General features: G+C 38.9%; 1 protein-coding gene across 1 annotated transcript; it reads right to left on the reverse strand.

Annotated features, from left to right (window-relative positions):
* Positions 1 to 4,009: 4,009 nt before the first annotated feature.
* krt18a.1 (keratin 18a, tandem duplicate 1) lies at positions 4,010 to 37,601 on the reverse strand (the record flags this gene model as incomplete). Its single annotated transcript, XM_079239747.1, has 17 exons — positions 37,085 to 37,601; positions 34,962 to 35,044; positions 34,392 to 34,548; positions 33,458 to 33,622; positions 33,224 to 33,349; positions 32,774 to 32,994; positions 32,571 to 32,680; positions 29,215 to 29,630; positions 28,398 to 28,480; positions 28,156 to 28,312; positions 27,776 to 27,940; positions 27,549 to 27,674; positions 26,413 to 26,636; positions 26,108 to 26,228; positions 5,847 to 5,984; positions 4,379 to 4,483; positions 4,010 to 4,057 (listed from the first exon to the last, which is right to left on the reverse strand). Exons 1-17 carry the CDS (start codon positions 37,517 to 37,519, stop codon positions 4,010 to 4,012), a joined length of 2,880 nt encoding a protein of 959 aa, XP_079095873.1. The 5' UTR covers positions 37,520 to 37,601.
* Between the last annotated feature and the right edge of the window lie 34,488 nt (positions 37,602 to 72,089).

The following is a 72,089-nucleotide window of genomic DNA, read 5'->3' on the forward strand; positions in this document are numbered from 1 at the left end:
TATTTGATCTATTCTTTCATATGCTTATTGTCATTTCCCTCTCTTTTTACTTTGTATTTTATTGTGTAAAGCAGAGGTGTCCAGCTCCGGTCCTCGAGGGCCAGAATCCTGCAGGTTTTCTATGTATCCCTGCTCAGACACACCTGATTCAAGTTAATCAGTAGTAGAGCTTAATCAGTTGTGAATGTCATTGGCTGTTTGATCCATTTAGTGGAAGCTAGATGTGTTGGAACAGGAATACATGGGAAACCTGCAGGACAGCGGCCCTCGAGGACCGACTTTGGACACCCCTGGTGTAAAGCATCTTTGAGCGCTATACTATTAAAATGCATTACTATTATTATTATTATTATTATTATTATTATTATTATTATTATTTAGACCCTAAAACATCTGGTTTCATTGCAGTGTGTTCTGCTAGGGTGGACGTACCTCCACAATTGTCTTAAGTTTAAGTAGTATTTGAAAAGATGTTTCAGAGAGACTCTTTAAGAGAAAGTTAATTAAGAATAAACAGCATCAGTTTCCAGTTTTTGATGTTACAACCGGATTCCAAAAAAGTTGGGACACTTTAGAAATTGTGAATAAAAACTGAATGCAATGATGTGGAGGTGCCAACTTCTAATATTTTATTCAGAATACAACAGAAATCACAGGTCAATAGTTTAAACTGAGAAATTGTATGATATTAAGGAAAAATATGCTCATTCAAAATGTCATGGAGTCAACAAATCCCAAGAAAGTTGGGACAAGGCCATTTTCACCACTGTGTGACACCCCCCCTTCTTCTTACAACACTCAACAGACGTCTGGGCATTGAGGAGACCAGCTTCTCAAGTGTAGACATAGGAATGTTCTCCCATTCTTGTCTAATACAGGCCTCTAAGTGTTCAATCGTCTTGGGTCTTCTTTGTCTGACCTTCCTCTTAATGATGCGCCAAATGTTTTCTATAGGTGAAAGATCTGGACTGTTGGCTGGCCAGGTCAGTACCCGAATCCTTCTCCCACGCAGCCATGATGTTGTGATTGATGCAGAATGTGGTCTGGCATTATCTTGTTGAAAAATGCAGGGTCTTCCATGAAAGAGACGACGTTTGGATGGGAGCATATGTTGCTCTAGAACCTGAATATATTTTTCTGCATTGATGGTGCCTTTCCAGATGTGCAAGCTGCCCATGCCACACGCATTCATGCAACCCCATACCATCAGAGATGCAGGCTTCTGAACAGAGCATTGATAGCAACTTGGGTTGTCACTGTCCTCTTTGGTCCTGATGACCTGGCGCCCCAGATTTCCAAAAAGAACCTCAAAACGTGATTCGTCTGACCACAGAACAGTCTTCCATTTTGCCACACTCCATTTTAAATGACTCCTGGCCCAGTGTAAACGTCTTCGCTTGTGGATCTTTGTTAGAAATGGCTTCTTCTTTGCAGAATAGAGTTTCAGCTGGCAACGGCGGATGGCACGGTGGATTGTGTTCACTGACAATGGTTTCTGGAAGTACTCCTGAGCCCATGCTGTGATTTCCTTCACAGTAGCACTCCTGTTTTTGATGCAGTGTCGTTTAAGGGCCCGGAGATCACGGGCATTCAGTATGGTTCTCCGGCCTTGACCTTTACGCACAGAGATTTTTCCAGATTCTCTGAATCTTCTGATGATATTATTCACAGTTGATGATGACAACTGCAAACGCAATTTTTCGCTGGGTAACACCTCTCTGATACTGTTCCACTATCTTTTTACGCAACATTGTGGGAGTTGGTGATCCTCTACTCATCTTGGCTTCTGAGGGACACTGCCAATCTGAGAAGCCCTTTTTATACCCAATCATATTGCCAATTGACCTGATTAGTGCTGATTGGTCTTCCAGGTGTTTGCTGTATGCTCAAATGACTTTTTCCAGCCTCTAATAGGTTCTTGTCCCAACTTTTTTGGGATTTGTTGACACCATGAAATTTTGAATGAGCATATTTTTCCTTAATATCATACAATTTCTCAGTTTAAACTATTGACCTGTGATTTCTGTTGTATTCTGAATAAAATATTAGAAGTTGGCACCTCCACATCATTGCATTCAGTTTTTATTCACAATTTCTAAAGTGTCCCAACTTTTTTGGAATCCGGTTTGTACATGAACTCTGCATTCAGGACACATTGCTTGCTGTTCCAGTCCCATTTAGGTTTTTTTTGTTTTGTTTTGTTGTCACAAATCCTTTTATAACCAGATTAAATTTTTATTAGAGGCAGACAAAGTTCACTTAATAAGGCCTCGTGTCCAGTCCTTACCGCAGATGAAAGTGGGATTGTGTTTCAGCAGAGACCCATAGCTTCACATGAGTTGGGCCTCTGTGTGGTTCCTGGCTGAATCACCTTTTAAATTCCTCAGAGCGTGAGCTCAGAAAGGACTTCATGCTGAAGTTGATCTGGAGGGCTTTTGGAAATTCACGTGACCGCATTATCCCTTTAGACGGGCCTGGCTGTTCTGGGAGAGCAGAGAAAGAACAGCACTGTGCATCCTTTGACTGTGGGTTCAGGACAAAATGAATCAGCGAGATTGTTCCAATTATTTTCTGACAATCATGGCATTAGAGTTGGGGTGGAAGGGTACAATATGACCTTTGTATGCCTTGATTTATAGGGATGAAACTGAAATGAACACTATTAATTTTGCTCTTGGAAGGATGTCCTGCCTATAATCCACTGACACAACTTCCTGTGAGATGGTGGAAGAGGGTAGACATTATGACCTTGAAAAGTAGAATTCCTCACAGGTTTTTACAGGTTATCTGCTGTAACTTCATTGTGAGAAATCAAAGAGGGGCATTTACACAGCATGCCAAACAAATAATGCTGATATATTGACAAACAAAGATGTCAGTAAGAGACTCTCATTACGCTTCACGTGAACTCTAAGCTCGTAAATGCATGATGATTAACTGCGCCATCAGACAGGACCACAATCAAAATGATTAAGATAATAACTTGGATTGGCACAGTGGGAGGAGATGATCTCATATTTGACCTGTTTGGTTACGGAGGAATTTGTTTTAAAATGACAGGAAGAGTAAATATGGCCCAATTGCAAAGGACAGCTGCCGTAGAGAAAAGGTCCTTGTCTTTACTCTGACGCAATGGTTTCCCATTCATACAATATTTGCTCTCTTGCTTTGATTTATATCCAAAATATGACGCAACAGTGGATTTTAAGCAATCAGGTAACCAGTTCTGGTTGTTTAAGTGTCAAACTTCTTTAATTCAAATGTAATTTGAATGTAATCGTTTGCTCAAAGTACATGATTAAATTATTTCTCTGCATGCAAAAAAAAAAAAAAAAAGAAGAAGTATGGAAAAACAAATCAGGAACATTTCAGGTTAGTTGACAGAGAGACATTTTATTTATCATCAACAGCTTGTTGAACTGTATTAGGTAGGATCAAAACTTCAATGCAAACCTTGCATCGTTCCTCTTGGTCTTCTTCATTAGTTTTGGCTTGTTGATGCTCCTTTTGTCTATTAAACAAGGAAAAATCCATTTGTTTTTTTTTTGTTTTTTTTGCAAGAGCGCCCTGGTTCCAGGCTGGTACAAAAAAAATATATCTATATTAGGTCAGGTTTACCTTTGCGAGAACTGTGGGTGGATTTTTTTTTTTTTTTTTTTTTTTTTTTTTTAATACTTCATGCATTTAAGAAGTAATTAATTCTTGAAATTCTGCATTATTGGGAGTGTGTCCTTTTGATTGACAGGTACCCAGTGGTGTAGACTAGGGTATATGCGGGTATATGGAGTGTATCCAGTTCTTTTTCAGTCAACATTGAGTATACCCACTTCTAAAAAACCCCCAGTAATGCTGTTTGTACAATTAGAAACATCTCTACACTTGTACCTACGTCACCCAGCTAGGTTACCTATGCTGTACTGGTGCAGTTAGCCATCAACTGTGTTAACTTTAGCCTGAACATAGACATACATAAACATATACGTATATATGTCTATAAGCCTGTCTCTCGCTAGTCTGTGTGCCAGTACTGGCTTAGACATTTCATAGCTCTTCCTCCCTGAAACCAAAGAGCAAAAATTATGAGACAATGAGCAAATATACTGATGAATTTTTTGGATAAACTAGAATATTCTTACGTGTCATTTTTTTCTGAAATGGTTTTTCTGGGTTTATTTTCTGTTGTTTGTTTGTTTTGTTTTTTTAAAGAAAGGGAAAAATATACCCACTTCTTGAGGGACCACTACAGCATTTCAGGTATCTGATATCCCGCTGCAAGCTGGTTAGCTCTGGTTAGCACCTGTTAGCTCTTAGCTACAGGCAGGTTGGAGTTTGATAGATGCCATCCACCCCTATCCTCACAGCCCCCTCTGAACTCTACCTCTTTGCCCATTTTTGTATTTTCAGGGAGTGACGACGTGCGTGACCCTGCCAAGATGTTGACGGTGGGAAACGTCCAATGAGCTTTAGTCAGCTTTTCAGAAACCTACGGATGACATCACAGAGGCTCTCTTAATCTTCAACATGCAGACAACCATGTTCCCAAAGGTAAGTGGTCGCTGTTTGTACTTATGTAAAGCTGAGCAGCACTTCAGTCATTTTGTCTTTTATTTAAATGTCATTAGACCATCAACCCATCAATCATAACAATGAAACATTCATGAAAACATCAGAAATAGTGGCAGTAGAGAGACACTGTTTTAATCTTGTATGGATGCGAAGCACCATTCAGGATTAGCATAAATGAGCTTTTATAATGCTATAAGGGTGGGACCCTTGTTGCTGGTCTGAAAAATACAATAACTCATCCACAATTTATTTTCCTAACGTGACGAAATCTCAAACACGTTTGAGCTAGAATTTGTAGAATATGAAAGCAAACACCACAAGGGAAGTGAATTACCAGGTAACTATAGCAGTGCTCCAAACATTTACCTTTACATACCGACACACTGACAGTAACCTGAGACGAGGCTGCTGATGACTTTTCATTGGTCACTGTAAACTAAGATTGCTTATGTAACTCCATATTTTTCAATGATGTATGATGGCTCTAAAACGCATAATTTTTTTCAGTCTCACTGGCATCTTATAGTTTTACTTACCGCTTGAGATGAGTTTCATACCTTTGTTTTCACAATGTCAGCATTGTTACTGGGACTTGTTAACAAAACACTTGTGAAATGTGGTAAACAGGTCCAAACATGCATCCACTGACCAAGAACGCAGGGTCTTTCAGAAAGGTCAATGGGGTTAAGTTTTCCACGCAAACCAGACACGTTTTATAGGACATGTCCAAATCATAAACAAAAGCGCCCTATTCTAAAAAAGTGATGGATTTCTTGCTCCAAATTGGGCTTTTGAATTAGTTACAAGCTCTCAGCACACAGAAACTTGACTGCACAAAGAAATCAGAAACTATGACGTTATCGTAGCCAGTGTTTCAAGTGAGAGATTTAGCCTTTTTAAACTGTTTAAATCTTGTTCCTGTTGCATGAAAACACCAAAACCGATATGCATCTCATGTGATTTACACCTCATTTGGTCCAGTCACTGCTTTTTTAATGAAAAGATTGAATTTTTCCATCCAGTGTCTCTGCAGTAATAAGCGAATATTGATCTGAAAATGGAAAAACAACTCACAATGTGGACTGACAACATGTTGTTCCAACAATACTGCTGTGTCATTACAATGATTCCCTGCTGAGATTCACCTCATTTGACTTTTCATTATGCACCATATGAAGCAGTTCAAGTGAAAAGTTGATGATGCAGCTGATGCTTTTTAATTAGCAGCTGCCATAATTATATCTTCCCTCATTTCAGCACTTGCTTAAACGTAATCCTACTTCTTTATTGCCCTTCTTTTCTTTGCCCTTCTTTTCTTTCCCCACTTCCTGAAGAAATTTGGCAAGCAAACAGATGTCGTGAGGTTTCCCAGTGGAGCTGCTCACGGAAATGTCAGTTTGCCTCATGTTCTGCTTGGCCTGAAGAAAGACATGATTCACAGAAAGAAGGATTTAGACGTCCCATTTATAGCCACACATTGTTTTTTTTTATTTATTTTTTTTTATCTGAGACGAAACCCAGTGTTTTTTCTCCTGAAAAAACTCTAAGGCAATAATGCACTAAATAATCTCCACCAACATTCAAGTTAAAGGAGGTATGCTTAAATATTTTGGCAGCTTATGAGACTAACTGGGTTTCTGGATTGCATCATGCACCGCGTTAACCCCCAGGTTAAGAAAACCTTGGAGGATTACAGTATGACACGGTGATGTAATCGGGAGGAAGGTGCTGACTTGTACAACCTGACATCATTATCATTACGAAAGTTTTTCTCAAAGCTTCCTGTTGTCTTTTCATTCTTCACAGGAGTATGTCATGGAACAAGGCATACAAATAGACTGCTCTGAAAATGTTTGACCACAACAAACACTTAGCTAACTTTGAGCTACACCCCTCTTTATTTGAAAAGTCTTGGGTGACATGTTCAGGCGCAGTCAGGCCTTGCAGCTTGCTGCTCAGGCTGGTGACAGCAGACACTCAACATCATCAGGCCCTTGGCCTCCAGATTGTTTTATAGTGCGATGGTTCATCAGTTTGAGTTTGGGAGAGGCTCTGGGAGATTGTGGGTCTCATGTTTGGATAAAAGCTCCTGATTCCCTCACATAATGTGGATTAGGAAAAGCTTAGAGTGAGAATGTGGGGATTTATAGACCTACCTGTGAAGGAGATGCAGTCACAGTCATGTCTTCTGCAAATTAAATAAATGAGAGATTTTGCTGTGAGTCATGATGTCATGAACCAGCTCCTGTTTCAGGATCTTTTCTGAGTTTTATTATTTCTTTTGAAAATTAAATTGAAAATGTTATTTTGGTAGATTCAGTTCACCAATGTGACACCACCCGAGTTAATGCCAAATTTGGATTTTTATTATGGTATGAGTAATAATGTTCATGTTAATCTATAAAAAATTAACATATTAATTCCACAGATACATTTATTTGCGTTAATGTGTTCATTCTGACAGCCCTATTAAAAAGTATCAGTATTGATGATACTGGTGCTGGTTTTACTTGGTATCAGATCAGTCTTGCAGTATTGCACACCCAGCCCTAATAAACTCATCTCCTCTATGCGCTACACATAAAAGGAAGTATATTTATTGTTGAGTTTTTCAATTGAAAACAAACCAAATTTATCCAGAGGTCTTGATGTTTGACTTGCACATTTTTTTCCCAGCAAGTTTTAGATCATAGCTCCCAGTCTTTCTGTGTAGAGTTTGCATGTGTAGCTAGGTTCTCCCCGGGTACTCTGGTTCCCACCATCCAAAGACATGCATTTTAGGTTAATTAGATCCTCTAAATTGTCCCTAGGAGTGAATGTGAATAGTTGTTTGTGTCTTCGTGTTTGCCCTGTGATAGACTGGCGACCTGTCCAGGGTGTATCCTGCCTCTCGCCTGATGAATGCTGGGAAAGACTCCACCTTCAGTTGGACTAAGTGGTCAAGAAAATGGATGAGGTAATGATGTATTTCCTGTTGATGTCTGTTTGTATCACACACTACATTTAATTGTGTTAATCTGTTTTAATTTGTTCTGTTTCTGTTTAAGGAAAAATAAATTGTTTCAGCTTCACCGAATAAATTATTTATTTGTATCTTGTTGTGAAATATAAATGTCTTTTATAAAGCACCTTGGGTTGTACATATAATGTGCCATACAAATGAAACCTGGAAAAAGCAAGAAACACAGCTGAACTCTACACTGCCTTTTAGTGTATGTACTACCTAACAACCATCCCTAAGTTAAAAAAAATGCATGGTAGTGTGTAGGCAGTGATTATTTACCATGTTAGACATGGATGGATGTCTGTATTTACCTTTATAAAGGGATAAATGAGCCGTAAAGAGTAGGCCGAATCGTTTCAAATATCTATGTTACATGGTCATTGGAATCTGAGTGCAAACAGTGAGTACAAAGGAAACTAAGATGCAGTACCTCAAGTATCCGTTCACACGCAGTTGTTATTGTTCCCATTGAAAAGGAACTGCCATCAGACTCCAGTATGAACCATTTATAGTCCAGAACAGACCTGCATGCGCAGAGATAGATATGAGATCACATGTGCTAGGCTGTCTTTACAGAGGTAAACTTGGATGCTGCATTTGTCAGAGCATGTGTATCAGTTCAGAGGTTCTTTTGCAAATAAAGCTGAAAAAAATATAACATATTTTCATCCATTGTTTACATTTGAGCTTTACATGTCCCACCTCTTTGTACAAGTTGCCTGGAGTGTGATCGGACCAATCACCTCACACAGTTCCATGCACAGCTGTAACTGAAGTGTTTTTATGCTAAAAAAAGATGCTGTGGTCTTGTAAAACCCTGTTTCTTCCCTCTAGAATTTATGATATTGTTTTAACAGGCAACATTGATTTTAGCCAATCATAGGTCACTAGTATCTCCTTGCTGGCCTCTGAGACAAAGCTCCAGGAAAATGGACCAATCACTGGACGAAGATGCTTTTCATCACTGGACGAAGATGCTTTTCATTTTCAGGAAGACAATTCCCCCAGGACAGAACTCGCTCCCTCAGAAATTATTACCAATTTTATGGAGTTATTTTATGGTACAGAGATAATTTACAGTGTACACTCCAACCGTGTGGTCTGAATTTTCTCCTTCTAACCTTCCATTTGTAAGTTTGAGCTCAGCCAACCTGTTCCTAAAGCTGGACTCATCATAATTTTTTACCACTAAATCTTGTCAGGATGTAAAAACTGCCATTTATTCTCCAAAATCTTAAAAAATAAATGATTAGTTTTGCAGTTCTCCCGAATGATTTTATTGTTGTGTAATTTTTGGCCTCTTGTAGTTTTACTCACTGTACCTGTACCATGATTTAAATTTAGCCATTACATCTTATAACATAACAATGCTCTAATGACTTACTTTTCTCAGCAGGATACTTATCTAAAACAACTCCTTAAAGGCAGTAATCAGGTCATTTTTCCCACCTTTTAGACAGCAAAGACAGTGACCAGATTACGAGCATAACAGACACAAAGCTAAAGCTAAAGTCAGATATTCCTTTCATTTCCTGTTCTGTGTTCGGTGGGCCTGCCGGGCCCTGGGGGCCGTGGGTTCCTCCCTGATGCTTCGGGCCGTGGTCATGCTCCCCTTACTAGCACTCAGTTGATCCTTGATGGCATGACCACAGGTTGCACATTCACATGTGCATGACCACAGGTTGCACATTCACATGTGCATGACCACAAGTTGCACATTCACATGTGCATGACCACAAGTTGCACATTCACATGTGCATGACCACAAGTTGCACATTCACATGTGCATGACCACAAGTTGCACAATCACATGTGCATGACCACAAGTTGCACGTTCACATGTGCATGACCACAAGTTGCACATTTACATGTGCACGTCCACAAAAGTGTTAATCTTTCCAGCTACTTCCTACTAAATGTTGCATATGTTTATCTGTTAAGTCTCTCTGCAGGTATGTTTGATAACGGTTGTGTGTGTGCGCGTTTACTTTTTTTTGCATATCGTTATTACTCCACTTTATATATCTTGTTGTACTGTAATACTGCTTTTATTGTTTTTTTTTGCAAATACTGTGTATTTAGCAGCTTAGACACACTTTTCTCTTTTTTCTTTTCTCTTTCTTTTTTTCTTTCTTCTCATTTTCTTTTCTCTTTTTCTTTTCCCTTGTCAGGTCTAGCACTGTCATATCAAGTCCGATGATGATTTCAATAAAAATAATAATAAAAATCTTCAGAATATCAAGGGCAGCCATATACATGACATGTCTCCCTTGACAGAGCAAACCTTTCTGGCAAAAATATGGGACACAGATTGTCGTACTGTATGCTGTGATGCTGGACAGGACAGGTAAAAAAAATAGCAAACAAAAAAGACTGCTGGACAATAGGAATAAGTGATAGAATATTAATATGTTCATTCATAAAAATTGTACAACACAATCCTGGTGTTGTCATTGTCCTAGATGGTCCTGACTCAGAAACCAAAAGATACAGGATTCAAGACTAATGTCTTTATTAGGGGGCACCAAAGTGCCAAAGTTCAATATTCCTGCTTTAATATAGCTGTGACAACATTATTTTATATTAATGCTACAGTCTTTGTGCTTATATTCACAGAGCAGCAAGCAGCAGAAACATACAGGAAAAAAGGATATCTAAGTATTATTTAGAGAAAAGTCAGCAGATGAGATAAAGTCTTTGCCAAATTTCAAGTAGATCCAACCAGCAATTTCTGGTAGCCTGATGCAGGTCAGATAGTCCATCATTGCGCATTGAGCCAAGAATTTAAGACATCAGGTTTTTCACATCTGTTGCACCATAACATTTTGAGCTGGACTTATGAGGTGCGCGTTCTGCTCTTATAAGGAAGGCTTTTAAAGTTTGCCTAACTTGAAAAGAGAGGAGGATGAAAAGCTGTGGGTATGCAGAGGTGAGCCAGCTTCCCAGAGGCGCACCAGACAGTCCCGCCGAGAACATGTAAAGTTCATTTTGGTGTGGTAACTTAATAAATAATGAAAACCACAAAGAACAAACTAAAAGCAAGATACCTCTAAAATGAGATCACAGCGGGAGTCGCCCTCATAGAGCCTAAGTCCCTTTCGGACACCCAGACAACAGGAAGTTCAGAGCTCGTCTTATCCTGCTTACATAAGGACACTGAATGAGAGCCAAAAAACAAGTTAGATGCTCCTGCGCTGTCTGCTATAATTTGAATTAATTTCCCTCTGCTCTCTCTCTCAGTCTCTCACCCTTTTGAAGTTGTGCAGATTAACTGAGAGCTTGTTTTCAGAGGGTGATTATTGCACGTATTGACAAGTAGAAAAGATCTGCACCTGCTTGTCAGACCTCAGCAAAACCTATAAATCTCAGTGTGTTACTGCTATATCTACTGTACCTGTCATGTCAACAAGATTAAAGCTGTAAATGTTTGATAAAGTATGCCTCTTTGTAGTGGTCTTTGTTCCAAGCAGATTTTTTTTTTAATATAACAAGGGGATTTGTTAATAATTAGAAGACCTGTTGAAGTTGCACCCTTCAAAGGTTGGACTGCTGTAAACTTTAGTGACACCAGTCTTACCTTCCGTCCTTTCAGTCCCATCTCCCTCATTTGTCAGAAAATCCCACGAGGACCTTTAGTAACAGTCCAGCTATGTGGGTGAGAGATAAAGGCTGGATTCCCAGCAGCACTGAGCAGTGCAAAGCCTTTTTTGGTCATATTAGTAATCGGGGGCCAAATAAGCCAGCTTTTATAGTGAGGAACAGCTCTGTAGACTCAGCACTGAGCGTCATTATTGCTGCTTGACCCGACGCTGGCAAAACATGCAGACAGCTGTTGCTATTTAGGAGATCAGCGCCGCTGGAAGAGTTTATCCTGCTGATTAGATTAAAATTTTTAAAACAGAGGATTTTATTCCCCTGAAGGCTTGACATCTCAAGAATTTTATTTGCTTTCACATGTCTTGTGTAATGTTGTCGGCAAAAACTGTGGACTAGATGTGATCAGTTATTTGTTCCTTCTGTAGCTAATTTTGGCTACTCCGATGAATAAATGGTTTTTCATCCAGCTTTTAAAATCCGTCCATCATCTCTGAGAAAAGTGCGGCCTGTAGCACTTGTTGAAATTCAGTAGCATATCCCGTTTAACACTTAGAGAAGAAAGAAACAGATTGTGACACTTCCTGCCATTTAGACACTGCTATAAGTGGCTCCCTTAGGAAGCACATTTCCACATGAGAGGATGTGCTATAGAATAGAGGAAAAGTTGAATATTTATCACAAGATGATTTATTACAAGATTTATCACAGATGTTGAATCCTGAAATGGCTCAGGTCTTATCTAAATCGAAATGACAAAATCAGAAGTTACTTTTAGGTTAGAAATAAACTTATGTGGGACAAGAGTCGCTGAAATCAAGAGTTATATTGTCCTGCATGGCTGGAGTGAATAAGACTGGGACAGCTGTGTCCCAATGCTGCTCAAGCTGTGGTTATGTGAAAGTGCTGATGTATTGACAGATATCATTTGGCCTGTTTGCACAATAAAATGGCCCATGTGCATAGGTGGATACCAGACCCAGAGGACTTTTCCACCAAAGCAGTTTCATTGCTGGTTTGGAGCTAAAGCCTTACTTTTGTTTGTTGACCAACACTGGTCCCAGTACCAAAATACCAGTCCTACAGTTAAAACTCCTGCTTACTGAGCAGGGAACTGCTTATGTGGGAGCTGGAGATTAAGTAATGGAGAGAAATTAGACCAAATGCAATGTAACTGTCAAGTTTAAAAAATCCAGAGTCAGTGTTGTGTTAATTTGTCAGGAGCAGAAGTGAGATGCTTAAAGAGTCAGGACACAACATTGAAATCTTACCATTTTTCAATAAAAATCAATTTAGATAATTAAGTAAACAAAGTCCTATTTATGACTAGCAAATGAAAGTGGAGTTTTTCCATCCTAAATCTTTCCCAAGTAACTTCTTGTACATTGGAGCTCAGGAGACTAGCATGCAATGAAATCCTTTAATGAATAGTCAACAAAGTTAGTAAAAGTGCTTGAATTATTCTGTTTAACAGAACTAAAATGCGGTCTGTCAGGTTTCACATGTAGGATGATGCACTGGCAATAACTGGGGAGCAGATCAGGGTGGATAAACTGCTGTGTGGCTCTTGAATCTCAGGTTTCAGAGTCAGCAGCTGAACTGCCCCAGCAAGCCACACCCAAATGAAAGCAACAAGATAAGAGAAGAAACAATAAATAAAAGAAAAATAGAAGTACAACACAACAATTAGGAGATAACTGCAGACTATAACACTATACTTAATTCAAGGGGAATTAGAAGCACTTAAAAAGTGTAAAGTTGGTGATTCGGACATGAAACTGGCTATTTTCACCTTGTTGCAGATCACGTGACTACCAGCTGTCATCACCACAACCGCCAGGCGTCATTGCAAATCCAATCCAAACTCAAGAGAAAATATTTTATTTTCATATACTTTTTTTTTCTTTGTTGTATATTTATTCAATAAATAAAGATATAAATAGCGTGAACTATCTCTAGTTTTTTTTTAAACATGCTTGTATCACCTAAAGTTTAAAATTCTTCTCCTCATATATAAAGCTCTCCATGACCAAGCTCCATTGTACATAAAAGATCTTATAGTTCCATATATTCAAAATAGAGCACTTCGCTCTCAGACTGCAGGTTTACTGGTAGTTCCCAGAGTCTCAAAGAGTACTATGGAAGGAAGAGTTTTTAGCTTTCCGGCTCCTCTCTTATGGAACCAGATCCCACTGTGGGTTCGGTAGGCAGACTCCCTCCACACCTTTAAGATCGAGCTGAAAACCTTCCTTTTCCATGATTCTTATAGTTAGGAAATAAGCATCTGAGTTGGAGTCTGCATGTATGGGACCCAACTGTCCAGGTTACCCATGGCTAGACTACCCTTATAGTTATGGGTAGCCTAGCCATCCATTACTGATGTAGTAATGGGGATGTCACCTGATGCACTGAGAATGGTAAATGGACTTGTACTTCTATAGCACTTTTCTAGTCATGCAGACCACTCAAAGCGCTTTACACTACTTGTCACATTCACCCATTCACACACACACTCATTCATCACACTCATACCCCGATAGGCACATGGGTTTGGGGTTCAGTGTCTTGCCCTAGGACACTTCGGCCTAGAATCGATGCCCCAACTTTCCAGTTGAAGGACAACTGCTCTTCCTCCTGAGCTACAGCCGCCCCAAGTACCTCGCTCTATTTCTCTAATGTATTAATGTATAAATATATGACAATATTGCCATCTCTAACTTATTTCTCCTTTTTTTCCACAGGTCTTCTTGCATAAGTGCAGTTGTAAATGTTGTTCTGTCTTTCCTGACGTCGCCACCCCAACCAGTCGAGGCAGATGGCTGCCCTCCCTGAGCGGGGTTCTGCCGGAGGTTTTCTTCCTGTTGAAAGGGAGTTTTTTCCTTCCCACTGTCGCCTTGTGCATGCTCAGGATGGGGGATTGGATCAAAATCATGATTCGATGAAATCAGTTGGTTTCTATTATGAGCTATGTATGAATTGGCTTGAAATGATGTGTATGTTGATTCGTGTATGTAAAGTGCCCTGTGACAACATTGTTGTGAAGTGGCGCCCTACAAATAAATCTGAATTGAATTGAACTTATGCCATTTTGAGCTCCTGCCTGCAATGCATTGTGGTCTATATTGACCCATCCAGTGACCATCGATGCTGACTACTTTTGAAGATGCATTTTGGGTTATTTTCAATGTGCTACTTTTTTTTCTATGGACATTCTGACACCCTTAGAAAATGGCATGACCATTAACTACATATGGCACTATGTAGGGAACAGGGTGAACATTTAAACAGCTTTTATGTGGTTTGAAGCTGTGTTTAAAAACTACACAAGTGACATGAACATGTCTATTGATCCACAGCAACACAAAACAATGTGTTCTGTTGTAATTTTTCTTTAATCTAAATTATCTGCTTAAACATTGATTTACACACAACAATTCAAAACACACAATAAGAGGGTCAAACATGTCTTGAAAAAGAAGTTTAAAGTACTGTCAAGACATAGTTCTGCTGATGCTCTCTGGCTGTGGAAAACCAAACCAGCTCTAAGCTAGAGCTTAAAGCATATATAACAAGTTTTGCAAAAAACTTTAGGTTTGGTTCTAGCTCTAAACTAGATCAAGCTTGGAACTGGTTTTTAGGAGCATCACTAAATAAAAATAACAACTTTGTTTGAAAAGGGCTCAAAACAGGGACAGTCCAGAGAAAGAAAGAAAGAAAGAAAATCATTAATGTCAGCATTTGCTGGCATTCTTCACAAAGTCAGTGAACAATTTTCTTTAGTCACCTTGTTACCATGACAACAGTCAACACAGCACAGATGGATGCCTAACAGAACCCTGACGTTGACCCACAAGCGTTAAAACCACCAGGCATGAAGATTAACGACTGTTTTTCTTCTCTGAGCTTGTTCCCACTTGGAAACCAACAAAACCACCAAATAATTTTGGTTAAGTAGTGATGTCTCTTGAGTCTACAGTGGCCTATTCTTATCTAAGAAAGAAGAGACAAAAGGGTGTTAGTTGTTTTTCATTAATGGAAAGCAGCCAAATTTCTGTTAAGACTAAGGGCTTCCACAGAGAACAACTAACAGTAAGCTGCCCTTAGTGTTCAATTGGAGGAGGAGGACACGTTTTCACGCTGTCTCTCTATCATCAGCAAAGACCCTTAATGCAGCACAGGAAAACAGTTTGCTCTAACATATAGAAAAGATACTGGCTTCTTTTACTGCTGTGCACATTCAGGTAGCTACAAGACAGCATATCAATTCAAGAGCAGAATAGGTCTACTATGGTAGTTTAAAAATAAGAAAACAAACAATCAAAAAACGTGTTTCTGGACACATTAAATGATAAAGTAAGTTACCAATGTGAAAATGTAAAAATTTAGAAAATGTGCCCTCTAGTGGTTATTAGAAGAAGTGCAGCAAACTAGTCATGATGGCATTGTAAAAAGAATGTATTATAGTCGAGGATTTCTTATCTAACTCAAATATTTGGGGATGAATGTGATCATTTTGTCATTGCTGGTTTACATTTTCATATTCACGATCTTCATGCTTGTGCAAGTGTAGAGTTGTGAGAATCAAGTCAATACCTTTAAATGATTTCTTATGAAACATGCAACAGCTCGCTACTTTACACCCTCTAGCATCATACAAAGCAGATACTTCTCGCAAAATTATAAAGAGTTGCATTAAAACTTAGTCCGAGCCTAATGACTGTGAACCACCAAGACAACCTCGAGGTGTCCTTTTTATGGGCCAGACGTAAACCTCATGGAACACCTGGAGAAGCCTGAAGGTGATAATTAAGAGGTGTTTACCGTCAAATTTGAGAGAAACATCCAGGAAGAATTAGTCTAAATACAGCTGTGCGAGAAAACTCAACACTATAGACTATGTGGACAACATATAAGAAGTCTTTATGTTACTTATAAGACTTTAAAAGAATGAATCTGTTTTAATCTGAGCCTCATTCACAAACTAATGAACAAATTTCTTCTTTAATCCTACTAATAAACTTTTACAAAGATCTTGGTGTTCGCTAAAATCTTAATACCTTGGATTTGTTCTTCCGTATGAGAAAATCTTATGAACACTAAAAGCTAACTTCCACCAGGTCTGTTTGCAGAGCTCCGCTGTGAGAACAGTCCCGATGCAGGTTCCATTTTCAGGGTACCTCCACCTTACGGCAGGAAGAAATGAAGAGTTTTCTAAATAAGCTGCATTGCAAAACTGCATAGAGGATTTTTTTCCTCAATTAAATGCCCTCACAAAACATCCTTTTAAATAATAGCTCTTTGAATGCTGTCAGCAGCGTCTGCTGATTTTATTATGGAAAATACTGATAATGGTGTACAATAGGTCCACTTCGTACGATTACTTGAACAGTAAGACTTAAGACCTTTAGCTGAATGTTGTACCAAAGCAGGGTTTTTGCAGGGGTTTCACTGCTTATTGCTGTTTAGTTTTCATGGTCGTTAATGCTATGTATAAGCATAGAGCTGTCAAAAATGGGACTTAATAATGCTATAATCATGATATGTGATAGTTTTATTGGAAAAAGAAGAATCATATCATGTCATCATGTGATAAGTTTTACTGTAAAAATGTGAAACTTATTTTGATATAACATGATACATTTAATCTTTTTACAAAGAAACTATCACATTATAAAGTGAAATTATTATATTGTGATTATTTGTATAAAATCTCTACGTTTATGTACGATGCCAAATTTTTATCTTTATCTTAAGTCTTTTTCTTATTCTTCTGCTTGTGTCTGATTGGCTGTAGGCAAACCTTACTCATTTAATCACCTCCCAACCTTTGTTCCAAAAAGCACCTAGTAACACAACTAGCTACTTTTTGAGACTGATGTGAAAGCAGGTATCTCTTATTTTTTCACCATGGAAGACAAGACATTTATCATGCAAGTGGAGAATCGCGGGATCTTACATGACCGAGATGTTAGGCGTTTTGGGAGTGGATGGTGAGTTTAACATACTTAATATGTAAATAAGTAATTTTAATGCATATAATCCATTCAGTCAGAGAGTCATTAGAAATGTGGGATTTTTTAATTTTCTGAATCAAGTTACAGACTGCAGTTTTGGGTGTTCTTTGTCCAGTGTGAGTTGACGCACCTCGGAGTTTCATCATGAAATCGGAACACAGCATACCCAGTGGCATTGGCTATCAGACATAACCTTACGAATCTTTTACTTTATAGAGAGATTAGCATTTAATAACCAATGAACAAAGATACAAACAAATTCATAGTCTACGGGCTTTGTACTTTTTAAATTCAACGCGAGTTAAAAAATTCAAGAAGATTCATCAAAAGATATTGGTAAATGAAGCGATTGTTTGCTGTGGGTCGTGATCTGTAGTCATTGACCAATGTGTAAACTTACTGGTTTACAAACAAGGAAATTACTACATTCAAATTAGAATGACATGAGAGGAATAGGGATAAAATGGGTTGTGTGTTTAGGTTTTACCTTTCTCATAACAAGTTTTTGCTATAAATATTCAACAGTTCCTTTACTCCCATTGAAGTTAACGTGAACAGTAAACAGTTCCCTTTTCCCATATGAACACTAAATATTTATCAATGATTCATTATAGGTCAAAGCCAGTCCTTCCCTTCTCTTAAATCCAGCTGCTTTTACTACCTACCATTAAGAGATAAGCCTCAGCAGCTCAGTTTGCATCTCTTTTTGGCCTTTGTTCTCACACTGTGCCTCTAATACTTGGACTTAGATATCACACGGTAAAACAAGCCAAAGCTCTGTCAAGATTCTATTGCACATGCCTAATAGTTTGTGGGTGGAAAACAGGAACAGGACTCATGCAGGTTTGCCCATGTGGGCCTTTGATGTGTGAGAATATGTGTTTGAACGTCATTCCTGCTGGTCATGTTGTTGTGACAGTGTCACTGGAACCTTTGAAACTCTTTAAATGCATACCCTCCTTTCCTGTGATGGAATTCCTCTGTCGAAAATATCTCCCAAACAATCTCTATAATTAGAGCTCCCCTCCTCAAAAACAGCAGCTAGCAGTAAATGGATTATCTTGGGTTAGGTTAAGAGACTTCACATGGAAACAAAGGGCTCTTTGTACAAATACTCATCAAATTCTAATTTTTATCATTACTATATTTCCCTTTTCAAAAAACAGTTTTACTTTAACACAGTAAGATTAAAAAACTAAGTAAAACATGTGTGTTTTAAGAAGAAATGTTTTTTAAATTTTTTTTTCTTCATTTTAGAGTGGACATGGGAAAATAAAAAAGAGTATCTTGTGACAAATGCTGTTGGAGTTTTATTAAAAATGCCAGAAATGTATCTGCTTTTTAGAATATATAATTATTTAAACAAAATCTTGAAATTAATGTCAAAATTCTTGACCTTTTTCATAATGTTAAAATGAGAGTGTGGACTCTGCATCTGCCTGTTGTGGTGAAGAAAGAGCCAAGCCAAAAGGCAAAGCCATTAATTTACCAGTCAATCTACATTACTACCCTCACTCATTGTCACGAGCTGTGGATAACAACCAAAACAGCAACACTGTGATTATAAGCATCCAAAAAGAGTTTCCTCCACAGGGAGACTGGGTGCTGCCTTACAGAAAGAGTGAGAGGCTTGGTCAACCAGGAGGAGCTCAGAGAAGAGCCACCACATGAGATGAGATGATGTGGCTTGGGCATCTGGCTAGGATGCCTCGTGGACATTCATTCATTTTCTGAACTGCTTATTCCAATTCAGGGTTGCAGGGAAGCTGGAGCCTATCCCAGCTGGCTTTGGGCAACAGGCAGGGTACACCCTGGACAGCTCGCCAGAGAGACGAACAACCACTCACACTCATTCCTAGGGGCAATTTAGAGTGACCAATTAACCTATCATGCATGTGTTTTGGATGGTGGGAGGAAGCCAGAGTACCCGGAGAGAACCCACGCATACACGGGGAGAACATGCAAACTCCACACAGAAAGGCTGACCAAACCAGCCAAGGATCGAACCAGTGACCTTCTTGCTGTGAGGGCACAGTGCTAACCACTGCGCCACCGTGCAGCCCTGCCTCGTGGACATCTCCTGGTGAAATGTTCCTCCTCGTTCCACCAAGAGGAGGCCCAGTGGAAGACCTCAGCCATGATGGGGGGGACTATATCTCTGGCCTGCCTGGGATCCATCCAAATCAGCTTAATGAAGGGGCAGGGCAAAGGGAAGTCTTGGCTTCCCTCCTTAGGCTGTTGCCTCTGCGACTTGACCCTGGATAAGCAGGATAAATGGTCAAACACCACAAATCCTAAAAAGGTCTGTGTGGAACTCCTTGAAGAAAAATTCTGTCCATAGCAGCCTCTACTTGGTAAAGCCACCACAAGTCTACAGTGATTACAGTAGTTTGAGAACAAAACATCCAACAGAACTTCCATCCTTTAATAGACAAAATGGTTAGCTTTGCCCCCAGATGAAGTTTGATGCTAAGAGCAAATGGTAGACCTCACTTTAAACCACTAAGACCCAACCCATGAAAAATGATCAGATTCTTTTATATGAAGCACTTATTTGTCCGTTTAACAAAATGTAAAATAAAAAGTACCAACATTTTTAGTGCTATTCCTCCGATATTACCATGTGATATGTCAAAATATTTATTGTGTAATCATTTGCTTCTTGGTGTGCATTTAGGGGCAGAAGACAAAAATCTGATTGTGTTTCACAGGATTTTGAGCAAAGATTTTAACAATAAAGTGATGCCAAATCTCTCAGAAACTGTATGTATCTCACACACACACACACACACACACACACACACACACATATATATATATATATATGTTTACAAAGTTTTTAAGTGGATTAAAATTGGCGGTATTCCAGTGAAACAAGTCACATAATTTAAATCTCCCTATATTTGTCTGCTGACATTTTTGCCTCTTTAACATAACAATTTCAACATAACAGTTAAACAAAAAAGAGCTTATTAATATTGGGCACTTAAAATTGATATTGGCATAAGTAGGTCCACAGTAATATGTAGAGTCTATAATATGTAGTCTTGGCAAACTGATCATTGGGGTAGGAATGTTCTGTAGCTATCAGTCAGCAGGCAATAACAGAAAGAAAGTTACTGTAAAAGTTTAACATGATTTAATATTGTTTTCTTACAGTTAACTTAATCTTTATTTTATTGTACACATACTACTGAGGTCATCATGCTGATCATTTAGAAACAAAATCTGTAGTTTTGCAGATCTTGTCGAAACTAACAAATGTTAGTTATGTATGTTAGAAATGTATTCTCTTCCTTAATGTTACTATCTTTTCACTCTGCACAGAGCAATATGATCTCACAGCTTTAATCATTTACCCTCTGCTCTGGAATGAGAAAGAGTTACTGATTAAAAGAATGTCAAGGTCATTGAAACTACTGCAGATAGCAAGATAAAAGTGTGTGAGAGAAGAAATAATAGACTCTGGGGACGTTGTAAACTAGATTAACTCAGCTGTAGGAGTCCATAAGAGCTGGATTCATCCATTCTGGAGAGCTCCACCACTGTATTTTTAGATGAACACAGGCAGCAATCATCTTTCTCCTTTGGGTGTACAGCTTGCAACTTTCTGGTCACCAAGTTCTTTGGTTAGTTTCCACAGAAACCAGACGAATGAGTCACTCAGCAAGTTCAGCCAATTCAGCCTTTCAGTTTGGGAGGTGAGCCCTGGATTTCCAGCTCGCTCCCCCACGCACCAGCACTGGAAAATGAAAGTGGGGAGAGCAAACGGTGGCTGGATGGTGGCTGGTTGCCCAGTTCTGTTCTTACTTAACCTGTCCTCTACTTCTTCTCCACCTCCTTCTCCTCATACTCCACTTTCCTCCCACATTCCTGTTTTTTCCCCCTTTTCATCTATCACTCATTTTCAGTTTCACCACCCCCCGACTCGCCCTCTCCCCTCCTTAATACTTTGCTGGCAGCCCCTCTGAGTAAAACCTTACATGCTTTTTTTCCCCCCAAGAGCTCTATGAAGACAATGGGAAATGTCCAAATCTGTCAGTTCTGTGATGCTGTGAGAGGACAAAAGAGACTTTGCACTGCTTTGATTTTGATTGCAGGCTTTGATTAGGAGCTCTTCCTGTGGGGAGTCTGTTCTTTAGCGTGTATCCAGCATGGAGTGTTTATCCTGCAAATTAAGCCAAATCTACAGCAGCTTTCATCAGTTAGTTTTATGTTTCGCTTGCTTCCATTTTTTTTCCGCACCCGCTGGCCACAAAACTCCTGAACTTTCTTCTGTGTACACAGACAAACACACCCTCTTTCCCTCGCTTCTCCGTTTTTTTCTCCCACTGGGAGGAGGCCCAATAAATCCAGCGCTGTGGATGACTGACTCACATTTAACACACCCTGCAGATGTGTGGGGTAGAGGGAGCCATTAATAACACGTTATTGGGTGAGAGTGAGGTGGTTCGTGTTTTATCTCAGTTTAACTGTTTTACAGTGGAAAGAAATGAACCAGCAGTGTTTTATTTTGCATGTCTCCGACCGTTACGAGTGACTCATGCACAGTTTGGAGAAAGTCCTTAATGAATTCTCAAACTGTTTACTTTAACTCATGATAGCCGCTAATACAGGCCTCGTCTTGTTAAAGTGAACTGGAAGGGTCTGTAGCTGTGATTTGAAGGGGAGTTCCTGAGTACTTTGCACTGGGTGATGCAATGTGGCTGCAACAAAGACAGATTGAGTTTATCTACAACATTTATAGACCTTGCACCACTTAATTCTACCACATTTATATAAAATCAGTGTGTATGACTTTTATGCAGTGTATTCTTATCTCAACTTCAGTGTAGACTATTCTGTCACAGACCTACCCTCATTGAATATTTACCTGGTAATGATTTTTAGGTTAAACATTTTTTAAGTTAGTGTTTTCTGAAATGCAGGAGTGCCAGTTGTAATTTCTGAAATGAAGTCATCTCTTGTCTGCAATTTTAAGCACAGAAGGGAATTCTGCGGCTAAACTTTCACATGGGAATTTAGTTGTGTGTCTTTATTTAGTGAGAAATCCTGCTTTTTTTAAATTTAATTTTAAATCAGTGGATCCAAACTTGTGGGTCTGGTCTCCTCCAAAGTATCCCAAATCACATTATAAGGGTCTCTTGGTGATTTGTAGGAAAAAGGAAAAACATGATTTCTTTTCGTTGAGACGCCTCGTGAAGTTCAGAGCATCATGTAAACGTTTAACGTCCTGCAACTGCAACTTTATTTATATAGCACTTTTAACACAACCACAGTCGACCAAAGTGCTGTACAGAATAAAATAGAGATAATGATCATAATACAAATACAGAGTGCAAAAACATATAAAATTTCTAAAACTGGTAGAATCATGATAAAAACAGTCAGATTAATAATGTCAACATCTCAGGTGGTTTAAAAGCCAGTGAAAACAGGTGGGTTTAAGACGTGATTTAAAAACAGGTACAGAAGAGGCCTGTTGTTGTTTATGTATTTTACCCCTGTATGGAAATGTCCTGATTGGACACTATCATGCCTCTTAGCTTCCTTGAGCCACACATTTGCAAAATTAACCATATGCATGTTTAACTGTGAGTCTCATTAGTCCAGCATCCAAAAATCCTTCAAACTTTTCTATGGGAAAAAAAAGTGTTACTCTGCCAATTAGATTTTTGTCAGAATATTTAAATAAGGTCACTATAAAGATTTAATTGTTGTTTTAAAGGATGATACACTTATTTTATGTTTTCTTCAAGGGTGTTAAGTGTTTGGTTTTTTTTTGCTATTGTCATTATTACCTCTTTTATTTTTAGTTTCCTTAAACAAAACTTACATTTTTTATTTTTGCACTTATAAAAAATAAGTTATCCTTTGAGAAACAATAAACACGGTGGGACGAGGGGTTGCTGCAAAAGTCTTGGAAGGTAGAGTTCCAGAGAGTGCCATCTCAGGTTTTCATGAAAGAGTTCATTTTATTCTTCCACTGAGATGTCTTTATTTGGATAAACTTTTAAAAACCACAGTGCTACAGCTATTTACAGTATGTTGAACATACTGTAAATATACTGTTAATGCACTTTTGTTCAACTTTAGTCTGAACTCCGGTTTTAGATCCAGTATCTTTAAATATAGAGCTCACTTGTCAGCTAATAGGTCAAATTCAGCATGATGGTCTTTTTATTTGTCGAAATACCAAAAGCAGTAGCAGACATACACTGAACAACTTCAACGTGTCACATTGTGATCTCATAAAGTGAAGAAGGAAACAAGCTGAAATGAACATAGCATTTCTGGCAGTTTAGTTTAGGATCATCACGTCGGACCCACAGATCTGAAGGAGCTCGCTGGGTTTAATTGAAACTGGTAGCTAACTCAAAGAAAGCCAGTTGTTTTTTCTCATCTTGCGTTTCTACCCTAAATAAGAACACTGAGATGGTGGATTGTAAATGTGCTGGAATTGTGTTGCTCTGTCTCCAAGCCACCCAGTAAATCACAGCTTGCTCCATCAAGTTTTAAAATGTGCCTATACTGGGATAAAAGCTACAACGGACCTTTGAAAAGAAATCATTTGAACTACGTCCTGCGTCCAGTTCCTGTGCTTCTGAAGGAGGAAAAAGGGGCATTTCCTTCTGTTGTTAAAAGAATGGTAAAAGTTCCTCTTGTCTGAAACCGCCTAATAACTCTCCTAAGTGTGTGTTTTGTAACGCTGCAGATATTTTGTGTGTACAAAAAGGGGTTTAAAAGAGAACAGAGGTAAGAGAAAAAAAACCCCAACATAGTTTGTTCTCTAAGTTTTTGGTCAAAGTTAGAAACCTTTTCGCTGCTCCTGTCAAGCATTAATGCAGCCTTTATGTAATCAAGACGCCAGAATTAATTGCAGTTTCTTTTTGCATTTGTTACTGTGCAGTTCACAATATTTGCTGGTGCGGTGGAAAAAACTACAAATGATTTAATGGTCAGTCTTTTTTTTCTTGTTGTTTTATGTGAGTAGCATGATGAAGCAAAAGGCATCTTATGAAAGAAAAGAACTGTTCTTCCAGCTCCCATTGGGGCCCACCAAGGGATCGCAGGCATGTAGCAGAAACATGCACATCTGCCCCCTATATTTTCTCCTCCTGTCCTTATCAATCCCACCCTCTTTTTTCTTCAGAAATGCTGACCCTCTCTCCAGTTTGGACGCTATATGTCTCTCAGTGAGGCCATAATATAAAGCATATGTCTGCATGGGGTTGCACTCAACCTCAACAAACAGTGAACAAAGACAGCTTTACGACCTTGCATATGGCAGTTAGTGTGGCTGGTACAAGAAGCTGCTCACAGCAGACACACTTCACACCACAGCTTTAGGGCACTGTAAACTGGAACAAATTAGAAAACGTTCACTTACTGTCAGCTGCAGTTGGAGAATCAGCTCTAATAAGAGCCTGGCAGGGAGATAAATGGTGCTTTCTGTGGAATGTTGCAATTGTCTATGTCTAAAATGGTTACATTGTGAATTTCATGGTTGTAAAGATCCCTGAACTCTCCAACCAATTACCAAATCTGCTGCCTCTCACATCTCTATTAACACATCGGTTGCCTACAAACCCAAAGTTATGCAGTGATTCAACTCAATCAAACTGAACCAAAAGGAGTCAGCTTGTTTAGAAAGGTTCACAGGAATTATGTGAGCATAAATTAACTGAAAGCAGAGACAGGACTTTATCAGCCTGCTTGAGCATAGCATGGGAATAGCAGCTTTCTGCCTGGATGGGACAAGGTTGAAGAACTGCAGGTCACAATGTGAATTTCTCAGAGGCTCAAAGAATTTCCTGCAGACTTGGATATGTGGGAGGATAATGGCAGGAGGCCAGACAACTATCAATGCCTGCATAACAACGAAGAGGCCCCTCCATGTGGATCTGTGTTGATGGTATGTTTTAAGGTTGTGCTTTTATGACTTTCTTGTGAGTGCATTGTTAATTTTCATTTAATATCAAACACAAAAGAATAATTCGCATTAAGAAATAGGGTCATTTTTTTTCTGTACAATTTCTGTTATATATTAGTTCAGCTTAAAGCAGGTAAGTCAAACTTATTGCTTCACCCTAGATATATACATGGGTGGAAATAGCACTAAAAAACTGTGATTAAGTAAAAACAGCTTTACTTGGCTTAAGTTTTACTCAAGTAAAAGTAAAATCTCCATCAAAAAATCTACTTGAATAAAAGTAAAAAAGTACTAAATTTAAAATGTACTTTGAGTAAAACCAGAGGATAAGTTATGAATCCAATCCAACAGTGTTTTTAATAAACTTTACAACAGTTTCTCAATGTAGCAAAGTAAAATACTTTGGTCAAAATGTACAGAGTAAAAGTAAAATTACGCATTTCAAAAACCACTTTGAAAAACAAATTACTCACAAAAACTACTTAGTTACAGTGAGTAAATGTAATGAGTTACTTTCCACCCCTGGATAAGTAGAAAAGGCAAAGAATAATTATCATCTAAATCTTGACAAAGCTAAAAGTTCATGTATTTTCCCAATATATGCATTACATGTATTAAGTGACATACATACAGACCACTCAAAGCGCTTTACACTACTTGTCACATTCACCCATTCGCACACACACTCACACCCCGATAGGCACATCGGGGGGCAGTTTGGGGTTCAGTGTCTTGCCCTAGGACACTTCGGCATTTCAGGGGAAGCCTGGAATCAATCCCCCAACTTACCAGTTGAAGGACAACTGCTCTTCCTCCTGAGCTACAGCCACCCCTTAATAACCAGTGGATTACTTTGAATACAAAGTTGTCATTGTAAGGGTTGAATTGATTCTTTATGAAAAGCTAAATGAAGAGGCACAAGCACATTTTCTAACATTTGTTTTTTTTAATTTATTTATGTTGCCCAGTTTATTTTACTTGGAGTTTTTAACTGACTGCAATCTTCTCAGTGGTTTTGACGTCCGTGCTCTCTGACACCACTTTGCCATCCACCAAAGTCTGAGTGACCATCACCACTTTTTTCTCCACAGTCTTCTGCTCAATAGCATCTTCCAGTCTGTTATTGGGAAAAAGAAAACAAAAACTGATGTAGACACAGTGTACTCAACAGGTTAAATGTGGCGATGAAAGCCGTTTTAACTAAATGAAATATGCTAAAGTAGGTGAATTGCTTCAGGAAAAACGATCAAGTTTTATGAGTTATTTTAACAGTTTCACCGTAGTTATTTTCTCATACTCACTTTAGTGCAGTTCCACCATCAAGCAGCCTCCTGTACTCAGCGATTTCAGCCTCCAGTTTCACCTTGATGTTCAGCAGATGCTCATATTCTCTTGTGTTTTGCTGAATGTCTGTGCGGATCAGACTCAGCTCCTCCTGCAACCTCACAATGACTGCATTGTACCTCTCCATTTCCATGTTGTAACGCATCTCTATGTCACGTAAGGTGGCCTCTAGAGCCTCTTTCTGTTAAGAGAAGAAAGAGAAGATTAACTGCTGCAGCAGGGAATTATAGTGATACTTTCCAAGAGTTTGACTAATGATCAGTAGCTGTTGTGCTGGGGCTTTTAATGTGAAGATACTCATGTTAGCTTAGCTTAGCCTAGTGTTGAGACCTGCAAGTTAGGCTAAATCTGTCGTTTGAAGGGAACAAAATCCATTTTCAATTTTCGAACATTATTTATAAAGAACTTTTGTGCTAATGGCAACACAAAGTGCTTTATATAATAAAAAGCAGTGTTTGCTTATAAAAATAAAGCCTTCACACACCAAAGTGTTCATTTAAATCAAATTTTTATCTAATTCAATTTGAAATCTGCCGGATGTCTGAAGCTCACTTATTACACCTTATTAAAAAAACAAAACAAAACCTGTCATAAACTTAAGTTTCAGATTCCCTAGGAGTCAATTAGTTAATCTAAGCTATGTCTAGCTTGGGTGTATAGAATTTTAGGATTCCTGAAAGAGGACATAAAATGATGATCCTTTGCAGTTGCACTATTATGGGCCTTTTGTTTTAAAAGCGAAGAAAATATGTCATGTTTCACTCCACCGCAGCTCCTATCTGAAATGTTTAGTTTTAGATTCTGTCTCTTGAAGACCCTCCTTCCTAAAAAAAGTCCGTTCTGGTTGGTCAAAAACTATAGATGTGTGCTTATTCTTTGATGTATGCTAGTCTATCCACTAGTCTAGCCCAATCTAGCACAATATCTTTTCAACCCTTTTAAAGAGAAAATATCGCATTATAACTCCTTTAAGAACAACAACAATTACTAGGGAATGTGATATGAATGCATAATATCTTGTTTAACCTAACATGGATAACCGGCTACCAGTCACCCCTACCTGTGGACACAATGTCAAATGTCCGATTCTTACCAGACTGCGTGCAGACTGAAGATCAATGTCCATTGACTGATACTTCCTCCTAATTTCAGTCAACATGCTTGAGGATTCCTTTAATGCTGTTGTGCTCTCAGTTACTTGGACCTGTACCTCTTTGATCTGAACACAGGTTAGAATACATTTAGTGTTTCCAAACAGAGCATTAAAAACCAGGAACGACCTGTCATGCAACTATGTTTTCCAGGTAAATTTAGTCATACCTGAGTTTCATGCCATGCTTTGAGTTCCTCCTGGTTCTTCAGTGCTATCCTCTCATACTTAGCCCTCATTTCCTCCATGATCTTGGCCAGATCTTGACCTTTAGGAGCATCAACATCCACGTTGACGTTAACCTGGGTAATGTGGGCGCGCAATTCTGCAACTTCCTGTAGAGGAGGAAATAGTTAGGGAGTGATTTCCTGATGAAGGTTAGTCGGGTTATCCTGTGCAGAGAGGTGAAGGAACAAACAGATTAGCAGACTGACTGCTTTAGTTTTACAGGAGTGGTGGTCAAATTGGTTTTTCCTCTTTGAAATCTTGCAATGCTCATCAACTGGATTGGATGAAATGATGTCACCAGAGGGCCGAAAGTCTTTCTCACCATTTCATGGTTCTTCTTCAAGCTGATCAACTCTTCCCTCAGAGACTCAATGTCTCCCTCCAGATGCAGACGAATGACATTTGTGTCATCCAGAAGCTTCCTCAGTTTGTTTACATCAGCCTCCACTGCCTGCCTCATGGACAGCTCGTACTCCATCCTATTAATAAGTAATAAGTCTGTAATTATATTGAACAGAAAAAGCTGTCATGTTTTGCAGTTGATGCTGTGTAGGAAATACTTACTTGACTCTAAAGTCATCTGAAGCAAGGCGTGCATTGTCAAGAGAAATTGCGAGATGGGCATTGTCCTTGATCATCTTTGAGATCTGAAAAAAAAGTAAATAAGTCTGCGATTTTTGGTTGTTCAGATGTATTTTCTGACAGTTGTACTGATTGAAATGGAACCGTTACTTTAATTTTGGTGAAAGGAAAGCTGCTCCTAAAGAAGTCATAAATCTTTATAACTCAAATTGCGCATGATGATATAACTGCAGGTAATAAATGTTGTGAAATCTTTTGGAAGATAGGAAAATCTGACTCTGGCATGACTTTTGCTCCATTATGAGACATTTAACTGGTTGTTGAGCTTTGCAGTTTTGCCACTACTGGAGTACGTACTTTGTTTGAAAAAGCAGGGCTTTTGTGTCTCCATTTCATTTGATTGACGGCGTGTGTGGATGTGGGTGTGTGTGAAAGAGACAATGATCTGGTGTGTGTTATTGAACTATGATGTTTTTTTACTTGAGTCTGTCGTGGTTTTATATCTATTTCCAGTTTGCTTTCATTGCATAAAACACCAAGCTACTTTTGGATGAAAAGTGCTGTATGATCAAAAATGTGATTTGATTTGACATGAAGATTTAATATTATTCTGTTTACTTTTCCCCATTTCCTACATTTTTTAAAAAAGTACTACAAAGGACTGGTGACATGATGAGGGTGTAGCCAGACTCTCAGTCACTAGTAGCTGGATAGGTTGATGTTCCCTGTAATCTGGGACTGGGATAAACAAATATGGACAATGAATGGATTGATGATTGACAATGATTTATCTGCTCACCTTGTCCCTCAGCTCTGCGATGATAATATAGTACTTCTGGTAGTCCCTTCCTTCCAAGGGGCCTCTTTTCTCGATGACCTCTCTGATCTTGATCTCCAGCGATTTGTTGGCCTTCTCCAGGTTCCTCACGGTCTCCAGGTAGCTGGCCAAGCGATCGTTCAGGTGTTGCATGGCCAGCTTCTCATTTCCGATAGCCAGTGCCCCAGAGGTGGATCCTGAGGATTGGTAGTCATATGAGCCACCGAGGCCACTGCCAAGCCGGGATCTATAGGAGACGGTGGAGATCCTGGTCCCATGGCCGCCTGCTCCTCCGCTGACACTATGAGCGTAGGACTTATCCACTTGTACAGGTCTGCCGGAGTAACCAGAGAAACCAAGAGTTTGGGAGCTCTGGCGTCTAATCAAGGGCTCCATTTCTGAGAGAAGTGTGCTGGTCAGTCAGAGGAGAAAGCGACACGTATCGGAGAGCTTGGCAGCAGAGAGTGGAGGTATAAGGTGTTCGGGATCTTATATATGAGAGTGGTTGTCAGTTGCCCTCCCTGCCACTCCTCTTCTATCTATATTACATTTTTACCTTTACCCCTTTTCTTAGACTTTGCCCTTCAATGGTAATCTATCAAAAGTGAAACGGTGTGCTGACATACACATTTAAAACGTTTCTAGTAAATAGATTGTATCTATAAAACTCAATGTGAGTAGCATCTTTAAGGAACATGCTTCTGTTATTTTCTTACCATAAACATTCCTTATTAAACCTTAAATTGTACATTTTAGTATATCCGCAACAAAGTTCTGAAGAAATGTGCAACTTCCTTCTTTTTAAAAAATGTTGGCAAAATTCTGCAACTATCTATGCAATTTGTACCTTTTCTTGTGAAACGGAGTGCCGTGGATGGTTACATCTAACAGAAATGAATGACTAACTGTTTTTGCTTTCCTGCCATTAACAGGCATGGAAAATATAGAATTACACTTAACAATAAGTTGAAAATGTATAAGTTTATTCTAGCAGGGTCATGTAGCTTCAGATGCAAGACTTGAACACATAACAAGGAGGTTAGATAAGTTATCGATAAAGTCTATAAGTAGCCAAAATACCACACATGCTTTGGACATTTCAGGGTTTTAGAGCTTTGGGAGTTGTGAAAACAACTTTATCTTATAAAAACAGTCGAATTACTCTGAGATTGAACCTAACCTTCCTGCCATTCTGTTTTGTTTGCACAATCCTGCATACTAGTGGTTTTTTGGGAATTTTATAAAAACATTTGACATAATCTATTCAATGTCTTGCCAAGATGGTTATTTTATAAAATGGTTTTTATGGCCGCTGGCTGTTGTGCACCTTGCTCCTACCAGGTTGGACTCGCAGTTTCGTCCACAACTGCCTAAGTCTTCATGGTATGGATTCAAGAAGGTGTTGGAAACATTCCTCTGACATTTTAACCAATATTTAAACCTTAGCGTCATGTAGTTGCGTAAGATTTGTCAGCTCAGCCTCAGAGGTGTGATCTCCACTGAGGTTTTGCAGCCATCAAAAGAAGACTGTGGTCATTAAAGCCATGTGCATCGTCAGCAATAACTTAGGTGTGGTATTTAAATGAGGCTCAATTGGTACTAAAGATTCCAAAGTACCAAGGAAATATCCTGCACACTAGTACACCACATACATAAACCATTCATACAAAACAGGTTTAGACATTTGGTGTTTTCATGTTTTCACATAAAATCTGATCTAACCATCTAAATATCACAGCTGAAATCGAGACCCCTCAGACCAGGCAAAATTTCCCATCTTCTATTGTCCACTTTTGGTGAGTTTATGTGAATTGTTGCCCCAATTTTCCGTTCTCAGCTTAGAGGTGTGACTTGGTGTGGTCTTCTGCTGCTGTAGCCAATCTGCTTCAAGGTTTGTCAAGTTGTCAGATCGGATATGATATTCTGCATACTGTGATTGTAACTGCTGGCTATTTAAGTTAACATTGCTTTTCTATGGTCTCCAACCTGTCTATCCATTGTCCTCAGACTTCTGACGTCAATAAGACATGTTGGTCCAAACAGCTGTAACTAATTGAATATTTTGTCTTCTTAGATTTTTCTCTCTATCCTAGAGATGGTTATGCACAGAAATCCTGGTACATCAGCAATTTCTAAAATACTCAGACCAGCCTATCCGTTACCAACAACCATGCTACATTCAAAGTCCCTTAAATCTCCTTTATTCCTCATTCTGATATTCAATTTGAACTTCAGCAAACTGTCTTAACCATGTCCTGATACATTGAGTTGCTGCCATATTATTGGCTCATTAGCTGTTTATGTTCAAGAAACTGAGCAAAGGTATCTATTTATGTGTCAAGTGTGGAAACACTAATGTGGATCATATAGAGGATTAGCTTTACTTGGACTGTAATGATTGGACTTATGAGTGTATCTTCAAAACCCCCTTGAAATGACTTTGAGAAGTGGCTCTTTTTAAATAAAGCTAAAGCTATGAAAACATAGTACAGCAAGCAAGCTAAAGAGGCAGCAGAATGAAGGATGGTACTGGTATTGTATATCTATCTATCTATCTATCTATATATATATATGTATATATATATATATATATATGTATGTATATATATATATATATATATATATATATGTATGTATATATATATATGTATGTATATATATATATATATATATATATATATATATATATATATATATATATATATATATATATATACATATATATATATATATATATATATATATATATATATATATATATATATATATATATATATATATATATATAGATAGATATAGATATATAGATATAGATATATAGATAGATAGATATAGATATATAGGTAGGTAAATATATCTTCATGAAGGGTTTGAAACAAGACACAATGTTCACCAGTATTTTCAAAGACTTTATTGAGATGATCACAGCACAGCAGACGTACACGCGACTGGACAGAAGGAAAACTAAAATGATTATCAAGACATATATGTATATATATGGCAAACAATGATGTTAATTTGACTCTTGACTCTGAAAAAGTCCACTCTTCTCCAATTCTGAACTTTTGTAAACAATTGCAGTACATAAATAAACCTTGATGAAATAAATAAGATGATTCTGTTTTCCTCTAGTCCAGTCTTTATGCCGCCTGTTAAACAGCTGTTATGCCCAGGATGTCAGACTAATATCAGAAACAGCCGAGGGGTCTAATGGTTAATCCTGTCTGACTAGTAAATTGGACTCACTGGAAGTAAAACTTGTCAGTTTGTGTTCTAGTGTTAGGATGCAGTGGACAGGGATTGTTGGGAGAGTCAGTTGGTTGCTTCTTGTATTTAAAGGTTCTTGGTCTCTGTGTTGGAGGAGACCACCTTGCCGTCCACAAGGGTCTGTGTGACGGTCATCACTTTGGTCCTCACTGTTTTCTGCTCCTCCAGAGCATCATGGAGCCTAAACCAAAACATCAAAACCCAGTTATTAGGTGGTTTCTGAAGTGACCAATGAAGGTATTTCCATGTTCTACAGACAAATGATCCCACTCACTTGAAGTCTTCGCCATCCAGCAGCCGTCTGTATGTTGCGATCTCGGCCTCCAGCTTCATCTTTGTGTTGAGCAGGGCCTCGTAATCTTGTGTCTGCAGCTGTATGCTGTTGCGCAGCTGTGTGAGCTCTGCCTCCAGACCCAGGATAATGGAGTTGAGAGACTCAATCTCCATGTTGTAACGTAGTTCTGTGTCCCTCACTGTGCCCTCCAGGGAGGCTTTCTGTTAGCATGAGACGAACATGCAGGAAGAAAAGGACGGGTTAAATTTTTACAATGAACTGAGCTCTGCAGTGATGGCTTCGCAGAGACAGGTCACTAGAGTGTAAAGCTTGTGTCAACAAAGCAAATGTGAGCAACTTGAAGTGAGAGTGCTGAGTTGGGCATTGCAGGGAGGGAGGATAAGCTTGTGTTGAGGTAAATGAAGTGTGTGCTGGCTGTTTTCTTCTCACCAGGCTCTTCTGTGACTCCAGTTCGATCTCTAGCGTTTGTAATTGTCTGCGCAGGTCTTGCACCTCTGTCTGGGCGCCCTTCAGGGCCTCTGTGTTCAGGTTCACCTGAGTCTGGACTTCTGTCATCTGAAAAGGTAAACCAGATTAAAAGATGAGTCAGTCTGAAACTTAATATTGGACTTTGTGCTTGACAACTTCCTCACTTGGTAAATGGAGATTTCATTAATCACTTACCTGAGACTCATGCCATGCTTTGAGTTCTTCTTGGTTCTTCTGTGCCATCTTTTCATACTTGGCCCTAATTTCTGCCATGATCTGAGACAGATCTTGACCCTTGGGAGCGTCCACATCCACATGGACTCCAGACTGGGCGATTTGGTTGCGAAGTTCCATAACTTCCTAAATAAGGAAAAAAAAAGAAAAGAAAAAAACATAAACATTGGAATTGGTGTCTAAACACACAAAGCTTCTTTCTGTTTTTTCATCTATTTTAACTGTGATAATAACTGTGCAAATGAATTAATATGTCACCTTCTAAATGAAAGGAGTTCATTTAAACTAATGTTGCTGCTGAAGACTTCTCAATCTGTGACCCAGCAGTGACTTGTAGCCTCCTCCAACCATAATCACATGCTATGGTTGGGTAAATATACAGGGGATGTGTCTAAATCTGTGCCTGGATCCCTAAACAGTTACTTTAATAATTCCCTTTAGTAAACAAATGTTTGTGTTTTGGCATATGTACTCAATTCACAATCATTTCAATTCTGCGGTGCTAGCTCTGTTGCCAAGTATGGACTGTCAAAAGTTTTACGATGAGGCTTCCCACAGAATTCACACACAGATATTTTACATTTCTTAACGGAGAAGGGACGTTTTCTCACGCCTGTTTTTAAGTACGCCCTGCTGCCTGCTCATCTATGACCGAGTACACAACATGTCTGTGTAACAAAATGACAGGGATTACTGAGATAAATATTTAGCAACTTATTTTAAGGGTGTGGATGTTTGCTTAGATATCCATTTAAAAAAATATTTTTATTTAAGCCTGCGCTGATAATATCAGCAGGAGGACAACATTAATTCTGTCTTTGACTTTATTGAAGGCTCTGTCAAGTTTTAAGGAGCTGTGAAATTAAGGTTTGCATTTGAAAGCCCTTAAACTTACGTTTTCATGGTTCTTCTTGAGGTGGATGAGCTCCTCCTTCAAGGCTTCGATCTCACTCTCCAGGTTCATGCGGCTCAAGTTGGTGTCATCAATGAGTTTTCTCAGCCCAACGATGTCCGCCTCCACAGACTGACGAATTGCCAGCTCAGACTCGTATCTAAAGAGCAACGAGAATGAGGATCTGCAGCTGCTTGATTTAACATTAACTATAATAACTCAGTCTAACTCTAAATGCATTTAACAGAACTTGTGTTAAATTTTGTATCAGTTAAATATAGCATATTTTCTGATGTATCTGCGCTCTTGAAGTGTACAGATTTGGTAATCATACAACTTTACAGTGCAGTTGCCAGCTGTGTTTGCCATGACACGTAATTCATGACACATCTTCAGTGCATCCACCAATTCTGATGCAAGGGTGACGATTTATGACTACAAGACCGATGACTGTTTCCATAGATCATGGGAGTGTTATTAATCCTGCTGTACATTCAGTAGTAAAGCTGGGTGTGCCTACAGCTGTCTGGCTGGATGTTTTATAGTCTCAGAGGTAAAGCAGGAAGATCTTACTTCACTTTGAAGTCATCAGCAGCCAGGCGAGCATTGTCGATGTTGAGAACCAGGCGGGCATTGTCAATGGTTGCATCAAACACCTGGAATGGGTTTATAAAAGGAGAGATGCTAAGAGTACAAAGCACAGGTGCATATTCTAATCTAAGCAAATAAGGTTATGTTTAACAATTTCACATTTCTGGTTATGCGATTATATTCAGATGATAGATAGCATAGTTATGCCTGGATGCTAATGTGAAGCTACTACTATGTATATAGCTTACTAAACAGAAGAGACTGGAAACAAGTTTCTTAAAGTAAAAAAAAAAAAAAAAGTTTAATAATCTAAAATTAATGCTAACTTGTGAAATAACATGAGCCACAACAAAACTTAAAGTAAGAATTGTAGCTAACATTGCTGAGGCTAGCAATCTCTCTGAATGTATGCTAAGCTAGGCTAACCAACCGTTAGCTAAATAAGTATAACGTAATATAAAACAAGACAAAACAAGTACTTTTTCTAAAACTACTGAGCTACTTTAAAATCTTGTCATATTTTTTTTCATAACCTGACAAAATCTATTTACTAGCTAGTTGTAAGTGATTAATAAAATATCTTTAAATACTTTCTGTATAACAGACTACAGTGTCATTCAGCCACTTGAAAAAACAGAAGGTTTCTGTGTTTATTTTAGCAGTCTGAAAATTTTAGATAAAAGCTGGGATTAAGGCAAGGGAGGCATCCAGGTGACAAAGTCCATCAGCCAATAAGTGGCTGCCAGGCAGCTGCTGTCCTGACGCTGCTGAGCAGCAGGATCTATCCAGTCAGCAGGTCATTTGCATGAGGATGGTGGTGATTTTATTTGTGTGTATGCATGTCCGTGTTTGAACTGGCAGTTGACATTGCTGGCTTGTGTGCTTTAATGTTGCCATGAGAATCCTGTGGGGCTGAGGTGGAGAGTACCATATAAGTAACTTTTTCCATTAAGCCAGACGACATGTGAGACTTTTTTTGACCCTTGGATATTTGGATAAACTATGTTTTTCTTTGGCTGGTAGTAGAAAAAACAAACCTCAATAAGCTTTGGTTCTTATGTAAGTGTTTGTGTGTGTTAGAGTGTTTAGAAAAAGATAGTTCTGACCTTTGCTGACCTTGATGTCGCTTACTTTATACTACAACATTATAAGATTAGTAGCTCTCACTTTATAGTGTAAATTCCCATAGTGAAACATGCTAAATGAACATTTTACTGAAAATGCAGCATTTAGATATTTCTTTTCTTTTATACCTCAGTATTTTAAACTATTCTTGACCTCATTTGTCTCAGAGTAAAATGACTTTTCACAAAACAAAAGATGCAGCATTTTTCTTTTATTATCTCCATTTCTCTGTTTCTGTGACCACTCAATAGGACAAAACCTGCAATAAATGATTAACTTATTGAGTCTGGTGTAATGCCACCTTCTTGCAGAAGAATTTTTTTTAAAAAAAGCTCTTTGTTGACACATCATAGTGATTTGATTGAGTATTTCTTTTTTCCCTGTAGAGTAATTTGGTCCTGCAGTCTAAATGAAATGAAGCAAAGAGCAAAACAGTTGTCCAGACCATGATCTATAAATCTACTAGATGATCTTAATGGTCTCTGAGCTCTCTTCATTTAGTTTATCTTTGCTTTCCTGTAATTGCAACTCCCCTGATGCTTCAACATTCCTTCTCCATACTGTTTCCGGTCCAGCCCTCACCCCTCGAGTACAAAGAGTAGCAGTGGGCACTGTGCTGAGGTCCCTTTAAAGAAACCCCCTCACTTAGGAATGTACAGCTAATCTAGCCTTGAGTTCTGGTAGAATCACATTAAGGCTAAGAACTAAAAAATGGCTTTTGATACAATTGTGGTATAATATGTCTACAAGCATTCATGCATTGCTCTTTTCCTCAGTCAGTTTCTTGTTTAGTTAAACCTCCTCAAAACATCCATCAACTCACAAAATCTCACTCTGGTTTTCATATTTCAGTTAAGCAGTCCACCAAACTCCCCCTTGCATCAAACTACCCCCTTACATGCTTTGTTAAGCACTTAATAAATCACATGAACATTCCCCTGTCTGCTCCCACCACCCCCACTAACCATCCTCCTCCTCACCTTCTTCTTCAGGTCATTCACAATAGCCTGGTATTTGCTGTAGTCTCTGAAGTCAGGTCCGCTCTTCTCCAGGGCCTCCTTGATCTTGATCTCCAGTTTGTGGTTGGCCTGCTCCAGGTTCCTCACTGTCTCCAGGTAGTTGGCCAGTCGGTCATTCAGGTTCTGCATGGCAAACTTCTCATTGCCCATGATGTCTGCGCTGTTCCCGCTCACCTGGACGCTGCTGGAGAAGCCCCCTGCTCCAGTGCCCACTCCCATCCCGGCTCCCAGTGAGCTCCGGAAGCCTGAGGACACACTGATGCGGGACCCACCGGCCCCACCATGAATACTGGAGGCCCTGTAGACAGGAGCAGAGGTACGGGTGATTGATACAGCAGCAGGCCTGCTACTAGCAGTGGATCGCACAGAGTATGTAGTTTGTCTGGAGGATTTCATGGTTGCTGTTGAATGTGAGACTCAATGAAGCAGACTGTGAGTAAGAGAGAGAAGCACAGGCTGGGCAGGCAGGAAAATGAGCTCACAGACACAAGGCAGGAGGAGAGGGTGAGCTTGTTGAGTATATAAACCCTGTGGGCCGAGGGTCCACCCCCAACCACTCCCCTGTCACCTCCCCCCATTTGCCTAAACTGCAGGACAAGCGATACTTGGAGAGCAGCTTTGTACTTTTCAACTTTCCTCACTGTAAATTCTGTAGACTCAGTGCTATTAAACATTTTGGAAATTTGGGAGAATTTAAAACATTTTTCACAAACTCGAATGCCACAAATAGTAAAACTTTTCAAATAGAATTGAAAACTCATCATTTTAGCTTCCTGTATTTTATAAATTATTTTAAAGTAATCGAAACCTTAAATGTGTCTGTTCTAATGTTTTGATTTTATAGAAAGATGAAACAAATAAACAAACAAACAAACAAAAAAAACTACAGAATTGTTTAAGATAAACAAGCTAAAATAAAACCATAGTGGCAACAGATCATTGTAAGATTTCCTTGATATGGACAACATGAAATACTCATAAAGACAAAAACTTAATTTATTGACTTGTTTTTTACAAACACTGTTTTCACTGGGTTTTGTAATGAATGCAATTTTATGGCATTTTATAACCTTTATAACCTCATTTTAGGATTCAGCAGCTGTTTCGCTCCCGTTTTACACATTAAAAAACTGCTAGGTTAAGATTAAGCACTGAAAAGCAGGGTTGCGTTAAAACAGACACTGTAATAATCAAAATATCCTTTTCCTGAGTTACTGGCTGCTGAGACACATCCTCTCTCGCCCCCATCAGCTAAACATGTATTGGACACACCTGCATGAACCTCTGCTGAATTAAGGTGTGCTGGTTAGATTGATGAGCAAATACATGCAAAATTTTCTGATTCATAAATATTTCAGGTTGTCACAGGCTGGGCTGCATTAAAAACTAAAGACTCATCAGTTACGTCAAAGTCTTCAAAGCTGAATAGTTCAATTTCAGTTCATTTGACTGATAAGGATTTCACACTGCGGGGTTGAGAAAGATCATCTCATGTCACATCTGGAGGAGAGAGACGTCCCGCCTGCATGTGGTTATTAAGGGTAAGAAGAAACTGAATCATCAGAACATTGTTGTTGAGTTGTCTTATTGTGTGTTATTACCGTCAAGTTTACAACAGCAGGGACATTGTTTTGAACACTGATCATGTTAGAATGAGACATATACATGCACTGATGTAACATCGTCTCACCTCACTGGTTTCTGTTACTTATTTATTTTTTTAAGATGAAATGAATTATTATCTATAATAATACATCAAACCCATAAAGCTGTTTGATAAACCTGGAAAAAAAAGAGCTCGCAACCACATACATAGTTCCAGATGTTTGGTGCAGTGCCATTTGTTATCTGTCCTGTGTAGCCGGATGTGTGTCTGATTGCCCCCTCCCGTAAAGGATATGGTCAAACAAAGGAACAATTCTACAGTCTGCTCAGTAGACACATGGGAACAATGACTTTCTACACCGGTAAACATATTTCAGAGGCTCCCCTGTTGCTTTTTCACACAAGCACATTCCACAGGCACACTTTTAACTACTTGGCTTGTCAGGAAGGCTGAACTCTCTTATTATACAGATTGAAACATTTTCTCCTGTTGTTTGAAGGACACAGCAACAAAAAAGGTGTGAAAATATCCAGATTTTGTATTTGGAAATCAGGAGGTGTAATTCCATGCTTGGTGCGTGCTGTATCTGCATCAGCTTGTTATCACATGGAATTCCTGCTTCAGGTTTTGTTTTGTTTTTGATTTTTTTGTTTTTTGGTCCGGTGGTTGCTCCACATTTGTTTGCTTTTCTGGAAGGAACATGCAGCAGGATATTAAGGTATAAAGTGCTCAAGGTAAAATAAAAATAACTCTTGCACAAAGGGCAAGCAGAAGAATTCTAAGGTACAGGAACGAAGTGGTTTTATGAGAGAAAGTTTCTATAAATGTATGATGATAATAATGAAACAAACACTGATTGCTTTTTGGTTTTTTTAAACTGTTGAATCAGCAGTTATGAAAAACTAGCACCAGTCACAAAGGCTCTTTTTTTAACATCTAATCTCATAGTGGTTTTCTTTATTATCTGCCAAGGGTTTGATTTATTTATGTCTGGCCCTCACAGCTGTCACGCCTGGTAGAGAGAAAAAAAAAAGATTAAGATAAGGAAATAAAAGGATCTGTCTAGCAAATCATTGAGATAAATGATGACGTTAAACGTTCATGTCTGTTCTCCCATGTAAACAAATGTGACTACAGTCATATAATCTTTCAAGTTCACAATGACTGAATACAGAAATACTCAGACTGTCTCTGAATCTGTATTTGTATTTGTGCTGGAAAGACCTTTAAAAATTAAATTAACATACCTTAGTTATGTCGCAAGATCTTAAGAAAAATCAAGCTAGCTGTGCTACTTCGCAGTAGGTTAAGCTAACGGTCCATATGCTAACTACTCATTATTATTGTCAGGACTACACAAAATTCTAAATTTATACTGTTTTGGGAAAATCACAAATTAAAATAAGAATAATATACAATATAGACAATTTTTGGGGGCTAATAAGAATTTCTGTAGCACAATGACTCAATGCTGAAATATATTTGAATGGTTTAAACTCTCCCATGTTGGCTGGCAGAAAACGTTTTGTTTCTTTTACCGACTTTATGGTCTTTTTTCTCCTATAAACTACATAATTCTAAATAAGTCAACAAGAAAATATTTAAGGCCTGACATTTTGCTCTTCCGTAGTCATGTAGCAACACATCCCAGCAGTTTCATCAAGGTCTCTGTCTTGGTGCCAAGAATTGTTCTCTGTTGCATTGATCATCATCACCCACCCATCAACACGATAATCCTTGTCTTCCCCTCTAAAGACTCATATCAGTTTTTTCCTTAGGCTCATATATTAAATAGCAGACATTGTGTAGTGTTTAAATCGACCAGGAGTCTGAGAACTCACAAGACAAGTCATGCCTGCTGTCTCATCAACGCTGTTAGCATGACATTCACACTCGTTTTCAGTTCATACATTGCTCTGTATTGTTACAAGGGTTGTGCTTTGGTGTTAATTCTGAGTTAATACAATCTTTTGAAACAAAGTCAAACTCATTAAACTGTGACAATGGGTTAGGATTATGCCTTTCTGGAAAGACCAGCCTTGGTTGGCTTGATCAGGTCAGTGGGACTGAAGAGCTGTTGTTCAACTGGACCATCCTTTTTTTAATCTCACCTCAGCGACCGAAACACCCACAGAAACTGCTAAGCAGAGGACAAACTCTCAGAAGTCTCATTTAAAGTCTCAGCCAGGGGGTTTCTGAGTGTCTGACCTACGGTCAGAGATTGACTGAACCCCTTGGCTGTTCATCACTCAGCATCACAAAGATGATTTCAGAGGGGACCGCTACTGAAACTCCTTCTTGGATGAGAACTGTTAAATTGTTTCACACATTACCTCACTTACTGTCTGGTATCATCTGACGGCATTGTATCGTCGAATGTGCCACTTCTGACTGGATGTGTGAATATGCAGTATCGCCCATATGCCACTATAACAGGCCATAACGGTGGGGGCACGCTGATGGAAAACACTTGTGTGCAGACAGTTTACAGGTGTGTGGAAGATTCCAGCCAGGTGCAGTGCCCTGAGTGCAGGCAGCAGACTGTTGAGTCACAGATCTGATGTGAAGGAAGTCTGTCTTTGGGAAATGTCTGTGAAATTGTTCCAGGATACATGAGAGAAAATGACAAAAGCAAGCGTGCAATCAGAGGGATGTTATTAAAGTTTACTCATGATTAAAGGAAAGATTGCTGCTGTATTCCCAGAAGCCCAATGTAATGAGTTACCCTGAGGATCCTTAATACAGCCACACACAGGGAGTTCTGGACAAATGACCAGTTTATTGGTGGAGGAGTATGAAAAGAAGATCAGTCCGGGGGAATGGTCTGCAGAAGAAACCAGGCAACAGCTGGGAGGTAAACAGGATGGCAAAATACTCGTCCAGGCAATGACAAGGCTCAGAGATCCAAAGACAGGCAGGGTCGGTAACCAGAAGATCCGAAAAGTTGCGGTGTCCGTCGAGGGCAAGGCAAGGAGGGTAATCCAGGGGCATAAAGCAGAAGGTCGGCAACTGAGGATCAATCCGTAGAACGCTGGAACAAAACTAGACATAGGTCTGATTATTATCTGGCAGAAAAGGAGGGATTGGAGGGAGCTTAAGTAGGCAGTGAGAGAAAAGGAAACCAGGTGAACTGAATGAGGTAGCAGAGGCAATTAGGAAGCCAGCAGGTGGATCGAGTAATCAATGATGAGCGCCGGGAGATCAGGGTGGCAAAAACATGACACCCAATGCGTTTGTGTGGTATGCAGGGGTAAGTAAGGCTCAAAGTGTCAAAGATAGGGTCATTTTAAACACTTTCATTTTCAGTAAGAGGGGTTATTTAAAAAGGGATCAAAGCATAAAAAAATGAGTGAAGTCTAGCAGCTGTTAAAACAGTTTAGCCACTGGACGCCACAGATTAAATCGGGGTGTTGTCTTTGCTGAAAGGCTCTTGTTTTACTGGAAAAGAGAAGACAGATCCACTGGCAACAAGAGAGGTCATGGGTCAGTGGTCTGCTTAGATTCAAGCAAGACAATGGGTATGTGGTCTTCAGGGTGGAGCACTGGAAAAATGCTAAATATGTGGAAACATGGTGCCATAATACCATCAATATATTTTTTTTATTCAAAGAAGGGAATATAATGAATCTCACATTGTAAAAAAAGATGATTTAAGAGATAAAACGTAGCCATTGTTTCCAGCATTTGGTTACTGTTTATTTTTCTAAATGTCCCTAAAATAAATTTATTGATATTTGTGGTCTGTATCCTCTATCACCTTGAAGGATTTGTGACAAACAGCAGACTTGTCAGGCATAACTTCAGTCTCTGTAACAGTTGAACTTGTGTTTTGCTTGTGGTTCAATGCTATTCTACTGTATTTGACAAGCATTGTGGCCTCTTTAGCTATAATGTGACTGTTGCAGGTTTAGAATTCAGTTGTTCTCATCTGAATCATTTAGATTTAACATATCCTATGACAGATTTGATGATTAACTTGATGATAGGTTTTTCACTCTGAGAGCAACTTTAGACCAAAAACTTTCAGTCCAAATGTTTAAATCCATTTGCTTCAATGAGTAGAGCGGGGGTGGGCAACTCCTGTCCTCAATGGCCACAGTCCTGCAAGTATTTAGAGTGTTTCCCTTGCTGCAACACACCTGACACACATCAGACCTGCTGTAATTAGAAGACTGGTGCAGAGTTTGACATTAAACTTTGCACTAGTCTGCTACTTACTCATTGATTTGAGTCAGGTGTGTTGTAGTAGGAAAACTCCTGACACTTGCAGGACTACGGCCCTCGAGGACCAAAGTTGGCCACCCCTGGTGTAGACTGATCAATCCAATGAACATTGTGGGTGAGCAAGTCAGGACCGAGGATGGGACTAATGCCAAGCTGTACTCCATAATGGTCTACACACACTTATTCATTCATTCAAACATGTTCTTTGCTGCTTAGTCCACTGTTGCCAAATTCTGGTCCTCGAAGGCCACAATCCTGACTAAAATTAATGGGTCATTGTAATAAGTTAACAGCTTTTTGGCCCATTTCATTTGAATCGGGTGTGTTAGAGCAGGAAAACAACTAAAACCTGATAGTGGCCCTTGAGGACGGAGTGTGATACCCCTATCTAAGTCCAGTTTATTGTAGCCATCAAGAAACAGGGTATAACCTGGACAGATTGCCAGTCCATTGCGGATTAACTCACATATCTATTTATTTATTCTCTAATCTGAGCTATGACTGCTGAACCACAGAGGAAGGTGCAAGCTGATACAGATAATAATGGAATGGCTGTCCACCTCTGTTGATAAAGAACGACGAGAAATTTTGTTTGACTTGGAAAAATGAAGTGGAGGAATGTCAGGCTGAAACTGGAAAAGAGTTGACAGTTTTACTCTTGTCATGGTGACCATTGTGGAGGGAAACTTCATTTTGGTCATTTTGGTCAGACTGGTCCTTCTGTCATCTCAGAGCTGCATCCTGTGGTTCTTGGGCTGAAGCTGTTTGACAGTGGACAAGCTTGTGGTTTAGGTGGGGTTTCTTTGTCAGGGATTATGGGAGGTGTACTATGTCGCACAGCATAAACTGCTTCTGGTCGGGGTTTGAAAAATGCTATTGGCAGGCATATTATGTTAAGCCAAATTAACCTATAAATTATACTGCTTTTACAAGTCTGGTGTTTATGGTAAAACTGCTGTTTTGTGAGTTGGGGTGGGACCACACTCATCTGTCTAGCTGAACTGGTCTGTTCCCAATGGTGGTGCCTTGATATCCAGCTTGTTTGGTTTTCTGCATATGAGTTGCTTTTCCTTCAAGCTCTAACATGTGTGATCTTCTTGCTTTTGTCTAGTTTTAAGGAAAACAATGGGTTGTGTCTCTTGAAAAGATTACAACCATCAGGTCGTGCATATCAAAAATGATGCATTTCTTCAGTCAGACCTGAATCAAACCAGTTTAGCTGATACTAGATTCAGGCTGATTCACTGTATTTCTCAAGCGAGACTGTTCTCCCAAAACCTCCACTTTGGGTTGTTTGTTCATAAGCAACAACATTCTTAAATTAAGTGAATCAGAATGATCGAATTGCCACATAAAGATACAAAATCAGCTTGTAAAAAGTTGTCGCAACAAAACCTGGATCATGTCAGCTTGTGAGTAACCACCAACTCTCAGATACAAGGGTTTTAGAGGACACTGCAGGACAGGCTCATAGCGGGTTTGCTAGCTCTGTTTGAGTGCTATAGGGTGGAGGTGAATTTATTGTGGATGAGCAATATATGAGCATTTAGGGTGTAACTGTTCGAAACAAGACAAGCCCAGTATCTCACACCTCAGTGATCTTAAAGATATTTTCTTGCACATACATGCAAATAGTGCATGCTCTAAGAGTGACTGTTTTTCACTCCCTTAGTTGCTATCCTTCACACGCTCAGACATTCTGAGCCTCCGTGTTTCTGCCTTTTCCCCATCGTAGCCCACATTCCCGCTCAGTAATTGCTCCCAGAATGCCTCCCTGTGACGCACAGTGCTCCAGAAAATTCCAAACTGGATCCTTACTGTGTTACCATAGAGATGAGAAACACTTTTATAGGATTCACTTTCGGAAAGTGCGATTCTCAGCTCCTTATTGTACCACCTCCACTGGATGCACGCATGACGGACCTCTGTAGAACCATCTTGGCAAATGCCTGCTTGTGTTGACACACCACATTTCACAAGCGTGCGCAAGAACACACTGCAGTAGCCTGAGTCCAATTCTTCCGAGCTCCCCTCTGGGTCTGAGCAGCTGGGCTGCATGTTTTCAGACACAATGGGCTCATTTGAGTGGACAGACACACTATGAACAAAGTTCTCTAAAGAGCTTACAGTCTCAGTCAGCAACAAAAATGATGAAAAGAAGGGGGAGAGGAAGAATGACCACTGTCTGGTCTCAAAGAATGCCAAAACTGGCATTGTTTGATGAACCAGAATAAGACGTGTGTGAGGCCAACATTGGTTTCTGTCCACAACCTTGTAATGCAAAGGTAATTTCATAGCTTATACACATAGTAGACGACTTAATTGAGACTTCTACTAAGAAATAAGACATCATACATCTCTTCCTGTGTCAGGAGGCTGAATGGCAAAAAAAAAAGTAGAGCTGAGTTTGTGCTGCTGGCAAAATGGTTGACATTTTAATCTTTTATTAGTCACTTCAGTCAAGATTTTTATGGGTATCTTGCTTTGGATTTAGAAAGTCTTCATGAAAAAGGTTCAAACTCAATGTGCAATAACGTTTCCATGCTAGCTGAAGTGATTTCTGCCTGTAATAAAAAAAACGTGCTGCATGTAAAGATTCATCCTTTGGAAGTTCACGAAAAAGGGAAAATGGTATCTCCTGAGAGCCTACAGAATTAGCTGTGAGATGTTGTACAAGTATGTAACATGGTGATGAATGTAACTTAAACAAATATTTAACAAAACAATAACTTAAGGAAAGAACTCCCAGAAGATATTTTCTCTATGACACAGTAAAACCAACATCTGCCTTCTCCAAGGAGTTTGATTAGTAAATTTTTCCATTTATTTTTAATGGTTCCCATAGCCTGCTCCATCTGTTAACGGCTTTTTGGAGGCTGTGTCTATTTCAGGTACGGCGCCTGACTCATTCCTTCCATGTATTTACTTCCTGGCTAACTATCCGCCGCCTCATAGACTGTGCACTTAATGAATCGTGCAAGGAGGGAAACTGCGTCAGGGAAATCCCACTAAAAAAAGGGTATCCCCATATGAAGGAAAAGCCTCCACATCTCCTCCCCTCTGTAATGCTCTCAAACAGCCACAATGGCCATATGCACATCTGCAAGCCATTAATTTCCCCTTAGCTTTCCACTTGCCTCTCTTTCCATCTATATTTTCCATGCCACGCCGCTGTGGGCGTAAAGGGTTCTATTTCATTCTAAATGGTGGGAAGAGCGTCAGTCTCCTCTTCTTAGTCCTCTTGCCACGGCCTTTATCACGTCTGTAATTTGCAGGCAAACGCTCTGAAAAATCCATGCAATTGCTTCCTCAGACTGGGACACATAGAGAAAGACAAAGAGAGAGTAAAACTGGAGTGAGAGATGATGAGAGCCAGTTGGAGGAGTTGATAAATATCACATATGTTCACTAGCTGCAGCATATCAGCATGAAAATGCAAAATGACTGTCCATAACCACGTCAATGCCTCTCAGACGTGGCTGGTATTTGGAATTTGTCTGTCTGGCAACCATATGTTGGCATGTCGGGAAGTCAGCCAGTAGATCATGAGCTGACCTTTTGCAAATTTACCCCTCCCTTTGCTCACTTGTGGGGAAACACTTTTTCTCTCAGCAAACTATGACTGTTGCTCCAAATGTGAAAATTCTCTGTACATTCATAATTTTTTAAAAGAAATTAAATTCATATGAATTGTTGCTTTTTTCCCCTTCAAAACAGACCCAAGACAACCCTATTTATTTACTAGACATAATGAATCTAGCTCGGACAGGGGCTGGCTCAGGTGTTCCTGTGATTCAAAGGTTTTTGGTTCCTACTCCCATACCTAGCTCTGAGGGGGACACAAGTGTCCTCTGTGGGTCAGTGCCAAGCCCAGATAAATGCAGAAGGTTGTGTCAGGAAGTGTTTCCAGTGCAAAACATGTGCCAAAGTACGACCGTGCAAATGGGGCTTCCGTACCAGCTCGGTATTGGAAGTTGATTATTTGTTGTGGCGACCCCTCCAGGGTGAAAAGCCGAAAGGGGAACAACAATGCATGTAGCTGGAGCACCAAAACAACAGATTGAAAACAAATACGCTGTAAGAACTGATACAAAGTTAAAGACAGAAATAAAATGTTTATTTTTTTCAGACTCTGACTGTATTAATAAGAACTACTAAGGCAAGTAAATGAAATGTTGGCAGTTGGCATGAGATCGCACTGCAAGTGTTTAGTTTTCAGCATGGGATATTTCATTGGTTATTTTGGTTATTCCCCTTCCCATGCACACACACACACACACACACACACACACACACACACACACACACACACAGATATATATATATAAATATATATATATATATATATGTATATGTGTGTGTGTGTGTGTGTGTGTATGTATACATATATGACAGAGAGAGAGAGAGAAAGAGAGAGAGAAAGACTAATAGATTAAATTTTTATATTTACATATATAAACCCTTTGCCTTATAAATGTATATATAAGGCAAAAGACTCCAGATCTGATCCTCAGGGGTCAGTATCCTGCAGGTTTTAGATGTTTCTCTGCTCCAATACATCTGAATCAAATTCAATGGAATTCCTACAGTTTGCCAATTTCTGTACAAGCCTCTTATCAATCAGTTATCAATCAGGTATGTTTTGTAGGACAGGTTAGTTCTTGAGACGGGGTTTGTGTTGGGACGAGGACTCTACATACAAAATAACAGGCTATTCATAAGTCTAAGAATTTATAAAATTTTATTTATTTATTTATTTATCTATTTATTCATTTAGAATTATGAGAGTACCATGTTGTTAGGCTTGTGGTTTCTGCCTTGTAGTAATGGAATTGAAGCAACATGGTGGGCTTTTTTGTGCCTGCCAGTACAGACGTATCAGAGAGTTTACTGACTGCTAGTCAACCAAAGTTGACATCTTAAGACATTTGTAGAGGGTGTTGTCACTTCAGGAAGGAAAAGAACAATTATTATGATTTTGAACATGTAAGTCAACAGATTTAGGTAAACAATGAGGATGTGCACCACCTCAGAGGAGCGAGAGGAAAAAAACAAAATAGCAGCAAAAGAAGTTGACCTGCAGGCCTCACACTCTCAAAATCCAAAACAATTGAGCATCCGCCTCACAACCCACCAGACTAAAAAAAAAACAAAAAACAAAAAAACAAAAAACTCCAGCACCATTAGAGGCACCGTGTCTCTCAGCTGGCCTGGGAACACCTCAGGATTTCCCTGGATAAGCTGGGAGAAGTGGCTGGGGAAAGAAAATTCCAGTAAACTCCTTTGCTTAAGCTGCTGCCCCGACAACCCAAACTCAGATCAGTGGCAGAAGCTGGGCGGATGAATTCATATATTTTTGCTTTCTGTTAATCTTTACATAATGTCTTTTGTAGTCATGACACTCTGTAGTTCACCTTTATGGAGAGCATGTTTCCACAGCAGTATGTGTCTTTGTTTAGCAAGCTGATGATGTGATGCTGGCTCCCTGCTACATATACATACCCTTCCTACACACAGGTGTCCTTGTGTGTCTTCTTATTGTCTTTATATGGAACTTCAGGGTGTGAGTTTTGTGTCGTGTATTTTGACCTTTGACCCTGGGTGTGTCAGTTAATGATGTCCAGAAGCTGTGCTGGAGAATGCAGAAGTTACCAGCACAGCAGGCCCCCTTCCCTCGTGCCCTTACGAAACCGTGCTACTTCCCCATCCCTGAAACTCTCTCCTTTTCTGTTTCTTGGTTTAGTTGTTACGTTGTTTTTCCTGAATGAAAGCAGTCGTCTTCGTAGTGTCCACTGTCTTCTGTTACGGTGGCTTTGTTGAACCTTTGTTGACAAATGCTTCCAAATTATCTTAGTTTTTTTTCTTTCCCAGTTTATCTCCTCCTCCTCTGTTCAGCTGTAACTATAAATGACTTTTATCTCATGCATACTTTCTCTGCTCCATATTTCTCCCATAACCCTTTATCTTTCATTCGTCCCATCTATCATATCCCTCCCATCTATGCTTGTGTTCAGTATTGGGCAGGATAAGGTCTCTAATTATTTTCTGGTTATGGTGTGTTTTTCTTCTTCGCCTCCCTCTCTCCTTACTTCACCTCCTGACCTTCCAGCTGAGGATGTCACCGGCAGGAATGTTCTGTTTGTACGTAAACAGAACGAGAAGGCTGATAAGTGTGTCTCTGCAAGGACGAGGCTCTTTGACCATAGAGACAATGCTGTCGGGGCAGCTGCGGAAGGAAAACAAGATTAATCATTGAACTGTAAGTTTGAGTTGCATAAGAGAGTAATTCCTGAACAAAGCCTCAGAGAGGTATAAAACTGTCACACTTCATGTAGATTAAAAGAACATTTTCCTGACTGAACTTAACAAAAGTCCGTCTCTTCTCAACTAAAGAAATCAATAATTAAACAAATGAACATGTTTTGTTTTTCTTAAAGAGACAAACACAACTAGAAAAGCCCCCTGAGATCCTCTATGTTTTCCTGTTGTGGTTATAGTATCCAGAACTTTGCCTGGATCCAGAACTATCTTTGATTTCTTGTAAAACCTGTGGGGAACGTCTAATGAATTTTTTGACCGAGCACCCTGACCACTTATTTTGGAGTCACATGCGTACTGAAAAGAGCAAAAACATCAAAATCATACAAATTTAACAAATCATATAGATCTTTTGTTGCAGCCTCTCTAACGGTTTAACCCTTTGAGACTCAACTTATTGAAAACTTATAAGAAAAGTCCAATTTTTTGATATGAAGTCTTTTTTTGTGCCTTTCCTAAATGTAAAATAAAAAGTTAATATTGTTTCAGGATATTTACCATTTATTACCATGTAAGATGTGAAAATTATTATAGTGTAACTTTTGACTGTCTGGTTTCTACTAAGGGACAGAAGCCAAGAATCACATTGTGTTCAACAGGATTTGTTTACCATAAAATGACCCAGAAACTGTGTGAATGACATAAGTCATGGTTAAAAATCACCTGACTGCATGCACTGAATATTTTCCTGCACAAGTTTCTGTTATTTGTGCAGTAAATGATTAACTTTTTCATCTTTGAAATTTAAAAATATTTTAGGTAAGTAAATGTTTTAAGTTTAAACAGAGACTACTTTCAAATATATACAACCTTTATCTTTGTGTATAATAAAGTCTGGTCTCAGAGGAATATGGGAGAAATTATTGTGCACGTAGTGTATTTAAATTCATAGATGACAATCAGCGTCTCCTTCTTTGACGAGTTAAAATGAAGTTGTAATGATTTAATTGCCTCCACCAAGGAGCTGATGTTTTGCAGGTGTTTAACTGTTTATTTGTCTGTATGTCTCCGCTCATGTGCTTTTTTTTAGTTTTATCATCAGATCCAGCCTACGTGTAACATCTGTCTGCGTCTGTCATTTATTTCCTAACTACAGTCCAGTTTTTACTGGTGCCTGAACCCAACAATAGTGTTTTTTTTTTTTTTTATTATTATTTATTAATTGTTTTTCTTTTTCTTTTGTGTATACCTAAACCTAAGTAAACATCAGTGTTAAAAAAAAAAAACAAGTATATAAAGAAATAAAATATAATTGGTTCGGCAAGTCAAATTTTGACCACCCTAAAAACTCAAACCTCCAAAAAAATCATAAAAAAAAGTTCAACCAAAAACTTCATGGACTTTTAGACAGCATTTATTTTGTGTTAAAGTCACAGGTCAGCATGACATGTTCTGCTGCAGGATGTGCTTTCTAGCTGAGGAAATGTTGAGGCGAGATCTCAACATACTTTCTGGAGCTCCTGCTTTAAATATTTATTTTTTGAATTGTTTTGCCCTCATTTAGGTAGTTTTATCAGAAATTCATGTTACCACCTCAGGAATGGGCTGCTCTTGGCTGTGTTGGGGCTTTAGCTTTGCACAGCCGCGGAAAAGCAAGAAGGATAAAAATCCACATTGCGGTTGACTGAAACTATCACTTCTTCACTAGTTCCTCTTCAGACTCCATTTAGTTCATCATAGTTTCACTCAAAATAGCTGATAGTTTTTAAATAATTTTCATTCATAGACATTTTGCTTCCCAATTTGTCTTTTAAAAATATTCAAAATCTAATTAATTATCTCTGAAATCACACAACACGTTGCACTTCACCAAAGTGCCATAACCTCTACGATCAGCTACTGAACAAATGCTTCATTTAACAACATAAGCAGAGAGCTTTGAGTTGACTGAGCAGGAGCTGGTTGTTGATATTTAGTCATGGATGCCAGCACACATATACCATGAAGCACTGCTTGGGGACGCAGCGGTCTCCATGGAGACAGGACTCAGTCGACATTGACGGAAGTGGATAAACGTGGAATTTAGTAAACGTTGCTCATGCTGCAAACATCCAGCCTGTTTTCATGGGTTTAACTTTCCCAGGCTCTTAATGCTCTGACACACAAACATCTCCCAGTATGCTCATTTACAACCGTATCATATTACATGCAAACATGTGCACACTGTCTTTTTTCTTTCCACCAAACTTAAAACAGAGCATTTTTTTTTTTTTTTTTACATTTTTCATTTTAGTACGATTTACATTTTTGTTTTCATCTTTTACTCTTCACATACTGAAGTATTAGCTGCAGCAGAAGGGGGCAGTGTAATGCAGGTGTTGCACAGGTAGCGTATGTGTCAGGTGATAAACATTATCTGCTCCACATTAATCTTTCCAGACCTTTGCACGCTCATGTGAGACGAGGTTATTTTTTACAATTCTATCCTGCATTGTGTAATTCTCATTTCCATTTCTTGTGCATATGTGGATATATCTGAGTTACTTTCGGTCAGTTGTCTTCATGTGCCCATGTGTGTCAGTCAAAGAGGTGGGAGTGTGTGAGTTTGACTACTAGCTCTGTGGGAATGCAATAGTATGGGCGTGTGTGTATGGGTGTATGTGTTGGTGTAGGTGTGTTTTCTCAGAATCATTGTTCTTATCAGCACCAGGGGAGCTAGCAACATTAAAGGTGGAGTTATTGGTTTCCAAAACAATGCTTTATAGAGAAAATAAACTCTGAATAAGCAACTGTTATCTCGACTCAGCATACTGACTCGGTAGGAAATAACAGGTCTGCAAGCTGCACCCCTCCCAGTTCCCCTGACTCTTTATTACCTTTCCCTCACTCTGCTTTGAAGCTTCTCTTTCACTTCTTTTTTTACCCTTCTTCTCTTTTTACACCGTTCTTTCAGTTCTTTTGTCTTCCCTTTGTTCAGAGACGCTAACATCTGTCTTTGTGAACAGAGATAATCAGTACCTTCTCTATCCAGGTACTCCCCTTGTGGCTACCGTGTTGTTTAACTCATACTAACCTGGTTTCCACTTTCTTTTAAATGACACATGTAGTGGATTTAACTCTGAAAAGTGAAGATGCACATACAGTCTTGGAAGAGCTCAATGTGGAGAAAGAGAAGATGTGCAACATTCTGGAGAGCAAATGCTGCATCAGTGGGGGGACTTTCGAGAGGTGGAGTTATTCTTCACCAATCCCTGTACCTTTTTTTAGGATTAGATTCATTGGACCACGGCATGAGCTGAGCTCACATTTTATAATTGAAAAAACATGAACTCCATTTACAGTATGTGTTTAATTAAAGATAAACACCAAAATTCAACCATGCTAAATCCCATCAGCTTCTAAAGCCAAATAGATTCAAAGACCATCATAATATTTCTGTAACAATGTCAGTGTTCCCAATTTTATTTTGGAAAAACCACAAATAAGAGCTAAATCTTATTCACACTTGCATTCCCACTTCTGTGCAATGAGGTAATGGTACAAGCAAAAGTAACCTTTTAAAGTTAACGTGCTGTTCAAGGATTCAAGTCACTTAAGATGAGTAGATGGTTATCTGTCTGTACCCTCAGGGAGGCATTTAACTGTCACAAATTTATTTTATGGAACAAGCCCAAACAGCTTTTTTGTTTTGGCTTTTTCTGGTAAATGCTTTTCTGTTAAACCAATGAATAAAACAATAAATATGGTCATTCACAGAGTACATTAACATCATCTTTAGATTCAAGTATACAGTTGTGTATCTGCGTTACATCCATCGACATCAATGAAAAAATATCCCCTACTATTTTGAATAACATCAATTTGATCTTACAGAAACACACGGAACGCAAAATCTTTAAATGATACCTTTTACAACATCATGTTCTGTGTCATGCATTGCAACAATATGAAACCACACCTACTGCACTGACTATGTTATCGCTTCTACAAACAGATACAGAGAGACAAGATGCTGGCGTTAGCATCTGCTAGCTTTTCGTTTTTAGCACATCAGCTTAAAACTGCTTTTAAAAAATATTGCAAGATGTTATATTTGAGCACAATAATTCTCCAAAAATGTAAAAGTTTTCTACAAACAGTCACTATAGAGTCTGTGCATACCAGCTTACTTTGTGTCATAGTCATGCCAGAATTAACAAAGAAAGAAATGGAACAAATGAATAATTCTAAATTATGAACATTAAATCTATATATTTGCTCACTATAAGATTGTCGGTAAGTGGTTAATAATGTTAACAAGCAAAAATCTAAAGGGCTAATTTACTCAAACATACTAGCTTGGTCTACGGCTATGTTCACAATGCAGCAAAAGTGACCCAAATCCAACATCTTTGTTCAGTTGTAAACTATATGTGATTTTTTTTTTATAACAGTTTGAACAGCAAAAATCATCCCAGGGTGCTCTTATTTGTGAAAGAAGTAAAATTATAGTGTAATGTTGTTGGTTCTGATTGCCCATTATCTTAAAAACTCATGCGCGCTAGCTAACATGCAGTATCCATTTACCTCTGCAAACAGCGTGCTGCATGTGATGTCACGTCTTCTGTGCTAGTGGGTCACTCTGGGTCCACCGATGGGCTTACAGTGGACATGGGAATGTCCAGCTGATTCAAGGATTGTGTCTAACTTAAGACACACATGACCTAAAAAGTCTGTTTTCCCTCTTATGTGTGTGGGTTGTAGCAAGCAAAGTTGATAAAGACTCGTCTTATTTCTTGAAACTAGCTCATAGAGTTGAATCATATTCACCTTCAGATATGTTTTATTTGTGTTTGGTTTGTACAAAGATACAAACCTAAAGGATAAAGCCCTTTCCCCAAAAGCATTTGCAAAGAAATTATTGTTTTTCTATAATAAGTCTGCAGTTTAAACTTTGCTTCTTAGGCTCATATCACTGAGAAATGAAAATGCCTGTAAAACCTTGTTAACATTTAAAAGACCAAATGCTGATAAAGTTGATCATGTTTTTTGTGGATGATTACACCCTGTTGCACCATTTATGCCCTTTAACCTGGGTGTGTTCAACATAGCAAACCTCTATATTTTTTACAGATCACGCTGAAATGCAAAGTTATGAAAGAAATGGTTGCTGTGAGGGTGTGAACACATAGACCAGATGTAGGGGCCAAGAGTGAACCATAAAATGTTGAAGCCTCAGAAGACATGTGATTACACAAAGTCTCACAAACGAATAGGGTACACACACACACACACACACACACGTGCATCCATTTGTCACAAAATATGCCTTGTTATTGTTATTAAAGGGGTGATCAGTTTGGTCTCATAAATGCAATTCATGATTCATCAGATTTCCTTTCAATAACTTGTATAAAAGTCCAGCAGTCAATCAGCAGCATTTTCTCGATTTAAAGGCAAGACGGCGAATTGTGAAAGTTACATCATTCTGTTGTGTAACAAAATCCAGCCTCTTCGGCTGTCAAGTGAATCGTTTCGCCCCTCGTGGCCCCTCAAGCTTTAACTGCATGCAGTGATGTTATCTCAATAACCTCAAGCAAAATTCTCCTCCCATTCTGTAACATCACCAAAAAGATGGAGCTAGTACCAACAGATGTATGAGTCCTGTGGAGGGAGAAACTGTGTATGCTTTTCTTGTTTTATATAAAATTCCTCTGAGCACTTTCATTGGCAGATACATCCTAATATATATTATTATTCTATTATGATCATTTAAACCAACCAACCTCTTATAAAGAATATATTTTTAAAAAAAAATCTTACATGTATGTTCACAACAAGGTTTAATTTTTCCAATTTCTTTACATTGAAATCTATACATTTCTTTATTGATTTGATATTCCATCTTCAAAAGCAAATCATTGTAAGATGCTGACACACATTTCTAAGTTGCCAATCCAGCGTTGACCCAATTTGAGCAGGTGGTTTAAACCAGTTAATATCACTTATCCCATCAGTTGCCACAGCGAAATCACCTTTGTGGGTGTGTTTCTTTCAAACCTGTGTGACTAGATGTTACGGGTTATACACACAAACACACACAAAGACCCAAAACAGAGGTCGAACCTGCTTTCATCTATCAGTTTATTTAAGCACCATTGTGATGAGTGTGTGTATGCAGCCATATGTGAATACATCCTTGAGTGTGTGTTTTTATACTGACGTACAGCTGCTGTAGAAGTAAAAATAATGAGTCTGGCTTCAAAGACTGTTCACTTGTTACAACAAATAGATTAGGTAATATCCATAGTCGGAAGAAGTTGGTTTCCGCTTTGACATTATTTTTGCTCGACCATAAGCACACACACAAAAACACACGGCATTCCCTTATACGCTGTCTCCTAATGACCCAGGTCATTCATAATTTACTCCACATGTCTGAGTAACTAAGTGGGTGTGGAAGTTCCTAGAGGGTAGATCACAGATCATACTGAAGAGAGAATGGGAGTGGATCAGATAAGTTTGCTCAATTCTCAACCCTTAACTGGATGGAGCCAGAATAAACCAAAAGACTTCACTACACATACTTCTGACAGTGTTTTCCTTTTTTTTTTTTTTTTCCCCAAAGTCACCTTGGGTTTTGTTTCCAAAGCAATAACCAAGGTTCACAATGCAGGTTTGCTCATGTTAAAACTCCTTCTTTTCCGGCAGCTTTAGAGAGGAGGATTACAGGTTATGGACAGAAAACTGGTGAGGAATTGGACACCCAACATTCTTCTATGTAACACATAAATCTCGCTCTTCACACTGAGGCCCTTGTTTGGCCTTGAGTCTCTTTTCTTTTTTTTTTACTTCATTCCACTCCCCCAACTTATCCCATAATCTCATGCTTGTATTTGGCACCTCACTGTTTGCACGAGAGACAGTTTGTGAGGTTGTTCAGACTCCCTTTCCTCCTCTTTCTTCCTTTTTCGCTATACTCCGTCTTATCTTGCAGTCTACTTTCCATTGTTCTCTGCAGCACCCTCTTTGGCCCGTGAAACATCTTATTTTGAGAAATGCACTTTTCTCTTTCTGGACGACGGTTATCCAAGACATGCTGCTCTAGTATGGGATGTCTATAAAGCACCAGAGGAAAGAGTGTAAAGCTGGAGAGAGAAGCACAGCAATAGGTTTAATGGTCTTCCTCAATGTGAAATTAAAGCCAGTCACTTGGCTAAAAAATTACATTTTATGTTTCTGCAGACCACCGATACTGTGATGAGCAAGCAAACTGATATTTGACTCAGTCAGCAAATGCTCCTGCAACATGCATTAATGTTTGCCTCATGAACAAGCAAAAAGCTTCAGTTTCTGCACCACACTGACTTTGTTAGGGTTAAAAAAAAAGCCTTTGGATTCAGTAAGCATGCACATGTTTGAGTGTGGAAAATGTTTAATTAAACCTATAATATTGCACTGTTTGTTTAAAAGCTCAGTTTTCAATGCATGGAGTATTTGCAGATACTTTCTGATGTACAGAGGCCTCCTGCATTAAGCTAGTAATCAGCTAGTTCTCCTTTAGTGCAGGCAATGGCTCTGCCTGTTGGCTGAAAGTTAGGTAATATGATAAAAATAACGCAGAGCATATGTAAAGTGCTCTTATAAAAATATAACGGAAGCCCGACATGTATTCCTCAAAATAAACTCTAAATACATAAAAGTCAATGAAAGCCACTGTTTTTAATTATGTTTAAGTAACAGGCCTCTTCTAACCCCTTGTACTCACTGATCATTGACCCATCCTTTTTGCCACCCCTCCTTATCGTTCTCTTTCAACATCCTGCAGTCTCTCCCTTCCATAGTTTATGATGTGCGCTCCTGTTTCTTGTCTTGCCTTGCTCCATTTTCCCATTTTAGCACATTCCAATCCTCTTCCATCATACCTGCTTTTCACACAGGCAAGTTTTCCTCTCTGTGGCAAACCAAGCTTTGGACAAAGGCTCTTTGGTGTTGTGCTGAACTCCTTTCCTGCTGTTTCCAGCTACCACACACAGTTAAAAAAAAAAAAAAACAACGTGCCAGTAAACATGGTTTATAAGTGCACTGAGGACAGTATCTTTCCGTGTTTATCCCGATACTTAAGTTTAGCTCATGTGCTCTTATGCGTTATTCTAATTTTTGTTCTTTTAAGTACCGAGGTCCACTGCCAGATGCTGCAAATTCTGGTGCAGAAAACAGGCAAAAAAACCCTAATCCATTCCACTCCACATATAATTGCTCTTTATGAGTCATCCGTGGTCTGGACAGGAAGCACAAAGCCAGAACTGAGTCTCAGATTTGGCGATCTTTAGTTGGTTCTTTTTTTTCTTGCCACTTCTTCCTTTTCCTTACAGAAGTGTAGCCATGTGGGAGTGAGTCACGTCAGCATTATTTTCCTTTCGTGAGTGCCAGTTGTTTAACTACACCATTGTGTTTCTCATTTATTGTTCTCCCTCATTGTGAAAATGCACAATTTTTGCTTGCTTTGGAAGGTGTTAAAAGCCTAATTGCGAAACCAGATTTCAAGTCGTGTATTTTGGGATGAATGCTGTGGTCAAGATGCCAACATTCACATTTTTTTATACATGGGAAAGTGGAGGTGTTTTGCAAATACAGGTTGAACAATGATGTTTGAACCACGAAGCCTGGGGTGAACAGGGATTGACGAAGATCTTGAAGGCCACTTTCTGCCGCTTTAATGCCAGCTAATGTGAATGCTAATGCTAATGCTAATGCTAATGTTAATGTCAATGCTAATGCTAATGCTAATGCTAATGCTAATGCTAATGCCAATGCTAATGTTAATGTTAATGTGACACACCTCAAAGGGTACAATCACTGTCATGTTACCCTTTACCGTTCAGTTTATATAAAGCCTCTGATCTTTTCTCCATTGCAAATGATTCCTTTTCATTTCTCATTATGATGCCCAGATGTACCCACTTTCACTAGTAGTTTGCCACACAACCATAATAAATTCCTCACACTGCCGCAAACAAATATAACCATCGTCGAAGTTATGTAACGCTTATGTTTGGATTCAACAAATCTGCTAACTTTGAAACAGACATCCAAGATGAAGAATTACTTTTCTCTACTTCCCCCTCACTGCATTTCCAAAGCAGAGCTTTGTGCTTTTATGGTGAACTGACAGGGAGAGTCTTTCTTGACCTTATTGGCATTTTTCTCTCTTTGCTGTTATCTTCTGTCTCAGTGTGGAGGATCTGCCAGAAAGTATGTGTCTGCAGCCCAACTCTCGGCCTAAATAGTTTTCAGAAGTCTGGACACAGAAACTTCACGTCTTCAAGGACAACATTCAACTTTTTAGTTCTTTGTCAAAAGAATGCAAGAAACAATCATAAATCATGAAAACTGTAATTGAAGAGATTTGAGCTAGACGAAATGGAAGTAAAAGTTGTAAATGACTGTAAAAACTGAAAAAAATTACTTTTAGACAACAGAGAAATGCATAATTTAAAAAGAGAAAATCTGAAAAGTACTCAGCCCAAACATACTCAAGGATTTGGAAGTTGGAAGTATTGGGAAAAGTCCAATAGGCTATTCTTTGGTCTGTACTTTCCCGTGAGTTTGACCCTAATAGGAGGCAAAAATGTTTCCTATTTTTCTATTTTTAGTTTAGTTGTGTTAGATTAAAGCATCAGACACACTTGCCATCATAAGATAAAGAATACCATTTGGCCAGAACCCTGCAGGATGGGCAGAACAGTCCTGCTTCATATGAGAAACTTGGTCATTGTAAAGACAAAGCACTTTTTCTCAAAAGTAATGCGTAATGAGATCAGTTGCTTTGCATTAATGTTTTCATTTTGATAGTGATAACACAATTAGAAACTCATTTGATAAATGCAGGTTATATATTTTTAACAGTGATCTGGCAACCCCCTGAAATTATCTTGGGACTGTATTCCTGATAGACCTGCTATTTCAGCACTCAGCATTGTCCATTACACAAAACAGTGACCTCACATGTCCCCTGGCAATCAATACAAGGAATAGAAGAAATAATGTCTCTCTGCTTGTTTTGCTCCTACTCTTCAGTTAATCTGGATTTGGAGTCTTATTTCAGGCATTACTTTGGCTTTAAAACTCATTTAGATGTTCCTACGTGTAAACATGTTTCCCGCTGACTCCATAAGTGCCAGAATCCAGCAGCACAGCATTGACAAATATTTCCAAAAATCATTTTCACAGGAAAAAAGTGGCAAAGAAAGAATGAAGACACGGCAAAAGACACATTTATGATAAGAGCTGCTGCAACAGCTTTACTTTTGTGTGGACTCCATGTAATTACAAAGAATATCTCACAACAATTACTGTTTTGTTATGAACCTCTCTTGATGTATTTTACTAAACAGTTATATTGCAAGTTAAACAATCATTTTAATGTAAACCTAAAAAATTACTCACATTCTCCCTAAACAAACAAACCAAGTCATGTTGCCATGGTAAATATGGTAAATATCAGTCTGTTTGTTTACTGTAAGCAACCAAAAAACAGGAACACAAGAAAAGTCCTAAATGGGAGCAATGGGAAGTGTGGGGTCATCATCAATGGTTTAATTAATTAGAAAAAAGATAGAAAAGAGGAAGAGGTCCAAACTCCCTACTGGTGTCTATGATCATTTAAACAATTTTCAGTATCATCACCAAACTCCCATTTAAAACAAATATCCAGTGCCACTATATAAATGATATAAGATTCGGTTATAATTGTTATGTAACCATGTTTTCCCATGTGACCCACACTAAGTCGTTTTCTGCCTTTAAACCCAAATTACAGCAAGTTACACCAACACAAAGAGGGTGTCACTCAGCAGTCAAACATTAAAGTAGGCCCAGCTTAAACTGTACAATCAGCCTTGGAACGTCATAGTTTCATGCTTGTGTTAGTTAAAACACAGACACACCCGGTTACTTTTTTTAAGGCCCAAGCAGATGAGCCAAGCTGAGACATGACTTATGTACTTATACCCTATCTCTGTCATAATAAAGAAAGACTTTGTTCGAGTAGAGACAAGAGGGGATAAAAAGAAAGTTAAAAACCCTTTAATATGTTTTTGTTTGTACAAACATGTAATGATCTTGGCCTTCCAGAATTAATAAGACATTTGAACTGGATTAAATATGTCTGTTTACCCTCTCTTACAGGTAACTGTAACACACACTCCCACTATATCCAGACTCACTCTGTGGAACTTAACTCTTAACACACTATTTAAACTCTGCACAGTAATAATGCACTGTTGGCTGTCTGCAGGGAAATATCACACAAACACAGTGGGACTATTAGTGACATTATCATGTCTAACGTGATTTTTTTCTGACACTAATCTCTTTCTTTGTCGCATGCATGTTGTTCCTTCTTAAACAAGTCTATTTGAATGGCTTACTGTAGTACTGAAGACCCAAAAGGTATACAAAACAAAAATCTATTTGATGCATAACTGCATTAGGTGTTTGCTGTGATTCAATCTTCCAATTACCTCTGCAGCTGCATTTTGAAGTATTGTTCTGCTTTTGGAGAACAGGGACTTGCAAGCTGATCACATGGACTAGCTGTAGTGACTCACAGTCACGCTGGAATAAAAAAAATGGTTTGACACATTAACCAAAATGCAAAAAAAAAAAGAAAAAAAAAGAAGAAAAACCACACACTAAACAAAATTCTGGATGTGACAGACAGGATATCCCTGGCGCAGTGTGAGGCAGACATTAATCAGGGAGGTGGAGTTACATGAAAGAGAAGGTATGCGCTCCTCGTGTTTGAGATTTGATCTCCATGGCAATGAACTGTTCCAGCTCATTTAATGTTATCTCCAAAAGAATGGGATCAAAATATCTGTCTCCAGTTTCCAGTACAAACACAGAAACGTATCACAAACTAATATTTTACCAGAAGACGTTTTTAAACAGTGTACCAGATCAGATAAAAGAGATTTATTTACCTCATGATATTCTGCATTTAAGTAAACATTTAGGATTAGTATGGGTAAAATATTCATTCACTTTATTTTGTACTTTTTGGAAGTTCTGAGTTTGAACCCTTTTTTGCTTTCTGAAAGGCCTTAATTCTCCACTGCAAAATTCAACAAGGCGTTGGAAGCATTCCTTAAGCTTGTTACATCCTCCACGATAAGCAAGAACTGAGTTTATGCTCTCAAGGCTGCAAGAACAAGAATTTTTTTTTTTTTTTCGTCAGGTCCATTCATACTCCACGAGAAGCACGTCTTCACGGGGAGGGATCACTGTGTGTGTGTGTGTGTGTGTGGTGGGGGGGGGGGGGGGGATGTCTGCTTTTATGTGCTATGAACCCGGTTGTTACCTCCAACAAGGACATTTTGGTTTTCTCGGCGTCTTTATGCTCAAGATAACTGAAAAGCTTATAGAGGATTTTTATAAAAATTTCAAGAGTTGTTGGAAATGTAAAAATGAAGAATTGGTTGAATTTTGGCGGTGATCTGAATCACCGTTTGGATCCAGGAATATTTTAAAAGGATTCTTTAAAGGGGTCCTATTATAGTATTTGGAGTTTTCTGAGCTTTCTACAGTGTTACAGTGTTGAATCCTCATCAGACATGTGAACGTCACTGTTTTTTATCACCTAAACGCATGTTTGAGTTTGAGTTTGAGATCTGGCACTCTCTCCATTCGGTTTCCATGGCGACGAAAAACGCATCGTTTTAGAGAGTTTTTTCTACTTGGAAATCCTTGTGACGTCCCGGGGGATAAGGTTCGGTGATTGGTTACCTTCTACTGGTTAACAAGGGCATGTACAAATACATCAGGCGGGTGGAAAATGTCGGATGAAGTTATTTCCAACGATGGCTGGTGTGTTTACCAAAGAGAGACATCCTGCTGCATTCGTTGCTGTGGGTTGCTGTTTTCCACTTCGTTTTCAGGGTCTGATTCAGGTTCCAACATGTAGGGCTGTATGCTATGTGTTGACATTGTATTTCGTTTTTTTTTATTGAGTTCATATTAGTCTAATCCTTCTGTTTATGAGATGTTACAATGACGGCGAAAGCAGTTGCGGTGCGCGCTCCCGATGTAGTGCAGTGGCGGGAGGCGGGGCTTAATGCGGAAGAGTCTCAATCCACTCGTTTTGCCCACAGCCCATCTGACAGCCTACGTAGAGGGTCGGTCTGAAGTAAATAAAGCGATTTGTGACAATAACTCGATCAATCCCAGCCCTTCTGGTCTCAGAAATAAAAATAAATTAGCCTGAAATGCACATAATAGTTCCACTTTAACATTGTGCTTGACGGAGGTTTCTGCTCTCTGAGTGCTTTTCTAGTTTCACATTTAACAAGCAACTTTGTCCGCGGCAGGGCGGGTTGTGCACGCGGCTCGGTTTTAATGCCACATGTAAAAATGTTCGTACTTTCTCATCACCTCGATCAGCTGTTTTATCAAAACAATCAGTTTTACCTGCAACAGCAAAAACACGGAGGCAGCAACTCCGCTTTATGCTTTTCTGTGTTAACCACGCCCACCTCAAATGTCCAATGACCAATCACATGATACTTCTCAGAGCCCCGCAAGAAAAACGTTCTGCCGGCGTGATGTGTCAAGAACGGTCTTCAAACACGTCCACGAGAACAAAATTACATCATTTTCTTCTCGGAGCCTCGAGAACAAGAAAAAAGTTCTTGCTTCTCGTGGAGTATGTTACAAGCTTTTGAGATTTTGCTCCATGTTGACATGATAGTATAACAATGGCCAAGTTTCCATGAGAGTTGAATTTAAGTCTTTAAAACAGATGAAAAATTCTGCACAGTCTTCTGCTGCACGTCTTTAGTATTCTATCTTCCTTATCCTCCTCAGCTGCTGAAAAATGTGAAGTAGTATGCTCGTGTCAAGCTGGCACTTCAAAATTCTAAAGTGAAAATGGTTCTTGTTATGTGGTTTTCCCTGTTGTAGCTAAAAGAATAGAATCAGGAAGTGGAGTTTGTTTATTTCTGGTAGACATGAGTACGTCACCTCAACTCTCTGTCCAATTGGAACCCTTCCCAACCCACGAATTTGATGCTGAATTAAATTGAACATGAAACATGTGATTTATGCCACAGACATTGATAAAACATACATGAAAAAACATCCAGTTATAAATCTGTTATTAAAAATGGCTTGGCCCAGAAATATTACCCATTTATTTTCGTAATTTTGCCTAGCTACCGAGTCAGTAAGCTGCCATATTGGTGTAACGTCACCGCCTATATAACAGGGTTGGTTGGTTCTTTGGCTGCAAGCTGAATCTGTTACCATTCACTTTACAATACATATAACAAGCTGTAACACTATCAAGAAGAGTAGTACAATCGAGAAAAAAGCTGAGAGATCTATTGAACATCATTATCCACCTGCCTTTTCTTTCCAGCTAACACACTGTGTGACTTGATGTCACTGGTTACAGTCCTGCAAGATGGCGGTGCTCTTATGTTTTCTTGAATATGTTAATATTTATCACACTTGGAATATAATTATTGACAAGATTATGACAGAGTCTATAACTAATGTTAGTTTGCTTGATTGTTTCCTTTCCACTTTAAGTGAAGGCAAATATTTCCATTCATTCATTCATTGATTCGTTGATTCATTCATTATCCTGACCGCTTAGTCCAAAGATGGGTCGCGGGCAAGCTGGAGCCTATCCCAGCAGTCTTTTGGCGAAAGGCAGGGTACATCATGGATAGCTCGCCAGTGCATTGCAGGGCCAAATATTTACATGTAAACTTTGATTCAGAATTACTGTTTTTCATGTCAACCCAAATGAGAGTGCTTTAATTCTGAATTATTTAATTCTGAATAATTAACTCCCATTAATGTTTGTCGGCTGCACATACATGTGAGGAATCTCCTCCCCCCCACCACATCCCAAAAGTGCTCTACTGAATTGAGATGTGGTGACTGTGAAGGCCATTGGAATACAGTGAACTCATTGTCATCTTTGGTAACGTGATTGGCGCTGATGTGAGCTTTGTGACATGGTGCCATCAGTAGTTGCTATACTGTGATCTTAAAGGGATGGACATGGTCAGTAGCAATACCATGGTGTTTAAACCATGCACCATTGGTTCTAAGGGGTCCAAAGCTTGCCAAGAAAATATTTCTCACACTGTTATACAACATCATTGGTCTAAACAGCTGATATCAGCTTTGATGGATCCAACTTTCATGCTGTTTCTATTAAAATCTGATCCCATCATCTGGATGCTGAAAGCTGAAAAGGAGATTCATCAGAGCAGGCATTGCTTTTACATCTTTTATTGTCCAGTTAAGGTTAGTCTGTGTGAATTGCTGCTTCAATTTCCTGTTGTTATCTGACAGGAGTGGCACCTGGTGTGGTCCTCTACTGCTGTAGCTCATCTGCTTCTAATTCGAACATGTTGTACACTCAGTGATGATATTTTGTACACCCCAGTTGTAATGAAAAAATCTCCTGACCCACCTGGAGAGATGACCCCTTGTGTTACTCTACAAACAATGTATTTACCAGCTTTGCATTATAGCATAAGTACAAAAATTAAGACTTTAACTTGACTATGAAAATATGAACCAACAATAAACATTAGTACAGAATTGAGTTATCAGTAGTCATATAGTTGTTGTGGGATAGTTTTATTTCCTACACAAGGCCACTCCTGTGCATTTCTGACCTTGCTATATGTGTTAATCCTGACTTGATAAGAAGTCTTTCCTTTCTCTGCACAAAAAGTGCTGACATTTTTTGTCTGTAGACAGCCCAGACAAACATTGCCACAATAAAGACAGGACAAGGGTGTTGTTTTATGAATAGATCTGTCACAGATATCAACTTGCAGCCTTGCTGGCATATTAATCTTAAAGGCATGCCGGCTGAAAAGCTTTACCAGTTGTGGGTAATGAAGTTTCTGTCTTTTATTGATTTAGTCTTACACAACTGGCATAAAAGTGTTCACATACGAATACACACACTTGCAGAGAGAAAAAAGAACACACAGTTTGAACACTATACACACTCAGCTCATACACAAATTCACAACGTACTGTATTTGCATAGCCCAGAGCAACACATAACTCCCCTATCTAGTTATAGGTTTCACCAAACCTCTGAGACATTTTGTCATGCAGCTGTGACATGAAGATGAGCTAAAGTTGGAGTTTTATAAGTGTCACTTATCGCTACCAGGTTGTAATATGCTTCTATGAGTTCTCCCACTGCAGCTCAAAGCAGCCTTTTTTCCAGGCTCCACTCCAATGTTTTCCTGATACTTTTCCTTTCCATGCTCTTTCTCAGCACCACTGAGCCCTTTGGTTGAAATGTTCTGGCATTTGAAACACACTGTAGGTATTGTTCTGGGGCTCCGTGAGGTGGTCATATTTCAGTTTATGATGCTAAGGAGAGTTATACTTTTACTACCAGACTATGACAGATAAGGGTTTACAACAAGATAAAGAAAGAATATCTATGTATTTGTTCACGGGTGGCAGAAAAATCAAAGAGAGGAGGTGTGAAGGCAGAATATGGCTCATCATAGAAATCTCTTGGAGCGGTGACATCCTTTCCTCACAAGACAGAGCTAGCTGGTGCTACCAATTTTGTTTAACTTCAGCAACAGCTGCTGCTAAAAACTTGGTAACTTTGATTCTAAAATGAAAACAGTAAAAGTATTGTTGTACATGGAAAGGCTAAACATACTGATAGCCCTACATGCAAAGCATGCTACAAAGTGTTAGCAACAAAACAGAGAAGCAAATCAAACAGTTCAAAATATCTTAAACACTGACATCCTGGTCTTTAGGGGGAATTTTGACAAGACAAGAAAGTTCCAACCCAGTGCTTCATCAACTTTTACAAACTGGCCCTGTCTGACATTAATATTAGCCACTGAATTATTAGCTTGTACCAGTTAGCACTGTTAAGTGGCTAGCAGCTACAGCTAAGTCGGTGACAGAAACAGTGGCAGTATACGTTCTATTTTCATTTGATCCCTAATGAAATATGGTGCCAAAACAGAAAATAAACAAGGCTGTAGATGTATACATTTGGAGAGAAATTAAATGTATTGACTGCAAACAGTGTTGGTGAAAATAGTCTCAACAGCTGAATCTAAGTCATGAAGTCTGTCAGGGAGTCATTTAATTCCTGAGCTACTCAAATAATTAAATGAACATGGAAACCAAATTTCTCATGCACCACAGACCTTTGGACCAGCAGAGCCATAGCCTCATTACTGGGATTAATCTTGGGTTCTGATCTTCATTCAGAGCATAAAGGAGGAGTTGGAAGGAATCTTGAGAGGAGGCTGAACAAAATGGCAGAAAATGCTTCTGTAAAATCAGTCTCAGTAGACTCTAGTATGCACCGTCCTTTTGTTCATCAGATTAGACTCCCACAGTATGTTTATTTTTACAGGGAGAAATTAGTCATTGATCCATTGCTGCATAAAACAACTAGTGTTGCTGCTAAAATAATAAAATACACGATGAGATAAAATCCACCCTCTTTATGGCAATGGTATCTTTCATGTAAGTGATCAAATGTTAAAGTTGTAACTTATATTTATGTTCCAGTCATTCCTTTTGGGTTTTTATCATTAAATGATATAATGACTGCATCTTCTTAGGCTCTATCTTACACCAACCACACATGCTAGCTGTGAGTAGTGTGGGGAAATTATATTATTATTATTGTTTAAAGTAATTGTCCATCTGTCTAATATAGTTTTAAGCTGTTCTGATGTTTTCTGCAGCTACATTCCTTGACTAAGCACACAGTTGCGCATTTAGATAATTATCTGTAGAGTGAAAACCTTGAAATGGATCGGAGTGCTGTTGCTTGATTTTGTTCTGCAGGATATCATACTAGTCTGAAACATAAGGAAGTTGAGCTCCCTTATTGCCATGCAGCCCACACTGTATGCATTTAAAAAGTTCCAGATGGGTTGAGATGCAATAGTTATAAATCAAATAGAAAATAACTTTATGGTGCAAATCTATCTGGTTTTTCTTTTCTTTCCCACAATTTAACTTAGCAGCCGTAATTGTGATAAAATCACACTGAAATTTAACCCCTGTTAATCATTGAATTGTTTTGGATTTCCTGTCAATGCTATTCTGTGCATAAGGTGAGCTTATTTATGCGTTGCTTATCATATTATAGTATCTCAAACACAAATATACTTGGAGGCAAAATAAGCCCTTCTGAAGAGATTTTTTTTTTTTGCCAAGTTACATAACATTCATCATGTATACTGGTTTCACTCAAGGTGTGTAAAACCATCACACAGAGAAGCCACAAGTCCAGAGAGCTGCTGCAAGGGATGAGCACACCTGCACTTTGTCTCCTTGACAGATTATAGCCTGAGGAATCTTCAGAGTGCTCTTTAAAAAAAAGGGGGAAAAAAGTCATTAAAAAGTGATCATTCATCCCTGCTGTCTTTAAACTATGGAAATCCTCGTGTTCGACCGCACATCTATTTATTTCAGATGATAATTGAAACCACACACAAGCTATAACAAGGGAAAGTATTGTGAGCAAAACTTTGATTGGGAACAGATTTCTGCGCTCACGACGAGGTTAAGCAGAGAGAGAGAGAGAGAGAGAGACTGAGCCAAAATGCCCTTCATGCAAAAAGCGTCACAATTTCATAGACTTCCTTATCCTGTTTAAAGCTCCGTCAGTTTGTTTATCTTTCATTGTTTTAAAGCCTGTGGAGGGGCTGTTTGGGTTATCACTGCGTCTCCAAAAAAAATGGTGGGTGCTTTACCGCAAATGAGATTTTACATGAGGAATACATCTACACATGAGTCTGCCTGTCCACTCACTTGCCAGGAAGAGAGGCGACTAAAAAAATAAAATAAAAATAATTCAGTGACACATGCACAAACTCTTTCCACACGTAGCTATGTGAGAAGTTACACACTGTATGGCTCAGTGTATATCCGTATCCATGACAACCAAGCTATTTCCATGGCAGCTCCAAACGCATCTGGATAAGTCGTTACCGGTCTGTGGTAAACCCCCGTTGTCATAGCAATGGTGGGTGTGACGGAGGGGAGTGACAGAAGAAAACTGTTACAATGAGCATTTCAGAAGGACACACACACACACACACACAAACACACACACACACACACACACACACATACACACACATATAGAAACATGAGAAGAACATGTGGTGTGTGTTGATTTGAACAGACAAGTCAGATGAAATGCATATGTGCCTAATCTAAATATGAGGAAAAAAGTTTTTGCACACACGCACTCACACAAATAAAGTCTTTGTGTTGTAAATTAGAGAAGGCTGCTGCTCAGGAGGTGGGAGCAGGAGACAGTAAATTACCAGCTTTTTTTGTGGGCACGAGTAAAGTGGGCTTGGAGCCGCCAAGCTGAGTGGGACCAGGTTTTTCCATGGAGCATGTTAGTCCTCCCCCCCTCCTCTGTTCCCGCCTCAATTTTTCTGTCCATCCTTTATTTAATTCATTCAAACTGTTATGTGAAGGTTATAAATATCAGGGATTGTGTGGGACAAGAACCATGTTTGAAGTCCCAAAACCAAGGCTGCTAAGATTTAAAAACTACATATGTTTTCAATGAAACTGTCTTTTTTTTCTCCTGGAGGTTATAGAGGGCTGAGATTCATATTCAGTTGTTTCACTCACAGGTCCTATAAAATCATGAGATGAAAAAAGGAAATAAAATGTCTTTGTGTATGGGGAGCAAAATGAGCACAGCAGCATACATCCACTCCAAAAAGATGGAGGAAGAAATCATTACAGAGAAACACAATGACCATATAGAGAAGCAGAAAAGACTACAAAGAGATGCCGTACTATGTGAACTTGTGAGGTGAAAGAAACCTAAAATGAACCACAGATGTACAATGAAAACAAAGACAAAAGACAAAATATTATTGCTATTTGTATTTTCTTTTATGCTTTTTTTTTTCTGTAATGCTTTTAATGTTTCATGTAAAACACTTTGAATTGTCTTGTACATAAAAGGTGCGATACAAATACACTTGCCTTGCCTATTATATTGATTGGCAAAAAGGTACCAGAAAAACACAAAAGTACATAAAAGGCCCCAAGCTGATAAAATGCTCACAAAGATGCTGAATAACTGCAAAGACATGCAGGTATGAGACAAGTCAGACACAGTGTACAAGGAAACTCTGTTATAAACTATTTTTTTTCTAAAAAGGTAAACAACTGATGTTATACCTTTGCTGAAAAAAATCCATTTAGTTTCCAAAACTGGGTCCAATGCTTTTTTGTGTCACTAGTTAAAAAAGAAGCACATCCTCCATGCTTTTGTGTACCTAGTGTGTGTCATGCTACAACTTTGGCAGATCATTCCTTCATATTAAAAGCACAAAGCCAGACAGACCTGTTCTGCTTGGTTCTGTTTTCTAAACTTGTTATAGGACAAAATAACAGGGTGGATTTTTAATTTAATGTAATTAAACTTGGCATCCTCTTCATGACTTTGTAGAACAAGGAAATGAAAGCATTTTGGAGACGGCCTACTCCACAGATTTCCACAGGTGCAAGTAATTACCTTCCTGAACGTAACCCTAGGCAACCACAGAACTGTCATGTGTGGGTTACAAGCAGAACCAAGTGTGCAATCTAGTGCTTGAGAAGGAATGATAGGCATGCATGAAATAATAGGTGAGATCCTGGTGCAGAGGGTGGCTCTGGGCCTGAGGAAGGATTTACTGTGTTGGAACAGACTGAGGCTACTATTACACCTGCACACACCTGCTGAATTAGAGCTACACATATGTGGTTAACAGTAGTACATAATCAGCATTATTATACTTTGACAAACGACCAAATTAACACATCGGTGCTGCAAATGCATCAATGTTTCTACAACTTTACACGAACAAGGACAGTTTTGAATTTCTTTGCTCTTTATATCACTGCAAGTTCTGCCGTTGCCATCGGCCAAGGTGTTTCGCCTGTTCTTACAACATTGTGATTCAAATTGGATCTGCCCCAAATCCTTCCCAGCACAGTGCTGGTTTGTGCAAGATAGGCGTGCCCTCCACACCTGTTTGTGTTTAGCATACAGAGCAGCATAGCTGTGGCAGTTGTGACAGCTCGTAAATCTGGCTCCGTGTGGTAAATAACATGCAACATCAGCATGAGGAGAAAAACATCTTCATCTGCACATTCTCGTGCTTGCAGTGGTTCGTGCAGTTTAATGATCAGAATCATAAAGTTCATAAAGTCCATAAAGGGAGATTTAAGTTTTGATAGTTTAGGTTTGGAATTAATGTGGTTTTTTCAACGCCCCCAAAAAAGTCAAAGGGGGGCTGAGTGTGGGGGTGGATGACTGAGATTGAGCGGACTTCGACTTGCCTGCATCTAAGAGCTATTCATGCTAAACCAGAGCTAACACAAGCTAACCAGCTAGCTGAGGTAGGCGGGCTAATGCTAAGTCACACAGTTGATCGGCTAAAAACTGATGTTGTTCTGCATTCCTCCCACTTAAAGTGGGAGATTAGGTACCTGTCAATCAAAAGGAAACACCCCTAAATATGCCAAATTCTGAGATGACCTTACTTCTAAATGGAGAAGTCATCATTTTAGCACTACTTTATGTATACGTATGACTGAAATGTGCTTGATGATTCAGCATTCCTGAAAAGAAGCACTTCAGGTATGAGCTGCCGGTTTACTGTGAAAGCAGGGATCTTTACAAGTATTTCAACAAATACAAAAGGCTTTAGTACAAATCTCCACTGAATCTTTTTATGATTTTGTGAATCTCTGAAGCTGCATTTCTTTGAAACCGCCATTAGAGCTCCTCCTTCTTCTAAATGTCTTTAGTTTTATGAATGTTTTCACTAGAAAATAAGCAACAAACCATACATTGACACTGAGAACACCTTTTAATGGAGCATAAATTACAGAGGTCAGAAACAGATTTAGCTCTTACATCATATTTGCAAGCAAACATATACAAACTTCATGCATGGGTGATTCTATATATGTTCATTTTGTTGCCATTTCAGATTAAACTCTGCTTGTCAACATTCCCATTAGGTGAAAACCATATGATCGGGAGAAGTTCAACAGAAAAATATAGAATAAATGATGTCTTGGATGTCACAACAACGTCTGAATTGCTTAGTTGCTTAATGAAATAACAAGCGTGCTTCATTCTATCGTAGGGCAGCTATTCTCAGTCATGCACGTGGGCTCTACAAGTTGATTAATTTTAATAACTCCAGGAAATGTTCAAGCATCTGCATAGATCTTTCAAATCGCAAAAGAATCTGCATAAACTGCAGCTCATGAAGCTTTTGCAGATATTACTGCTTAGTTGGAAAGGGGATATATTTAAAAAAGAAAAGATGTTTTTCCAGATATTATCTTGCTTTGCTATTTTCAGCTGATTTTTATTACCAGTTATATAATTTACTTAAGAAGGAGATTATGTAATATTCAAATTCCACCAATAATTTCTTCCTTTTTTTTTTTTTTTTTTTTGAACATATCCTAACCAGAAACTATAACATCTAATTAGAGTTGATTGAATGCACCATCAACACCTCTGCATCCAACCTTTGAAGCAGTGTATCTATTTTTGATGCTAAAAAAATGACAAAACCATGAGAAAAATTGGGACATGTATCAGGTCCTGTGTTGTCACATTTTCTATTAGTTTTGTGTGTCATCATCTTGTTTCATATATGATAAAAACTGCAAGCAAATATTGCACCACATGACGAAATTTCAAATTAAGAGAAAATCTTAATACCACACTACTTCAGAAAGTGATTTAATTTTTATCTTTGTTTTAATATTTAGATTTCCGACTATTTACTGCATGCTCTTTCAAAATGTACTCGTGCTTAA

The sequence above is a fragment of the Telmatherina bonti genome (assembly GCF_933228915.1).
Source record: "Telmatherina bonti genome assembly, chromosome: 4".
NCBI lineage: Eukaryota > Metazoa > Chordata > Actinopteri > Atheriniformes > Telmatherinidae > Telmatherina > Telmatherina bonti.